Here is a 72,089-nt window from a genome sequence, read left to right as displayed (position 1 = left end):
GACATTCACCGTAAACGAAAACATTATTCACTTTTTTGAGTGTCTCATACATTGTGGAAGTACGGAAGATAGGAAGATTAGGGTTTAACTTCCTGTCGACATCGAAGTCACTGGAGATGGGACAAAAACATGTTTAAATGTGTGTGAAATCTTATGGGACTTAACTGCTAAGGTAATCAGTCCCTAAGCTTACACACTACTTAACCTAAATTATCCTAAGGACAAACACACACACACACACACACACACACACACACACACACACACACACACACACCCATGCCCCGAGGGAAGAATCGAAACTCCGCAGGGACTAGCCGCACAGTCCATGACTGCAGTGCCCAGACCGCTCGGCTAATCCCGCGCGGCCATGGGACACAAGCTCGGATTGCTTCGAGGATGGGGAAGGAAATCGGCAGTGCCCTTTGAAAGGAACCATTCCGGCATTTGAGTGGAGCGATTTAGGGACGCCAGGGAAAACCTGAAACTGGATTGCCGGATGCGACTTTGAATCGTCGTCTTCCTGAATACGAGTCCCGTGCGCTAACCACATTCTGAAAGTCTGAACAGCTTCATGTGTTGCCCGATCGCTACATCAGTACAACAAGGGCTGATGGACATAAAGTGTAGGGGGAAACACACGACCCGAACCTGAGTGACGTGTTTGTTTACATTAGATACAGTAGGGCGGTCATTTGTTGTCCTTCTTCTCCTGAAGGCAGAACGGTGGCTTGCGGCGCATTTATCTTGCCGCAGTTTGGTCAAGTTCCACACACCTTGTTCCCTTAAGAAGAAGAAGGAAGAAGAAGAAGAAGAAGAAGCAGAAGAGGAAGAAGAAGAAGGAAGAGAGAGAGAGAGAGAGAGAGAGAGAGACGTTAACATAATTATGAAGCTATAAAAGTTAATTATTACTTGCTTGCGTCAGAACAATCGACACATAGTCTGCTATAACTTGGCGACCACCGCATATCGATATTTGTACTCGGTACTAATATATTAGGAGTTGGTTCTCTTTGATGCCTCACCATGCACATTCAGAGGCTCAGTTGGTAGAGAAATTATTTAAAAAAAAACAAGTAAATTACTTTTTAGGCAGCTGGTGACGTTGGGAGGTTATGCTAACGATTTGAGCTTCCATGTCGCAAGGCACTTTTTTGGCGTACGATCAGTTCGATATTTTCGACATTAATTGCGAAAGAATCTTTTCTTTTTCTGACCTGTAACTCGTACCATCACAGCGGCGGCATGTTGATTTTTGGATTTGGCGATGTCACTGGTAGGGGCGCTGTTGCCAACCTTTCGACCATCGGGACGGAATTTGTGTACCCCAACTTTCTGCGTGTAGCGTTACGGCACGTGAAAGTATTCGAGCGTATTTCTAAATGAATGAGAATCGTTTAACCGAGGCTGGACCTGGGTACCATCCCAGTATTCACCTTGTGGGATGTGGGAGACCGCCTAAAAACCACTTTCAGTTTGGCCGGCATACCGGCCTGCATCGTCAATTCGCCGGGTGGATAAGATCTCTAGCTGGCGCGCTTCCCCAAATCCCGGAAGAAGCGTGCTAACTCGTGCGCTATCCGGACGGGTCTTTTTTGCAGAACAACAACTAAAAAATCAGTCACCGTCAGTGTAAATTTCTAGGATGTCTAAACAATCTAAGGGAACAGGTTTTCACGTAGGAAGGTTATAGCAGTTTCCTTTTTTATAAGTCTGAAATAAAGTCTATAACCGGATTTAAAAATTGTAGATTAAATTTCTATATAGTCTGACTCCGGTAAGCCGCCGCTGTTATGGGTCTAATATAAAAAATCCCATGAAAATGTTAATTAACCAACAGAAAAATCAAAACTACGGCCCTAGAGTATGCACCTATGTGAATAATGTTCCACCCGCTCCGAAGAATAGTAACTGTCAAATTCTGTAATAAATAATGTTATAATATTGCACAGCAATTGCTAATGAAACATGCACACAATTAAAAATGAGATAATCTCACCTTCGGTTCATTAAGTTTGTGAAGAAAACGATGATGTACTGAAAACAAATAAAATCAAATATTCCTTGAAGTAAAATTCAAGAACTGCACCGCGTAATGTTGACTCTTTCTTTTAAATCAATGTTGTAATGATAGACGTAGCCATAGTCTGTCGTAACTAAAAATACGTCACTCCAAAACGGGTATAGACCCAAATTTTAGTCATCATTCTTCAGAAAAGAGCGACTGGTTATAGTCGCGGTGTGTCTTGTTCCATGGCCATTGTTCCGTGTCTTTCGCAGGTCGTGATCTAGTGGTTAGCGCTGCCACTGGATCAAGGAGTCCCGGGTTCGATTCCCGGCTGGGTCGGCGATTTTCTCCGCCTGGGGACTGGGTATCCGTATTGTCTTCATCATTCAGAAAAGTGGTGATACTGGACTGTGAAAAGATTGGGAATTTGTATGGGCGCTGATAACCGCGTCGTTGAGCGTCTCACAAACCAAATATCGTCATCGTCATCGTCGTCGTCGTCGTCGTCGTCGTCATCGTCATCATGTTCCGTGTCTCCACCACGTTACTCCATATCCCGGAATTCAAAGCTTGGGTGCCTACTAGGAAGTTCTCAGTTGCGAATATGAAACAGATTTTGTTCACAAATATTAATAAAAGGATTTTTCTCCAATTGCTTTTCATCTCGCATCGTTCATCAAAAACTTGGAATTAATGTTTTACCTCATTTACGTTTGAAATTAATACTTCACCAGGTACTAAATAAAAATGTGTGTAACTATATTGTTATAAGTTAATAGACATCGCTCTCTTCAGGATTCGTGAGGATAAAACAGAACCACAAAACCAATTTTTCCCACCCTCCGCTCACGAATGTGTGTTGTAGTAGAAAGCATCTTACGTCACGCATTTGACAGTACTGAGTCTAGAAAGAACTGGTGGCTACCTTTAGTCGTGAACAGGGCTCTTATATTTCACTGAATTCCCGTCTTGCGAATCCAAATGTTGTTTTCAGCTCCTCTCCACAAATATTAAGATGTGGCAATGCTTTCACTCCAGTGGATATCAACTTTGTCGCAAATGAAGATCTAAAATGAAGTGACAGTCTGAAAATTTTTCAAGCTCAGTTACTAATTTTCCATTTCTCACGACGGGAAAAAGTTGTAGGTTGATGTAGCTTTTACGTTGTTAAAATGCCTTCACTTTTGACTTTAACACTCGTATCTTGGTTTCTGGTCAGAAATAAGAAATTATTGAAATACCGGAATTAAGAAATATGATGCTATTCCCTAAAGCATTTCACATTTACAGCTCCTCTCGACTACGGTGTGCGGAGACAGGGTGAATGGTGTACCGATGACTTTCTCTTCCCTTTCTATTACATTCGCGACTGGTAAGAGTAAGAAATACTGTCAGTATCCTTCCTCATGATCCCGAATAACTCTAATTGTAGCGTTGCGGTCGTTGCTTGAGACACATGTTTGAGGAAATAATATATTTCTTTACTCATTTTGGAATATGAGCTCTTGGAATTTTCTGTGTAACGTTCTTCCGATGCAGAACATCTTCGTCGTTAAATCTCCCATTGCAGTTCGTTGAGAGTTTCTGTGACACTTTCAAGCTGACTCAACAAATCAATGACGAAACGTACAGCTCCTCGTAGAATCTCACCTGTCTCTTCTGTTAATTTGGCAGGTATCCGACGCTGGCGAAGAACACTACAAAACTGATAGAACAAGAATTTTGTGTGAGACTTCTTTCCTGATTAAATTACACTTCCTGAAAATTCTTGTAATACATCCGAGTCTGATATCTACCATGCCTATTGGCAGTCTTGCGTGATCTTTCCTTCTTATATCTCTCACTCAGATAAAAGTCCAAAATTGAAAGTTGTTCCAGTGACTGATCGCTGTTCACATAAGACAACGACATCGGAATGTTTCGCCTGTTCACTCTCTTTTGAAAGCTTTATTTATGCTTAATGTTAGATGCTTACCTTCATTCACTGATTTTCTTTAAGCGGATCTGCATTTTGTAACCGGTATCTAAAACTCCTGTACACAACAGCGTCTTCTGCAAAGTGGTTCACAGAACTGCACAGATTATGCTCCAAATTATGTACATTCATGTATTTGACAAGATGTGTAATATATGCTTTGTTTTTTGAGTGTTCAGTTATTATTGTATGTGTATGTAACTTTAAGAATTTTGAACAGTCTTTTTGCCAGGTGTGAATTTTGAACTGTTCCTACTATTTTTATTCTGTTGTTGTTGTGGTCTTCAGTCCAGAGACTGGTTTGATGCAGCCCTCATGCTACTCTATCCTGTGCATGATTCTTCATCTCCCAGAACCTACTGCAACCTTCATCCTTCTGAATCTGTTTAGTGTATTCATCTCTTGGTCTCCCTCTACTACGTTTACCCCCCACGCTGCCCTCCGATAATAAATTGGTGATCCCTTAATGCCACATAACGTGTCCTACCAATCGATCTCTTCGTCTAGTCAAGTTGTGCCACGAACTCCTCACCAATTCTATTCAATACCTCCTCATTAGTTACGTGATCTACCCATCTAATCTTCAGCATTCTTCTGTAGCACCACATTTCTAAAGCTTCTATTTTCTTCTTGTCCAAACTATTTATCGTCCATGTTTCACTTCCATGCATGGCTACACTCCATACAAGTACTTTCAGAAACGATTTCCTGACACCTAAATCTATAATAGATGTTAACAAATTTCTCTTCTTCATAAATTATTTCCTTGCCACTGACAGTCTATATTTTATAACCTCTCTACTTCGACCATCATCAGTTATTCTTCTCCCCAAATAGCAAAACCCCTTTACTACTTTAAGTGTCTCATTTCCTAATCTAATTCCCTCAGCATCATCCGACTTTATTTGACTACATTCCATTATCTTCGTTTTGCTTTTGTTGATGTTCATCTTATATCCGCCTTTCAAGACACTGTCCATTCCGTTCAACTGCTCTTCCAGGTCCTTTGCTGTCTTTGATTCTAGATTTAAAAAAGTCTGTTGTTTATGTATTGTATGAATGCTGAGCACATAACAAGTAACTGAATTCAAGCGAGTTTAGCAAAAAAAAAGTCGAATGCGTACACGAAGTCCCGAAATCTTATGATATTAAAACAGATGTGAGGCAAGGTAATGGAGTAATTTCTGTCCTTTTCAGTCTTTTACTGGATGAGAGCATCAAAATGTGACAAAAAAAATACCTGGGGTAAACATGGGAACAATACGTAAAATAAACGTTACAGAACGTTTTGCCTATACTATTACTGTAGCCAGACACGCCCTAATGAAGGTTAATGAGACGTCTGCCAAATGTGGCCTCCAAATCTCTTACAAGAAGACACAGTGCACCGACTCCTAACACCCAGACCTAGGACCTCTCATTAAGGAAAATGGCAACATCACTCACCTTCAAAACTTGAAGTGCTTATGCAAATGGCAATGACAAAGTGGACACTAAAACTCTCGGGAAAAGATGGGTAAACCCGAGACAATTGCCTAGGGTATAAGTAACAAGAAACCCAGTTCCAGCAAAGACCAACCACGCCACTACCAAATACTCGTTCTCGCGTAAGCACTCTACGGAGATGAGACTTCATTAACCATGAATGACAATGTCATCCAGAAAATGGACCGACAGATATTGCTGAAAATATTCAGGTGCTCCATGAAATCGGTATCTGGATGCCCAAAAGTTCAGGTGAACAGTATTCCGTGACTGAACAGTTTAGTTTCATTGCACAGAATAGACCTGTAAAATTTCATGGGCATAAAACACGAATGGACGAGTTGTGATTAACGAAGTAAATTTTCACCATCATAAAATGGACCCGAAAATGAAAAGCACGATTGGTAGCCGACACCCGGAGGGACCTCAAGGAAGTAGTCGTTGACTCACTTGCAGCTACACTGTCAACATAAAGAGAGGAAATCGATTTTCAGAAGTTAACGCCCAAACGACTAACACAAGCTTGAAACTAAAAAAGTCCCTTGACAGTGGAAGGAAGGTAGGATGAAAAAGTTTTGGGAAGATACGAAGAAAAAGAAGCCTTAAGCGGACTAGTGGTTTTAGGTGGCCTGTAATGGGTCAAACAAACTGAAAAGAATGATGCATCTGACTGGTAAAATATCACCATATGCCAAAAGCCTAGTCACAAGAGAAAAAGAAAGGATGTGTTTAACCACCTACAGCTCAGCCACATCCAAAATGTATTCTCTCTCTCTGTCTCTCTCTTGAAACTTTCACACGTGCACGCACTCATGCGCACACACACACACACACACACACACACACACACACACACACACACACACACACACACCCTTACCGAACAAATTTAATTTGATCTGATTTAATCAACGAGGAAAATATTGCGTGGTTTATCTCTCTGACATTCTGTTGAAGACAGCCAATTCCCTTGAGGAGTAATAGAAGACCCTTTACAAAGTGTTTGTTTTGCACAGTGATCCAAATATTTTGTGTCTTTTGGCCTCCAGTGCTTCGCATTTGAAGATTAAATGTGGTACGGTTTCATCCCCCACATCACACAGTCTGAACTTACGGGCTTCTTTATCTATAGCCATCGTGTACAGGTTTTTCCTGAAGTTCTCATGGACAATTTAATCTGCCTCGTGCTCAAGCCCAAGACTGCAGAACTTCTCTTAAAACATGGTTTCGGCATCATTAGCTTGCCATGTTTTGGATGTTACCCCACTTAGAATATACCACTTAGATACCACTTAGAATATAAGTGGTATCGTCTGATCAAGATACGTAGTTTAGTTTTTATCATCATCTTAGTGATGCTTAATGTTATCCCGTTGCTTTCCCCTCACCAGGCATTCATGACATTCTGCGACGATATTGCAGGGACTGACAGAGATTTCAGAGCTGCTTTGCTGTCTGAATGACTGTAGATGTCAGGATCCTTGGAGTACCTGCGTAGATTTTCCCCCGTGCACGTTCTGTTAGAGAGTATCTCAGCATGGTATATCGAAGCCAGATTTCCTAGAGAGATTTCGTTCTCTACTCTAGGTTGCACCACGTCTACCCCGGCCTCTGCATCTTCGTCTGTTTCCGATTCGTCAGTAAACCAGACTATGTCTTCTGAACGGTATCGTGGTGTATCCATCCACAGCTTCCTACTTTCAATTGTTGTTACGTTGAAAGGTATTTGAAGCAGCTGGAAGCTACTGCACCATCAGCGGGCAGTTCTCCAACCATTCCTATATTGACCGCATTCATTACATTGGAGTGGGATTCTGGATATGCTAAACGTTTCCATTTTTTACAGCTTTTAACGTGCATGCCGCTGCCACTGTGTCCATTGTTGTTGTTGTTGTTGTTGTGGTCCTCAGTCCTGAGACTGTTTTGATGCAGCTCTCCATGCTACTCTATCCTGTGCAAGCTTCTTCATCTCCCAGTAACTACTGCAACCCACATCCTCCTGAATCTGCTGAGTGTATTCATCTCTTGGTCTCCCTCTACGAATTTTTCCCTCCACGCTGCCCTCCAGTACTAAATTGGTGATCCCTTGATGCCTCAGAACATGTCCTACCAACAAACCCCTTCTTCTAGTCAAGTTGTGCCACAAACTCCTCTTCTCCCCAGTTCTATTCAATACCTCCTCATTAGTTATGCAATCTACCCATCTAATCTTCAGCATTCTTCTCTAGCACCACATTTCGAAAGCTTCTATTCTCTTCTTGTCCAAACTATTTATCGTACATGTTTCACTTCCACACATGGCTACAATCCACACAAATACTTTCAGGAACGACTTCCTTACCTTAAATCTATTCTCGATGTTAACAAATTTCTCTTCTTCAGAAACGCTTTCCTTGCCATTGCCAGTCTGTGCCCACTATAAACAAAAAAATGTAGTGAGGACAAGTTGACGATGGTTTCCAAACTAACAGCGTGTGTGCTGATAATCCCATCTGTTATGGCTGGGTAGGCCAATTTCTGCACTTTCCCAAACTCCTTAGCAGCCACATTTGGTCCACTATACTGTCGCCCCCCAACAAATGTGATAGGTCTTCTTACAGAAGTGTGTGTTGAGTACATGGTCTTGGGACTTAAACTCCATAAATAAACTCAATATTATAATAATCTGAGTGTTGCAAAAATATCCCTCTGATGGAAACTAGATCAGGCCGTTGTGGCCGATCAGTTCTAGGCGCTTCAGTCCGGGACCGCGCTGCTGCTACGGTTGCAGGTTCGAATCCTGCCTCGGGCATGGACGTGTGTGATGTCCTTAGGTTAGTTAGGTTTAAGTAATTCTAAGTCTAGGGTACTGATGACCTCAGATGTTAAGTCCCATAGTGGTCAGAGCCATGTGAATTATTTTTGATGGAAACTAGTATTTTTAAATGATGTTTCCTTTTGTTTGCTCCTAATACTCTATCTTCGCTCAGTTCATTGTGTAGCTACTGCGCGTGACGTAATCACGATCGGAGTAGGAGACCCTGGCCGCTGAAAGATATTTACATTTGCATTATTGTTCACGTATGCAATCAAAAACGCCAACAACTTTCAGCCTTGTGCTAAAGTGATGTGTTAGTTTTTATCCTGTGGTGCCAGATAGTGTCACAGGTTACCCAAAAGTTGTACGTACCATAAACACATGCCTTGTTAATTAACACAAATCCTCCTGACGCTGGAGTATAATCGTCCGAAATTCGCAGTGGAAATAATAATAAATTTTGTATGGCTAGAATAATTTGTACTTTCAACGGTCAAGGTCAAGCATAACATAAAACATTTGCATCTCACGAGGTTATTTACATTGGACTGCAGCACCCCTATATATTGCGGTAATTATGAGTCGCGAACTAACGATGGGTATTTCGCCGAAACTAATGTGCTCTCAACGAAGGCGATTTGTCAAGAGGCTTTGCGCGCACCTGTGTAACTGAGCCGAAGTCTGTGCGGTAGACTTGGAAGAACTGAAGGCAGAAGAATTAGTACTATGAGGTAACACTGACATCTTCATTTTAGCCGACTACGGACATAAAAAGAATGTCGTATATCACAATTACGCTGAGTGCTTAAGTGCTGTAGTAGCCCGACAGGCTTGTCTATCATAAAGTGCTTTCATTACCGCACGTCAGGGCTGGGTGGTGTCGAATGATGCTCTCGCAACACGACTGCTTGTGGGGAACAAGAAACAAAATGAAACTGATGTCGATGTGAGGACGTTGATAGTTCGCAGGACGATACAGAAAAAGTATTTAATATTCCCCAAGTAATAAGACGCCTTCATTAACTAGCAAAACTGTGCCTCAGTTGTTGACTGCAAGGCTATGCATGGATCTTAAAATCCAGCAAGTTTTAATGTACTGCAATTCGATCGGCCAGAAACACTGTAATTATTGTTACACAAGCTTAATATTCCTTCTCATCTGCGATACGTATTCTTTCTGAAGTTTCATTTCGTACTTATTTTTTTGTCTTCCAAAGCTTTTCAGTAATGTTACGAGCGCTGCCGAGTCAGTAAAAAGATAAAGATATTTCAACGGAAGTGTAATTTGACCAAGTTATTGCCAACAATTTAGAATATCTATTATCTCAACAGTAGCCACTTCTTTAATGGAAGAAAGTAACGCTTTTATACGTGGTAATTCATCGATAGTGTGACTTTACCAGGCACGCAGCACGTCAGTGTAAGAAAACTGCTGCAAAGTTTAGAAACTCATGTATAGAGTGTAAATTTTCCGTTTCTCAAGGGCCGGCCGCTGTGGCCGAGCGGTTCTACTTGCTTCAGTCTGGAACCGCTCGACCGCTACGGTCGCAGGTTCGAATCCTGCCTCGGGCATGGATGTGTATGATGTCCTTAGGTTCGTTAGGCTTAATTACACTACTGTCCATTAAAATTACTACACCAAGAAGAAATGCAGATGATAAACGGGTATTCGTTGGACAAATATATTATACTAGAACTGACATGTGATTACATTTTCACGCAATTTGGGTGCATAGATCCTGAGAAATCAGTATCCAAAGCAACCAGCTCTGGCTTCAATAACGGCCTTGGTACGCTTGGGCATTGAGTCAAACAGAGCGTGGATGGCGTGTACAGGTACAGCTGCCCATGCAGCTTCAACACGATACTGCAGTTCATCAAGAGTAGTGACTGGAGTATTGCGACGAGCCGACGTTTTCAATTGGTGAGAGAACTGGAGAATGTGCTGGCTAGGGCGGCAGTCGAACATTTTCTGTATCTAGAAAGGCCCGTACAGGACTTGCAACATGCGGTCGTGCATTATTCTGCTGAAATGTAGGGTTTCGCAGGGACCTAAAGGGTAGAGCCACGGGTCGTAACACATCCGAAATGTAACGTCCACTGTTGAAATTGCCGTCAATGCAAACAAGAGGAGACCGAGACGTGTAACCAATGGCACCCCATACCATCGCGCCTGCTGATACGTCAGTATGGCGATAACGAATACACGCGTCCCATGTGCGTTCATCGCGATGTCGCCAAACGCGGATGCGACCATCATGATGCTGTAAAGAGAACCTGGATCCATCCGAAAAAATGACGTTTTGCCATTCGTGCACCCAGGTTCGTCGTTGAGTACACCATCGCAGGCGCTCCTGTCTGTGATGCAGCGTCAAGGATAACCGCAGCCATAGTCTCCGAGCTGATAGTCCATGCTCCTGCGAACGTCGAACAGTTCGTGCAGATGGTTGTTGTCTTGCAAATGTTCCCATCTGTTGACTCAGAGATCGAGACGTGGCTGCACGATCCGTTACAGCCGTGCGGATAAGATGCCTGTCATTTGACTGCCAGTGATACGAGGCCGTAGGGGATCCAGCACGGAGTTCCGTATTACCCTGCTGAACCCTACATATTCTGCTAACAGTCATTGGATGTAGACCAACGCGAACAGCAATGTCGCGATACGATAAACTGCAATCGCGATAGACCTTTATCAAAGTCGGAAACGTGATGGTACGCATTTCTCCTTCTTACACGAGGCATCGCAACAACGTTTCACCAGGCAACGCCGGTCAACTGCTGTTTGTGTATGAGAAATGGGTTGGAAAGTCAGCAGGTTGTAGGTGTCGCCACCGGCGCCAACCTTCTGTGAACGCTCTGAAAAGCTAATCATTTGCATATCACAGCATCTTCTTCCTGTCAGTTAAATTTCGCGTCTGTAGCACGTTATCTTTGTGGTGTAGCAATTTCAATGGCGAGTAGTGTAGTTCTAAGTTCTAGCGGACTGATGACCTCAGATGTTAAGTCCCATAGTGCTCAGAGCCATTTGAACCATTTGGAACCGTTTCTCAATCCTGTGCAATTGACGTTAAAACTGGTAGTAGTTAATCTACATTCGAATTTATCTGCCTCACTTTCCTCAGTGAAAGCCTTATTTTAAGCTTAAAGCTGTGAAACAGCGTTCCTTCGGTCCGTCCCGTTTTGAGTTCACTATTTCTAAACTACAATTTTTGAATAAAGTCTTACAGAGAATTTCAATCATTTATGCTGTATTAGTTTTCAAGGGCACATCTTACGAGTTCTTTCAAGTACGCTTAGTATGCAGTACAATAAGCAGAGCAATGGCCAAGACCATTTCTAACTTATCCACGATTCTGTCAAAATAAAACTAATAATTAGTGTGACTTGCTTGAAAACATTAATTTTTCTTTCATGAAGTGTGCCTATTACCTAGGACATTGTTTCGTCATACAAGTGACACTTCGCTTTATTGTGGCGACCATGGGGAATGTACACTGAAAAGCCAAAGAAACTGGTACACTTGCTAATATCATGTAGGCCTCCACGACCACGCAACACGACTTGGCATGGACCCGACTAATATCTGAAGTAGATCTGGTGGGAACTGACTCTATGAATCCTGCAGGGCTATCCATAAATCCGTAAGAGTACGAGGCTCATAGGTAGCACACCACGTGTAGTCCACGTCCACCGCGGCGCTCGGGGGCCACATCACCAAGTTACGACACCTGAAGATGGGCTTATAAGAGTCCGAAACCGGTCGTGCGATAATAAAAGAACTTTACAACTGAAGCAGCATTTTTAACCCCTGGCTTTACAGAGAGACTGAACGTCTTTGATTCCTCCTTTGTTTTAACGCTGTTGTACGGATGTTTTCTTGAGAGACGTTGCCTTTCCATATAAGCCACACACGGCAGATAATATTTTGTGTGGTATAACCGTCGGTACCGGTATTAATACCGCGCTTTACAACTGCTTCTGACTCAGGAATAAAATTTGTGAGACCAGTATAGTGTGCTTTACATTTCTCTTATGCTCTCAAGCTTGTGGCCTCAATGTGCTTTAAGCATGTCACAGTGGCTGTCGTGAGGAACATCGCCTGCTGACGTCGCTCAGTTGTTTTTACCAGTTTACATGTGCAGAAGTATTTGAGATTTGCTCAATTTCCTATACCACTGTGAAGCGCATGGCAGAGGGTAGTCCCATTGCACGTTACTAGCGCTTCCTCCCGCTCCATTCACTTATGGAGCGTGGGATGATTGATTAGTTGAACTGTTCTGCGCTTGCTGTAAGTATCCTAAATTTATCCTCACGATCCCTATGTGAACGATACCTAGGGACTGTAATATATTCCCACTGCAAACATTTAAAGCCAATTTTTAAAACGAAGTTCTCTGGATAGTTTACACTTATCTTCGAGAGTCTGCCAGTTCAGTTTCTTCAGCATTTCTCTGAGACTTTCCCACGCATCTAACAAACTGACCATTCGCGTTGCCCTTCTCTGTATGGTTCAATAGCCCCTGTTCGTCTTATTTCGTACACATCCCAAACACTTGTGCAATATTGTAGAGCCGGTCGCACGAGTGATTTGTAAGCAGTCTCCTTTGTAGAGTGAGTGCACTTCCAAAGTATTCTACCAATAAACCGATCTCTACTACTTGCTTTACCCACGACTACACGACTACATGAACCTATGTGATCATTCCATTTCACATTCCTACAAAATGTTGTACCCAGATATTTGTATGAGTTGGCCGATTCCAGCTGTGACTCGTCGATATTATCGTCATAGGATAATATGATTTTTCGTTTTGTGAAGTGCATAATTTTACCTTTATGAACGCTTACAGCAAGTTGCCAGTCTTTACACCACTTTGGAATCTTATCAAAATCTAAGTATTTATGTATCTTCTTTCAGACAGTACTTCATTGTACATAACTGCATCACCAGTAAAAAGTCTGAGGTTACTATTAATATTTGCCTGCAAGGTCGTTAATGCACAACATGAACAGCAAAGGTCCAAACACACTTCCGTGGGATACACTCGAAGTTACTCCTACACCTATGACTTTCCATCCAAAATAACATGCTGTGTCCTAGCTACCAAGAAGTCCTCAGTCCAGTCAGAAATTTCGTACCTCATATGGTCGTACGTTTGATAATAAGCATAGGTGTGGTACTGAAACACTTTTCGGAAATCAAGAAGTCCTGTATCTACCTGATTGCTTCGATTCAAAGATTTTAGTATCACATGTGAGAAGTGTGAATTGAGTGTCACATGATCGATGTTTTCGGAATCCATGCATGTGGTCATGGAGGAGGTCATACTGTTCGAGATGCCTCTCACTATGTTTGAGTTCAGAATATATTCTAAGATTCTGCAACAAATCAATATCAGGAATACTGGACAGAACTTTTGTGGATCACTTCTACTATTATATGTCTTAATTTTTCAGACACGCATTTTCTGGCCTACCTCAGACTATGCCTACAGTAATGGGAACATGAATGTTAACGAGGTATAGAGAACGTAACATTTATCAGTTCCTTCTATGTATCTTAAAACGTAAGAAAGGAATCGATACTGATAAGAAAAGCAATAGACTGATTGATTTAAGCCCTACAACTACGTCACTTAACATTTTTCGATCGGAGCTACAGTTTCTTACTTTCGTGTTTCGCAACCTCGCGGATTATTTTGGCCATGTTCGCCATCTTGGATCCAATTTCATTAAAAAAGAAATTCTGTTTATAATTTAATTTCCTAACCCTTCAATTTTTTATTCTCGGGTAATAATTTTTGCAATCACTTGTCCTTAATGCTTGGAGATTGTCCGTAGACTATAACTTGGCAAAGGAAAGATCTTCTGCTACAGTGGCGCGTCGGTGCGGAGAAATCAGAAAGTGACTCCTATAATTGCTGTTTGTTTTGGGGCTTGAGTACCTGGTACCAAAGATGTCCAACCTAGCTTGTATGTTTTGCAAAGACACACATAAAGTGAAAGCATTTTTGCACGAGAATTTCAAAAGTATAGAGAAATAGCTGATTGTCGGAGTAAAAAACATTCCGCGTGCAAAGCGATTTACTCCGACATCCAGTTACCTCGTAGCTGTTACATACGTAGAATACAACGAGACATGGTACAAAAATTTTGTCTGATTAGTGATGTGCTGCACTAAATTTGTCTGATATCAATTTTTTTACACCTGCCCAATTTATGTGCTCATGCCTCACAGTTTTCAAACGTAATGCTTTGTTATCGATCAGTAATTTTTTGGGCGTTTCCATATGGTCTCAGAATCGAAGGTGCTCAGACTTTCTTCCGAAAAATAATTTTTTTTCGCTTTCACCAACCCAAAAATACACTGTTGAAATAGATTTTCTATGACTTTCTTTGGTTTCACTTGTTATTCTATCAGACGGTTCCCTGGGTTTGCACTATGCTCCAGGGCTTTGAAAATTTTTTTTTCGATAAGTGAGATATATCACTCAACAAAATTTAAAAAGAAATAGATGTACTGCTGTGATACAGTTCGGTAAAATTTGGCGAATTTTTGAAAAAACTGCCAGATCAGAAGCGACGCGAAAAATTTCTGAAATTAGTATCTTTGTTTTTGTGGCCATCATCCGCAGCAAGCACAGAAATATTCGCTTTATAAATAAAAACCGCCTTTTATTGCTGCTATTTTATTTCTTCCAAACGGGTTTTTCTTTTTACTTTAAAGCATAGGAAGTGGAATCTGGAATGATGTAGTTTTGTTTTAATATGCGATTTTTTTCTAGTTTATAAAACAGCTCACGTCTATTTTTTTACCTAAATAAGTCAGTACTTACAGTTCTTCGCGTTTGTGGTTGACACCTGCGTTTCCTCTCATCTGCTCACACGTTGGTAGTCGCACTATAACTCCACTTACGAAATATAAGTACGTTTTCATATTATGAACTTTTTCTCTTCATAATTTTGATGTTGTTTGCCCAAATTGGTGTGGAGACTATTAGTCTCCTGTCACTGTTTGTAGATATTTTACTGAAAACTGTGCTTTACAGTCGTAATACTGTGTTCATTTTGCCGCCTCATCCTGATTGTTTTGTTTACGTGCAAGTTGCCAATCTAACGAAGTATATCCTGAAAACTAACGCCTGTTCATTTCTGATCTGTTCATACCTGTGTAATGTGTGTTGTTAGGGGTGAGGTGGGGGAGAGGGGGAGGGTGGAAGGAGAGAAAGAGTCTGTATCCATATGGATTAGTATTTTGTGTGTGTGTGTGTGTGTGTGTGTGTGAGTGTTTGTGTATGTGTGTGTGTGTTTGTGTGTGTCGGTTGTTATTCAGGGCGAGTTGAGTTAAGTTGAATGTGAATGTAATAGTTGTCAGAGAGTGGTTGAAAGTTTTAGTGTTCAATTGATTTGAATTTTGGTTTAAGTTTTGTAAAGGAGTTCATGGACAAGTGGGTAGAAAGACTTTGGGTGGTATTGTTATTATTATGATAATAATACTCTGTTGGAGTGTAAATGTATTATTTTAACTAATAGTGTAAACAATGAGTTGTTTGTGACGTATTCTTCATCATTCAACAGGGTTTTCTTTTCTGCTTTGATTTTCTACATGCAGCAATTTTCTTTCAGAATTGGGAGGTGTTTTTTATTGTTGATTCTAATTATTTTGATGTCTTCTGCTCTAGAGAGGTTGGTTTGTGATTGTGTTCTCTTAGGTGTTCTGCAAATTTGGGGAGGTATACCTCATGCTTCCAGGCTCTTATGTGTTCCTTGCATCTGACCTCAAATATTCTTCCTCTTTGTCCTGTGTAGCTGTCCAAGTGTTACACTTTAATTGATATATACCTGCTTTTTGGAGTATGACTACTGAGTAGTGATGGGGAGCTCGTGACTGAGTCGTTCAAATGAACGCTTCACTCCAGTGAAGTGTGAACTAACCACTCAGTTTCAATGAACTGGTACTTCCAACTCCTCACAGATAGCACACTCCACACTTTTTTCTAGTCCACTCACTCTCTTCCCCTCTCCCTCTCCCACTACATCGGCGTTACGTCACTCATCCTCCCTTCACTTCAGTCCTCCCTCTACTGCCTGTCGACGAATCGCGCGGTGTTTGTGGGGAACGATAGGGTTAGGAGGAGTAGAGGCGTTGAGGGGCGAGGGGAAGGCAGCGTCAGCTGCTTCCTGCAGTGCTCACATCATTACCCGTGACTAGTGATGGACTAAACTGCGATTTTCCGATATCAGTGATTTCTGTGAATGCTACTTTTCAGTATCTGTTATTCTTAACTGTGATTTGTCGCAGTTAAGAGTCGCAGTTAAGGAACAAAGGTCGTGTATCCCTCCCCTACTGCGACTTCTGCTACTTCCGCGATTTCTGCGACTTCTGCTACTTCTGCGATTTCTGTGACTTCTGCTACTTCTGCGATTTCTGTGACTCCTGCGATTTCTGCGACTTACCACCGTATGAAAAAGTTACATCTGTCAACACAGAAAATTGCATCGCAACAAACCTGTCATTGGCAAGTATGTTTTACGTTTTTTCTTCCGTTGGCTTTAATTTTGTATTAAAGAAACAACTGTGAAAATATTAATAGTGTAATTAATATGTAAGTAGCCGTACAGTACCGTAATAGTTCGTGTTTAGAAAATGAATTCTAACATATTGTTATGCTCACAGGTACCTGAACTACATTTCAGTCACTCAGTAAAGTGATAACTCAAAATATCATTGTCAACAGATCAGAAGAAATTGCCACTGCGTCTTTAGACCGTTTTCGTCAGACGAGAGGTTAGTTTCCAAGCGTTTCGATGGGCTTAATTACTTCAATGAGATCGTTCTTGCAAATGTGACATTCATTATAGCGAATATTAGCAATCTACTCTGTCAATTATATTTCTAGTAATTAGTGACAGCAAAAATTGTTTATTAATCCTTGTGTTTTTGCAGACGCAGTTCTGACTCTGATTACTGGTTGCTGTACGTATCTATCCACATCAAGGCTGTTGAGAGAGACTCGTGAAGATTCAAGACAGCTCTTAGAGGATTTGCAGTTTAAAAGTGAAATAATTGTGAAATAAGTGTGTGAATGATTAAACTGTGTTTTATTGAAGTTGTTGTGCGATTTTAAAGGCATAATAAATGTTAAATACGGTGAGTGAATAATAAAAATCTCATTTTCCACATGATAAGCCGTCCAATACCCGTAATTTTCCGCCACTTACTTATTGGTAAACACTTGTTGGAGAGTGACATGCCGGCCCCCCCCCCCCCCCCCCCCCCCCTTCCTCCGCAATCTTGGTGTGTGACACTGACCTGTAACATATCCCGAAGTCTACAATATGCATTTTGAGGCTGTTGATGTGAAAGTGGGAAGTACAGATCTTCCGGTTAAATCGGGAATCGCTTAAGTGCATTACTTGAAAGTAACACAGGAAAAGCTTACTTATGTAGGTGGTAGTAGTGTCGGCAAAAAGTTCTTGTGTGTGAAGTTGCCATGTAGAACACCAGGTGTAAAACTTTTATCCCGAGTCTTGAACTGTGTCGGAACAAAAGTGAGGCTTTCATATGACCCAATAATACTGTTTTCATTTCACTACACTTATACAGATGTCTGAGTTCCTCTGTGTTAACATTGCAAAGTCCTGTAGGCATGTGGAGTATTAAGCAAAACTGTCATATTGGAAGCAGAATCAAACACATTTGTTACGTTACTTTATATTTTCAGGAGAAAAAGGCAATGTTGCTTCTTATTAATATAATACTTTCAGAGTCACAGCTGTGTTTGACCAACCATAACTGTTGCTGAATGTGCATGTCGTCATATAATGTGAAGAGCTTATTTCAATAGTGGTACTAGTCCATTACCTCCACTTTTCTGTCTATAATGCTTCTGAAATTAATGATCCAAACAAATATAAATAAAGGTTCATCTCTAGCAAGAAGCCATATGCTTGAATATTTCTGGTATCTCAACTGCAGATTTTTCAGCGCTCATTTAACTTTACCACTCTGTATCTCAAAATGAACAAAAATGGACTTGTACCAAAAAAGTCCTTCATATGCACACACAGCACACCGATATCGTGAGCCACAAGGCTCTCATAACGAAGTACGTACGTCGGTCAACAGATGGCATTAGGAAAAGTATGTTAACTGCGCTTTTTAGATGCTACTTGCGACTCTTAGTTGCGATTTGTCACAGAAATCGCAGTTTGACTCGGTAGCGAATAGCGTAGTATGAACTTTGCTCAACAGATGGCAGTGCTAACTGCGCTTTTTAGTTGCTACTTGCGACTCTTAGTTGCGACTTGTCACGGAAATCGCAGTTTCACTCGATAGCGTGTCGCAGAGATGAGCGTAGTACGAGCTTTGGCCTACAGATGGCAGTGCTAACTGCGCTTTTTAGTTGCTACTTGCGACTCTTAGTTGCGACTTGTCACGGAAATCGCAGTTTCACTCGATAGCGTGTCGCAGAGATGAGCGTAGTACGAACTTTGGCCTACAGATGGCAGTGCTAACTGCGCTTTTTAGTTGCTACTTGCGACTTGTCACAGAAATCGCAGTTGGACTCGATAGCGTGTCGCAGAGACGAGCGTGGTACGAACTTTGGCCTACAGATGGCAGTGCTAACTGCGCTTTTTAGTTGCTACTTGCGACTTGTCACAGAAATCGCAGTTGGACTCGATAGCGTGTCGCAGAGACGAGCGTGGTACGAACTTTGGCCTACAGATGGCAATGTTAACTGCGCTTTTTAGTTGCTACTTGCGACTTCTAGCCGCGACTTGTCACTGAAATCGCAGAAAGGAGTATGGAATTCAGCCAACAGATGGCTCACGGCGTTGAATGTGAAATGCTACTTGCGACTGCTAACTGTGACTGAAATCGCAGTTAGATATTGTAAAGTTATTGTGATATCTGTGACTTCTCAATCACTGTGATTTCTAACAGATACGCGATTTACTGCCCACCACTACCCGTGACTATTTGTGCAGTTAAACTTCGCGTCTACGGGTAGCCTACCGTTGGCAGCGCTTGCAGACAAATGAATATTAAAGATACAAACGAAGAGGTTGGCTGTGTGAACACGCACAGCCAACATGAAAATAAAAGGTTTGTAAATACCACTGAAAGTGGGATTTCACCTGAAATTGTACCAATGACTACAGGTGCCAGTTTACGTTTTGAATCTGGAGGGTTATTATTCTCAACAAGAATAAAATCTACAGGAAAACTTCTGAATAATCACTTAACGTAGGTATACAGACTTTATGACAGTGGTAAACATACTCATTCTATTTTGGATTAAATTTTAAGAGGAACATAAAATTGACTGCATTTCGTTGGTAGCCCTAGTTTTCAGTCCATGAATAAATGGTTCAAATAGCTCTGAGCACTATGCGACTTAACTTCTGAGGTCATCAGTCGCCTAGAACTTAGAACTAATTAAACCTAACTAACCTAAGGACATCACACACATCCATGCCCGAGGCAGGATTCGAACCTGCTCGGCTCCAGACTGTAGCGCCTAGAACCGCACGGCCACTTCGGCCGGCGCTCCATGAATACAACAAATAATGTTTCATTTGGCAGATAATGACTTTTTTGGGTGCTTCATGAGGAAATGTCGAGCAAGATTAAATGTAATACCTTCTTTATATGTGACAGGCTTATCTGTTTATCTTTCCTTTGTCCCCTACGACCATTCTCTATTTAAGTTAACTCAGACGCTTTAAGAGCGCAAAACGTTGCGTGCACGTTACTGCATAGTTCGGCCATCTGTTGGTAAAATTATGAAGTATTACAAAGCTTTACTGTACGAGCGAGGCAAAGCGAGCGAAGCCGCGGCTGAGCGGCGAACTGGGGAACTTCGCCAGGCTTCCGTACTTCATGAATGAGCTACTTCATTTGAACGCTTCACGGCAAAGAGTGAAATGAATGAAGTAGTTCACGGCAATGAACGAGTTCGACCCATCTCTACTACTGAGGCGTAGCGCCGTATACCGATCCTGCCTTGGAGGCGGTTAAGTGGGAGATGTGTCTCTGAGCTGGATAGTGACAGATGGTGACGCGAGACTGGACGCGCACGTAGTTTATGTATCAGCCGATAGATGACGGTATTGAATAGGGGACTGTGATTTAGTTTCGATTGTGCCCACTAGAGTGCACTAAAGTAATAGAACGTTTTTCATAAACTGTTCTAGTATTTTCATAAAGTGTCATTATGTCTTTTGTGTATGTAAAATGTTATAAATGTGTTTTAGCAGTATGAATGATGCGTGAGTGTAGTTTAAGGTTAATATGAAGATAAATGTTTAACGAGTTGTGTAGTGGGATTTAGTGTGGGAACATTTCGAAGAAGTATGGATGTGAACAAAGGGGATTTTTGTAGAACAGATTTGTAAAGTAAGTTCATGGTAAAGGGAAAGTTAATTTAGGTATAAATAACAATAGTAAATAACTTTATTCACAAACAAAACTTCAGCATATTAGATAATCACGTCGGTAAAAAGTGCAGTCGTTAGGTTAACTATTTTGGGATTGGTTATTGATGAAAAGCGCGGACTGATGCGGGAGAATGTTGTTTTGCTATTGACTATTGACTGTTGAGTAAACTGACCAATGATATAGCAATATTCTTCGCGCGCCTCTCTCTGCTGGTAGAGAAGACTAAGAGTATTCTAGAGAGGAGTTGGAGCCTAGCCATGAAACAGCTCGGACGTGTGTAGTACTAGTTCCGACAGAAATGATAAGTTGCAGGATCTAGCAGTGTTTCATACATCAAAAGTGTTGTAAAGTGACGGCATAATTATTTCGATGGGTGTGTAGAAATTTCAAAAATAAGTGAATTTTGTGACGAGAAAAGACATAAATTCCGCGTGGCGTATTGAGCAGGTCGGTGGCTAAAAACTATGACTGCATTAGGTACCGACAGACTTAATGTTTGTCGAACATTCTCAATCAAAAACAATCCGTATTTTTGTAGCTGTTACGTTTTCGGGAAATGCAACACCATAAACTTGCTAACGTGAGTGAAAGGTATTGTGAGTGACTGTGTTAAGACTAGCACGAGCTTGGCAGTGATATTTAATCACCTAAGTTTCAGAATATATTAAGGACAAAATTTCCAACTATTCATTTCGTGTGAGAACTTTCTCCCGAAACTTAGATTAGTGACTTTAATTGAAGCCTGGTTCACATCGAAGTACAGTAGGTTTCGCTCGGCTTCCCTACTGATGATCTGCTGAGACAATGATCACAGGTAGGTGCAGGTTCGTTACAAAGAGACGGAAGGAACTGCGTCGTCGCACTATGTCTTTTGTCAGTTTTGAGGCGTATCTTTGGATAGAACTGTCTGTTGTGTATGGTATGTTTATGCCCTCTCATTTTAAAATATTGGTGATTTTATGCATGAGTAGTGTTTGTATGTCATTGTGTACCATCTTTTATTTTCTCTTATATTTTGCTGATTATTCTGTGTAGTTGTCATGGTATTGTGTGTTTGTGTTTGTATTTGGTTCTGTTGTGTTGTTGTCCATAGCTTTGTCTTTTCTGCTTTAATTTTACTTTTAATTTTATTGTTTAACTTTGTGGTTATGTTACTGATGTAACTGTTGTTGTGAACTATCTGCTTTGTTATGTTAAGTTCTTTTTCTTTGTTGAGTGGCACTGTGTTGAGTCTATGGAATATGTGTCGTAGTTCAAATGGCTCTGAGCACTACGGGACTTAATTTCCGAGATCATCAGCCCCCTAGAACTTAGAACTAATTAAACCTAACTGACCTAAGGACATCACACACATTCATGCCCGAGGCGACCGTAGCGCCTAGAACCGCTCGACCACCACTGCCGGCTTTGTGTCGTAGTGCTGCTTGCTTTTGTGAATGTAGGTGGTCAGAGGATTGTGGAATGATAATGTCAGTTGCAGAGAGTTTACAGTAAATAACAAAGATTACTGTATTTTTTGTTTGTTTGTTGTATCCATAAAGTTAATATGACATTTATGTTCTCTTTCAATTGTGAATTTTATATTTTTATGTACCTCGCTGATGTCATTATATAGTTTTTCAGTTTTTGTTAGTGGTTTGTCTATTAAGCGGAGGTTGTCGTCCATGTGTCAACCACATTTTCTGAGCAGCATTCATTGCTTTTTGAGCATTGGGTGAAATGTTTTTATCTTTCCATTGATATGTTTAGGTACAAGATAATAACATGTTAGTGTGTGGGACTATCACCTACAGCAAGCACAAAAAGTTTTCGTTTTCTGAATAAAAACAATAAACAATAAAAACAAATAAAAACAATAAATAAAAATAGTAAAAACCACCTCCTAACTCCGGAAGAAAACTACTACAAATAGAAAACCAAAGCAGAAAAAAACCCTTTTGAATGGTCTAGTAACGTGACAAACAACTCATTGTTTACACTAATAGATAAAATAATAGAGTAAAACTCCAACAGACGATTATTACCACAATAATAATACTACCCAAACCCCTTTCCACTACTTCTCCATGAATCCCCTCCACAAAACATTTAAACCAAAACTCAAATCAGCTGAACACCACAACTTTCAATCACTCTGACAGCTATTACATATACACACTTTAGCTCTCTTAACACACACAGGCACACAAATACTAATCCAAATGGATACACATTCATTCTCTCTCTCTCTCTCTCTCTCTCTCTCTCACACACACACACACACACACACACACACACACACACACACAAACAAGTTTATATATATATATATATATATATATATATATATATATATATATATATATGTGTGTGTGTGTGTTAGTTTACAGGCTATACTTCGTTATGTTGGAAAGATTTACGTAAACAAACCAAACAGAATGAGACACAGTAGTTTTGACTGTAAAGCGAAGTTTTCGGTAAAGTATGTACAAGTAGTGACGGAGAACTAATAGCGCGAACAACATCAAAAATTTGAAGAAAAAAGTCCGTAACGTGAAAATTTTCTTATGTTTCGTAACTGAAGTTATAGTGCGACCTGCGACATGTGACCAGATGAGAGGAAACGCAGATACCAAACAAAAACAGGAAGAACTGTAAATCACTTATTTAGGTAAAAATCCAGACGTGTACTGTTTCATAATCTACAAATATCTCATATTAAAACAAAACTGTATCATTCTAAATTACACTTACGATGCCATAAGTAAAAGAGAAGCGCTTCTGGGAGAAATGAAATACACCGTAGCAAGTGAAAATGGTTTTTACTTACAAAACGAATAGTATTTTTTTGGTTTAGGATAATCGAATATGTCCATTTTATATGGCTTTCGCCTTGTTGCTGTAAGACACAAATTTTGGTCGTGGCCTCTCGTACTATTATGTGCCATATAAGAAGCAAAATCTTTTACCAGCAGGTGTGGGAATTAGATGGTAACAGTATCATGGTTTATACAGACTGCCGTGTATCATTCCGCTATACTGCTGCTCGCGTTGGTCGGAATCCCTCGACCGTCATGAGAATCTGAAATCGATGGGTGCAAGAGGGATATTCTCATAGCCTTCTCAAGGGAGTCGTGTGATTAGCGCACGGGATGGCAGGCATGGTCGTACAGACAAATCACGTACCTTGAGTCAGGACATGGTGTTGTTTTCAGCAGAGCAAGTATATCCGCAGACCGTGCGACAGTGTCTGGAGGTCCGTGAACTGTCAGCACGTGCTGCCACTGTCGCGGCGTTCCTTGACACTGATTCAAGGCCGACACGTCTTTAGACGAATATCAGTTTTGTGTACGGCACCATGATGGACCTATCCGCGTGTAGACGCTCCTCGGAAAACGAACGTTGCCATGGAACGCCCGTTAGTGAACTACTAATTACGTATGAGGTCGGCATTAGTAGCAACATTTCCTCAGAAGTTGAAAAACCTCAACTGTTGTTGACTCAGAAACTTTTCAACTCTTCTCATGTTATTGCCGCTGCGAGAAAAGCTCTTTACCTTTCGCTTACTGCTGTACTGTTCAGGAGAACTGTCCTTCACAGTTTTAAGGTATGCGATCAATACGACAGGTAATCGCTATCATTTATTAAATATTTTGGTACGAAATACACCGGGATGACAAAAATCATGGGATACCTCCTAATATCGTGTCGGACCTCCTTTTTCCCGCCGTAGTGTAGCACTTCGATGTTTCATAGACTCCAGAAGTCCCCTGCAGAATTATGGAGCCATGCTGCCTCTATAGCAGTCCACAATTGCCAAAGTGTTGCCGGTGCAGGATTTTGTGCACGAACTGACCTCTCGATTAGGTCCCAAGTCGGGCGACCTTGGTGACCAAACATTTCGCTCGAATTGCCCACAATGTTGTTCAAACCATTCGCAAACAGTTGTGGCCCGGTGACATAGCGCATTGTCATCCATAAAAGTTCAGTCGTTGTTTGGGAACATGAAGTGCATGAATGGCTCCAAGTAGCAGAACATAATCATTTCCAGTCAATGATCGGTTCAGTTGAACCAGAGGACCGAGTTCATTCAATGTAAATGCAGCCCAAAACGTTATGGTGCCAGTACCAGCTAGCAAAGTGCATTGCTGACAGCTTGGATCCATGGTTTCTTGGAGTCTGCGCCACGCTCGAAGCCTACCGTCAACTATTAACTGAAATCTAGATCATCTGACCAGACCACGGTTCTCCAGTTGTCACGAGCCGTAGAGAAGCGTTGTAGGCAATGTCGTGCTTTCAGCAAAAGCACTCGCTTCGGTCGTCTGCTGCCATAGCACATTAACGGCAAATTTCGCCGCACTATCCTAAGGAATGCTTTCGGCGTGCGTCCCACATTGATTTCTGCGACTATTTCCGCAGTGTTGCTTGTCTGTTAGCACTGACAACTTTAGGCAAACGCACTGCCCCCGGCCGTCGGGTCCGCAGCTCGTGGTCGTGCGGCAGCGTTCTCGCTTCCCGCGCCCGGGTTCGATTCCCGGCGGGGTCAGGGACTTTGTCTGCCTCGTAATGACTGGGTGTTGTGTGATGTCCTTAGATAGGTTTAAGTAGTTCTAAGTTCTAGTTGAGTGATGATCATAGATGTTAAGTCCCATAGTGCTCAGAGCTATTTGAACCATTTTGAAGGCCGTTGGCCACTGGGTTGTCCGTGGTGAGAGGTAATGCCTGAAGTTCGGTATTTTCGGCACTGTTGACACTGTGGATCTTGGAATATTGAATTCCCTAACTATTTCCGAAATGGAATGTCCCATGCGTCTAGCTCCAATCACCATTTCGCGTCCAGAATCTGTTAATTCTCGTCGTGCGGCCATAAACACGTCGGAAACCTTTTCACACGAAGCATCTGAGTACAAATGACAGCTCTGTCAATGCTCTGCACTTTAATAACTTGTGTGCGCGATACTGCCGCCATCTGTACATGAGTATATCGTTATCCCATGACTTTTGTCATCTCAGTGTAAGTGTCCTTTGCTGAACATTCTTAAAGCCTGGAAACTTCCTAAATACCTGTTGCTTCATGATACTTAATAACTGAGTGGAATGAATAGACTGAGGTGGGTGTGGTACTCCTCTTCAAAACACGTTGCACTTTTATTTTAAATAACTCAAATTAAAAGAAAACTATATTCAAAACTCTCATTCAATGAATTTAAGGCAAAATAATTTTAAACAGTAATACGGATATACATTCACAACTTTTTCAGCAGTTACAAAAATGCAACTACATTAGTTTATGAGAAGGCACCATAAAGAAACAAATTTAATAAAGTAAATTTATAAATTCCCCAGCCGGCCGCTGTGGTCGAGCGGTTCTAGGCGCTTCAGTCCGGAACTACGCTGCTGCTACGGATGCAGGTTCGAATCCTGCTTTGGGCATGGATGTGTGTGATGTCCTTAGGTTAGTTAGGTTTAAGTAGTTCTAAGTCTAGGGGACTGGTGACCTCCTATGTTATGTCCCATAGTGTTTAGAGCCATTTGAACCATTTTTTAAAATTCCCCATCATCCATGCCAGGAAAGTGCTGCAGTGATATGAATAGCATAAATTTTTAATAAAGTAACTTTTTTTTAGACGGACGAAAACAATCGACATTTATAAAAAAATTTAATAACAATTATGTGGATGAGAAGCCCCATCACTGAGCTCTGATAAAGTGCAGCAAACGAAGACTGGGGCCACCGTGATCATAAACTTAAGGCAGCTGACATATTTTATGCCAGCCACACACAGTTTTCTCAATCGCGACCAGAGCATTTATGGATAAGAAATAAGGCCACCCAGCACTTCTGCACGTGCATCGAGGTAAACCAGGATTCACAACCTCCAACAGGTAACCATAAGCACACTGGATCACATAGATAATGTTGTGTGGAGGGCAAACCAAAGACTACGGTTCATTGGCAGAACACTTAGATTATGCAAAAGGTCTGATAAAGAGATTGCCTACACTATGCTTGTTCGTACTCTGCTGGAACACTGGTCTGCGGTAGTGGAATCTTTGCCAGATAGGACTGACGGAGGACACCGAAAAAGTCCAAAGAAGGCCGCTTGTCTGATATTATCGCGACATAGGGGAGAGAGTGTCACGCAAATGATAATCGAATTGGGATGGCAGTCTTTACGACAGCGTCTTTTGACGAAATTTCAATCAACAACGTTTTCCCCTGAATATATGTAAATATTCTAATCTCGCTAACCTACATATACGGCAATAATCATCGTAATAAAGTAAGAGAAATCTGATCTCTTGCAGAAGGATTTAGTTGTTCACTTTTCCCACGCTCTGTTAGACAGTGGAACGGTAGAGAAATAGTCAGAAGGTGGCTCGAAGAACCCTCTGCCGGGCACTTAAGTGTGAATTTTAGAGTGGTGATGGACACATGCAGATGGAAGGAACTATACAGACAGAAAAACAGATATATTCAGGGCTCCAGCTAGATGACACCGTCGAGGGTGGCTACAGGCTCGAAATAGTGGCCGAAGAGAAATACTATTGCACCCAGAAAGAAATTTCCACTCTGAAGTGGAGTGTGCGCTGATTCGAAACTTTCTGGTAGATTAAAACTGTGTGGCGGACCCAGCCTCGAGCTCGTGACCTTTGCCTTTCGCGGGCAAGTGCCCTACCAACTGAGATACCCAAGCATGACTCATAATCCATCCTCACAGCTGTACTTCAGCCAGTACGCCGTCTCCAACATTCCAAACTACTGTCACTCGGCAACAGGCGGCAGGCAGATTCATTCACGAGGCGCCACAGTCGCTCTGCCCACAGCGGCGCCCCCCCTCCCTCATCCCCCCCCCCCCCCCCCCCCGCAACGGAATCCAACACCGCGCGTCAGAGTTCGAATGCCTGCAATACACCACAATAGTGGTGACTTTCGAGTCCGCACAGTTCACCAGACATCTCAGCCATCTTTTGCTATACAAAATGTCTTTCGCTGTCACAAAATTCTCAGATAAGTTGTTTTTCAGTCTGGAACCAATGACCGCAGTTTTACCCGTATACAACTACGAATAAATATTCGATACTGTGCTTACCCTTGGCAATCAGAGCTTATGTTTTGGTACCACAACTGCGATACTGGTTCGGTATGAAAAAAAGAAGAGAAAAGACCCCTCAAGATATAGCCGTACTTAAACACTGAAAGCTTTCGATCAAAAAAATGTCCCATTAAAATTACAGTGGATGTCGATGCAACGCTCTTATACGAAGGCGTTAACAATGAAAACTGTGTTCTGCGTGTTACAAAGTTTAGATTAATTTTACAGAGAACTAATAGAGCTGGTTCACTTCCTTTTGTGTTGCTGATTACCTCCAGTATTTAGCTTTTCCTCTCTTCCGCACGAAGGCCGACAATCGTGGCCTACCCTGCATCTTGAATGACGAAGCACTGTTTGAATCTTTTCCACGGGCGGACTCTGTGGAAATGGCCCGTCATGTGAGAGAGGATGAACCTTGTGCGCACTATCAGGGTTGCCGCATCATGGATTTTCAATCACAGCACCAGATGGCTGAGAAAGATACGTCTGTTGTCTCGAGCTAAAATGATTTGTTCTTTCGAATGATTAATTGCTGCTAATGGAGACGTGCCTCTTACGGGAAGAACAAATAACCCCTGAGTGGTTTGACCTCTGACGTAATCTACTGTTGATCTCTGGAAGCATAAATCAAGAGGCTGTCGACGGATACGGGCAATGACAGGATTTCCTGCCGTTGTCGAAGTCGTAATAATGGCCGTTATCATTCATCTGCGTCTCTTCCGGTACTTTGTGCTTTACCGTCGTTTCGTGATTTCGGGATCAAGAATACGCAGGCTGATTTAATACAGTAATTTTGAGGTGAAGTTTATATTATAATCAGTCGATTTAAATTCTTTTCGTGGTGTAGATTTCGTTCGCGAATAGGTAAGCATAAACGGAAATGAAGTTCTACCAATTACCGTGCCTGTAAGGTCAAATAGTCGTCAGTCGTAGGAAACTTCAACTCCACAGTTTTTAGTGATTGTAATTCTGGTAAAACACTTTAAACTGTAAGAGCAAAGCGTTCAGTTTAACCTGAAAACATATTAAAAATTATCCAAAAATTTTCCGCTGTCTCGTGATCCAGCGACAATTAAAGCCGGTGGCAACTAATTTATACCCTATCTCCATTTCAACAGAACATATTCGACGAAAACCAATTTCAGTGTTTCTAGGTACTGTGAAATAATGTGGGTTGTGGCACCACTAAAAGGGAGTCAGATATGGAAAGTAAGATATGGAGTGTCTGCAAGACTAACGAACTTTGCCTGGGGATGGAAAAGAGAAAGTACCTTATGTGTGCGTCTGTTGCAACAGTTTTACATTTTATTCAACAAGTTTTAGCTCCATCTCCTACCACAGATTTGGCCTTACCTACTAGTGACCATTCGTTTGCTTTTCAGGATGACATTTTATAGCAGCCACTTTTCTGGAACTAAACGCTTTGAAACTTCGTATTATGAATCTAAGTGTGACGTCACTTACTCAAATGAAACTCTTATGTTGAAACTTGTAATGTGAAACTGCAAAAATTTTGAAAATTTGTGGTAAGGTCTTACGGGACCAAACTGCTGAGGTCATCGGTCCCTACACTACACACTATTTAATCTAACTTAAAATTACTTACGCTATTGACAACACAAACACCCATGCCCGAGGGAGGACTCGAACCTCCGACGGGGGGGAGCCGCACGAACCGTGACAAGGCGCCTCACACAACGGGGCGGAAACTACCATGTGTGGGACTGGGACTTATTAACCTATAATTTACCTTACAACAGATAAGAGTTGGCGATGTGAAATTTTTTCGTCCTAAACACCTCATCGTTAACAATTTGTGGTTCTAGATTAGAATTATGCTGATGTAGATACGTGCTCTATGGCCTTAAAACGCACAAAAGATCTGCTCTCCACAGTACTGACATACAAATGTTATCCACACAACAGAAACTGCTGAACTATGATTGTCAGCATCTGTACCAAAAGAAATTTCATTCTGTCGTGTGTGGACCTGCAATAAATCACCCTGCTGTGAAATGCGAGAGCGTCTGCTAATGCGAGGTGGCTTTGAGGATAGTCGAAGGGAAATATGGAGATGCGCAATAAAGTGTCAAAAACCGGTTTCTCTGCTCCACGTACTGTAACTAAGAAAACATATGTGTCAGAAAGCCTTCATTTGCATACACACAACAACAAAAGTTTTGCATCACCTCGGTTCTCAGAGTTTCAAAACCTATAGAGAAAATTGGACTAGGGATCAACATAAACATCACTTCTGCCTTTTTGTTGCTAATGAAAACCACACATGCATGTTGTACCGCCATACAGTGAGACCTTCAGAGGTGGTGGTCCAAATTGCTGTACACTCCGGTACCTCTAATACCCAGTAGCACGTCCTCTTGCATTGATGCATGATTGTATTCGTCTTGGCATACTATCTACTGGTTCTTCGAGGCCTGTTGGTCCAGATTGTCCCGCTCCTCAACGCCGATTCGGTGTAGATACCTGAGAGTGATTGGTGGGTCACATCGTCCATAAACAGCCCTTTCCAATCCATCCCAGGCATATTCGATAGGGTTCATGTCTGGAGAACATGCTGGCCACTCTAGTTGAGCGATGTCGTTATGCTGAAGGAAGTCATTCACAAGATGTGCACGATGGGGGCGCGAATTGTCGTCCATGAATACGAATGCTTCGCCAATATGCTGCCGATATGGTTGCACTATCGATCCGAGGATGGCATTCACGTATCGTACAGCCGTTACGGAGCCTTCCATGACCACTAGCGGCGTACGTCGGCCCTACATAATGCCACTCCAAAACAGCAGGGAACCTCCGCCTTGCTGCATTCGCTGGACAGTGTGTATAAGGCGTTCAGCCTGACCGGGTAGCCACCAAACGCGTCTCCTATGATTGGTTGAAGGCATATGCGACACGAATCATTGAAGCGAACGTGATGCCAAACCTGAGCGGTCCCTTCGGCATGTTGTTGGGCCCATCTGTACCGCGCTGCATGGGGTCGTGGTTGCAAAGATGGACCTCGCCATGGAGGTTGGGCGGGAAGTTGCGCATCATGCAGCCTACTGCGCACGGTTTGAGTCGTAACAGGACGTCCTGTAGCTACACGAAACGCATTATTCAACACGGTGGCGTTGCTATCAGGGTTCCTCCGAGCCATAATCAGTAGGAAGCAGTCATCCACTCCAATAGTAACCCGTGGGCGGCCTGAGCGAGGCATGTCATCGGCGGTTCCTGTCTCTCTGTAACTCCTCCATGTCCGAACAACATCGCTTTGGTTCACTCCGAGACGGCCTGGACACTTCCCTTGGTGAGAGCCCTTCCTGGCACAAAGTAACAATGCGGACGCGATCGCACCGCGGTATTGACCGTCCAGGCATGGTTGAGCTACAGACGAGTCGTGTACCTCCTTCCTGGTGGAATGACTGGAAATGATCGGCTGTCGGACCCCCTCCGTCGAATAGACGCTGCTCATGCATGGTTGTTTACATCTTTGGGCGGGTTTAGTGTCATCTCTGAACAGGCGAAAGGACTGCGACAGTGATACAATATCCACAGTCAACGTCTATCTTCAGAAGTTCTAGGAACCCTGGGTGATGCAATACTTTTTTATGCGTGTATTAATCCAAGTGCATACCTATCTTCTATGACACTATCGGTTACAGCCACATGGGAACAAGCCTCACATAAAAACTGTACTGGTACATCAAAGAAATTTGTCGAAAATAATCTTTATATACGCTGCACCAGGTGTCTATGCGAAATGAGCGGATAGGAGTGGAGATGTTTGCTGAGCCAGGAGTCGAACCCAGAATCTTCTGATCACTAGGCAATTGTGTTTACATGTGTACCACCCGGAGGTAGGTTTTATCTGAAATGGCAAGACTATCTCGGCAAGTTCTCAGGCCGACCCACACTTCCTCCTAGCGCTAACTATCCGCAGTCCCCGTCAATGTCCTCCACGCTCGCCAATTTTAGATTTGCGCTGCAGGTCGAACGAAACGTGTATCCGCACTGAAGCTTGTGGATTCATTGTCCATCGAGGCATTTTCGCTCGTCGCACAGACTCAGCATAAAGTCTTGATGGAGTTGATATCGTCAGTTGCATCCCTTTCCTTTCCTTTCCTTTCCTTTCCTTTCCTTTCCTTTCCTTTCCTTTGTTCCTCATTAACCTCCAATTAACTTATTAGAGGAAAGGCGCCTAATATGAGACACACTTTTGTAAACCCATTTGATAGATCGAAAAGTAAGTGCAATTGTATTTTTTATGTTGGTAATAATATCGTGCACTATTTAATTTTATCATACAATTATCGTATTTGCAGTAATAAACAAACTTTCACAGTAGTTATTAAATCTTCACAAACAAGGCATTTCGTAGAAATGAGATCAAGGTTTCCTAATATGAGACAGTAATAAAACACTCCTGGAAATTGAAATAAGAACACCGTGAATTCATTGTCCCAGGAAGGGGAAACTTTATTGACACATTCCTGGGGTCAGATACATCACATGATCACACTGACAGAACCACAGGCACATAGACACAGGCAACAGAGCATGCACAATGTCGGCACTAGTACAGTGTATATCCACCTTTCGCAGCAATGCAGGCTGCTATTCTCCCATGGAGACGATCGTAGAGATGCTGGATGTAGTCCTGTGGAACGGCTTGCCATGCCATTTCCACCTGGCGCCTCAGTTGGACCAGCGTTCGTGCTGGACGTGCAGACCGCGTGAGACGACGCTTCATCCAGTCCCAAACATGCTCAATGGGGGACAGATCCGGAGATCTTGCTGGCCAGGGTAGTTGACTTACACCTTCTAGAGCACGTTGGGTGGCACGGGATACATGCGGACGTGCATTGTCCTGTTGGAACAGCAAGTTCCCTTGCCGGTCTAGGAATGGTAGAACGATGGGTTCGGTGACGGTTTGGATGTACCGTGCACTATTCAGTGTCCCCTTGACGATCACCAGTGGTGTACGGCCAGTGTAGGAGATCGCTCCCCACACCATGATGCCGGGTGTTGGCCCTGTGTGCCTCGGTCGTATGCAGTCCTGATTGTGGCGCTCACCTGCACGGCGCCAAACACGCATACGACCATCATTGGCACCAAGGCAGAAGCGACTCTCATCGCTGAAGACGACACGTCTCCATTCGTCCCTCCATTCACGCCTGTCGCGACACCACTGGAGGCGGGCTGCACGATGTTGGGGCGTGAGCGGAAGACGGCCTAACGGTGTGCGGGACCGTAGCCCAGCTTCATGGAGACGGTTGCGAATGGTCCTCGCCGACACCCCAGGAGCAACAGTGTTCCTAATTTGCTGGGAAGTGGCGGTGCGGTCCCCTACGGCACTGCGTAGGATCCTGCGGTCTTGGCGTGCATCCGTTCGTCGCTGCGGTCCGGTCCCAGATCGACGGGCACGTGCACCTTCCGCCGACCACTGGCGACAACATCGATGTACTGTGGAGACCTCACGCCCCACGTGTTGAGCAATTCGGCGGTACGTCCACCCGGCCTCCCGCATGCCCACTATACGCCCTCGGTCAAAGTCCGTCAACTGCACATACGGTTCACGTCCACGCTGTCGCGGCATACCAGTGTTAAAGACTGCGATGGAGCTCCGTATGCCACGGCAAACTGGCTGACACTGACGGCGGCGGTGCACAAATGCTGCGCAGCTAGCGCCATTCGACGGCCAACACCGCGGTTCCTGGTGTGTCCGCTGTGCCGTGCATGTGATCATTGCTTGTACAGCCCTCTCGCAGTGTCCGGAGCAAGTATGGTGGGTCTGACACACCGGTGTCAATGTGTTCTTTTTTCCATTTCCAGGAGTGTATATTTCCAAACTACGTTTTGGTACAGCAAAAACTTTTGAGGCTTTTAACTACCCCATCTCGCCATTTCTCACACATGTAATGACACGAACCATGGCGTCTTTATCCCACGTTTTCCTTTTAGATGCGAATGCCATCTGCAAAGAATAAATACAATAATCAGACATACTTCTTACAGGACTTCAACTTCTATGATTTTATTTGTTAGATTATTTTTTATATGTACTGTGAATGGAGTACTTTGAATTTGGAGGGATATTGATCAACATCTGAGCAAAATACTGCCTTGAAAGAAAGTTCCAGAAAACATTCCAATGTTTGATCGTAAGACTGGTCAAAGTAATCCCTGTTTATGACAATTTAATCGAATTAAAATAAACGCAGTTGCCAAAATTTTACTACAATAAAAGATAAAATATTGTTATCTCATGATAGTATTGCGTAAATTACGTATAACAAATCGTGAGAGAACGAGTTCCCCCAATATGCGGTAGGTATCGTAATATGCGACACTGTCTCGTATTTGGTTCCCCATACTATCGCATATTAAGAATTTCGACAACTCACACAAAGAATGACGCACTTGATAACAACGTTAGTTGGAAAATGAACGTAATTGTAAAAAATTATAGGTAATACCGTCACAAATAACAACAATAAAAGAGTGCAGTAATATCCACTCACCTTTAAGCTGAAATATTGCCTTAACACCGATGTTGCAAAAACTCCAAACACAATAAATTTTGTATCAACCTCTACGTACTGTGTCCGGCTCAAATATGGCGTCCTACTCGCTGTGTCATCATCTGGCACGCAATAGACGTGTTTAAGAAACTCTCCACCAGAGTGCAACCCCTAATATGAGCACAGTTGGGGGTGTGTCATATTAGGAAACTATCGCATAATAGGCACCTTTCCTCTATGTATCACAGCAGGGGATTCCATGTAGTGTTAGTTGTTTTGGACATGTCCGAAAGAACACACTACGCATGCCTATAACTGATTCGCCTCTATGGGCAATGAATTCGCAACCTACAGTGCAGACGCACATACACTATGTGATCAAAAGAATCCGGTCACCTGGCTGAAAAATGACTTACAAGTTTGTGGCGTCCGCCATTGGGAATGCCGGAATTCAATAGGATGTTACACCAACCTTAGCCCTGATGACGGCTTCCACTCTCACAGGCATACGTTCAATCAGTTGCTGGACGGTTTCTTGGGGAAAGTCAGCCCATTCTTCACGGAGTGCAGCACAGAGGAGAGGTATCGTTGTCGGTCGGTGAGGCCTGGCACGAAGTCGGCGTTCCAAAACATCCTAAAGGTGTACTATAGGATTCAGGTCAGGATTCTGTGCAGGCCAGTCCATTACAGGGATGTTATTGTCGTGTAACCACTCCGCCACAGACCGTGCATTATGAACAGGTGCTCGATCGTGTTGAAAGATGCAATCGTCATCCCCGAATTGATATTCATCAGTGGTGCTTACAACATCAGTGTAGTGCCACGCAAAGCAACAAGTATAACATCCATGATATATATATTTTTTTATTACGAGTGGAATATGAACGTGTGGATAATATTCATTCAATTATGTAATTATTTCTTAAAAATATGATAATTATGTAAAACAGAGACAATATTTGTCTCACATTCTTTGTTAATCTATGTCATTCTTTTCTTTTGTTTTGTACCGCAAGACGCCAATCGATTTGAGGTCTGTTAAATGAAACACGTTTGATGTAAAATTATTGTACTTTTATGTTCATTTGCTGGTAAAAACAAATAGAGCCATATGTGTTGAAACTATTTAAGATTAATTATTGAAAATTCACTCCCTGTTTTAATTAAAATTTTGTATTAATTGTTTTATCATAGCTGCAAGAAGCGCAGTCATTGTTAGTTGCGATAATATAGCAACTTCGTCTGTACTTCTAGTTGAAAATAGCATGGGTTTGTGTTAAACTAATTTTCAAAACAATTTAATAATTTGTTATTGGTGGCATCAATTTAAATGATTTATTGCGATAAGGAAAATCTTAATTAAAAAAGAAATCCTCTATCTTTTGTTGGCCGCCATCTTAACTTTTATCACAGCGGCAAATTTAAATTACTGGAAACTGCAAACTTCCAATATACTGATGTGTAAGAAATAAATGTGCACCGATGGTAATGAACTCTATTTATAAAAGAAAAAATTAATCGAATCAGACTGCATGTTCTAAGAACAGTGCTGATGGGGATTTATTGTTGAACAAGATTTCATTGCTGATGTATGTGGCCAAAATTAAACGAAGCACGAATCACGGAGAAAATATTTCTGGTAGCATATGTCAGTGTTGTGTGCAGGTGATATTTTGTGGTTCATTTTCATGATCAATTTGCTAAGACTAATTAAATCCATCGAAGAGAAAAAAAATTATAAAACCTGTGCTGTACGATCTGTAATTTTAGTGATATGAACACAGCTTATAGTCAACATTATTACACTACGTCAGGTGGAATTGTTGTGCAATTTGAACAAAATAATTATCCGGGAGAAGTTGTAGTTTGCATAATGTATTATACATGTATATAATATTGTCAGTATCATTTACAAAATCAAATCAATGCAACTGCTAAAAAAAAAAGAAGAAAAACCAGAGTGAATTCAAACCGCAAAATACCATAGAGTATCGTATCATCCATATTCATTGCACTTGTCGATGTTGATTATACACAAAACCCGCCACACAAGGGGTGCAAGCCCCCTCCATGAAAAACACGACCACACCATTACCCCACTGCCTCAGAATTTTACTGTTGGCACTACACACGCTGTCAGATGACGTTCACCGGGCATTTGCCATACCCACACCCTGACATCGGATAGCCACGTTGTTTACCGTGATTTGTCACTCCACAAAACTTTTTTCCACTGTTCAATGGTCCAATGTTTACGCTCCTTACACCAAGCGAGGCGTCGTTTGGCATTTACCTGCGTGATGTGTGACGTATGAGCAGTCGCTCGACTGTGAAATCCAAGTTTTCTCACCACCCGCCTGTCATAATACGGTACTTGCAGCGGTTGCTAGCGCAATTTGTAGTTCCAGTGTGATGGTCTGCCTATTACACATTGCGATCCTCTTCAACTGTTGACAGTCTCTGTCAGTCTACAGACGAGGTCGGCCTGTACGCTTTTGTGCTGTATGTGTCCCTTCACGTTTCCACTTCACTATCACATCGAAAACACTGGACGTAGGAATGTTTAGGAGTATGGAAATCTCACACAGATGTATGACAGAAGCGACACCCAATCACGTGACCACGTTCGAAGTCCGTGAGTTTCGCGGAGCGCCACATTCTGCTCTCTCACGATGTCTAATGACAACTGAGGTCGCCGATATGCAGCACTTGGCAGTAGGTGGCAGCACAATGAACCTAATACGAAAGACGTATGTTTTTGGGGCTGTCCGGATACTTTTGACCACATAGTGTATACGTTCGACCGCCATCGGGAATCTAAATTTAGCGAGCATGGAGAACATGGATGGAAACTGCGGGTAGGTGGCGCTAGGTGGGATTGTTGGTCGGCCAGGGTGCAAGCTGAGATAGTCCGCGAATTTGTGACAAATGTTGTGCCCTGATGGCGCAGTGTTTAACAAAAATTCCTAGTAAGCTGGAGATCCTAGTTTCGACCCAGAACAAATTTCCACTTCTCGCCGCTGATTCCGCATAATATCTCAGTGGACTGATATCACCATTTCCTTCCTTTTTCTTTGATCTGTCTCCACCCCTCCCCTCCGCCATCTTCTATTTACATAATAAACAAATATTAAACAATTGAATCAATCAAGTAATAGTAAGGAATAATCCTTAACATACAAGCTTATAAACCGGGCATGCCGGCCGCTTTCGCAAAGCGGTTCTAGGCGCTTCAGTCCGGAACTGCACTGCAGCTGCGGTCGCAGGTTCGAATCCTGCCTTGGGCACGGGCGTGTGTGATGTCCTTAGGTTAGTTAGGTTTAAGTAGTTCTAAGTTCTAGGGGACAGATGCCCTCAGATGTTAAGTCCCATAGTGCTCAGAGCCATTTGAACCATTTTTGAAAGTGGGCAAGGCAGAGCACTACAGTGTCAGCTACAGTGCTGACCCCTCATGTGTCTTAACAGACTATGGCATTAAAACGCGAATTAGGAGAGTACATTTCCTTCCCACGATAACAATTTCATAACATTTACATGGAACTACCCCACTACTCAATACTAGTGTGAACTTGTAATGATGATCCTACGCCATATCTGCAAGTTGAGACTAAAAAAGAAAATACGTGAGTGCATCTACGCCTTTGAGCATTCTCGTACTCGTCATCTGGAAATAATCATCACGCAGGTCATAACTGTCGTTAAAAGTGGAGAAGTCGCAATAACAGAGCAGTCGTCAATAAGCAAGCACAATCATGAAGACCATCAGATGGCCCACAAAGCCGTATCCACTTGTGAGTTTTAGGAAAACGAATTTTTTGTAACTATTAAAACAGACAGGGGCGATTCTAGAAGTCGGTGATGGGGGGGGGGGGGGGGGGAGGGAGCTAATGGAGGGGGGCGGGGGGGGGAGGGGGTTGGGGGAATTGAAAATCGCTCAACAAAAGGAGAGTTGGGGTACTCCACCTATAAATTGGTAAAATTTCGTGTTGCTTAAAGCAGTTTTTGGTAACTTTTGGAATTCAGGTTAAAAACGTGTCTACAGAATGTGTGTGCCCGGGAAAATAATACAATTTGACTCAGATGGTTCAAAATGGCTCTGAGCACTATGGGACTTAACATCTGTGGTCATCAGTCACTTAGAACTACTTAAACGTAACTAACCTAAGGACATCACACACATCCATGCCTGAGGCAGGATTCGAACCTGCGACCGTAGCGGTCACGCGGTTCCAGACTGTAGCGCCTAGAACCGCACGGCCACACCGGCCGGCTGACTCAGATTTCTGGCGATTTCGAAGTTTTTGTCTGGGGTCAGCGGTTTAAGTATTGGTAGGCATACCATGCATATTCAGCTTTCCCTATTATTGTAAGTGGTATTCGTACCTTAATACACATCAAATGTATATTCATAAATAATAAGACGCCTGTTTTAAGTAAAATAATATTTATTGGTTTAGATTTTTGTTAAAATGTTTTTAAACCCGTTGCAACCTACATTGCTACATAATTATAAAAAAATGATTGAATCTGTTGAAGTAATATATATGCTGATTTCTGAAGTCATTTTATCCAGTGTAATATGATACTCCATTGGGAGGCGGGGGGCCATAGCCCTCCCCTCCCCCCCCCCCCCCCCCCACTTGCCGCCACCCTGAAACAGGAGCAGAACGTAGGTACACAATAGTATTCACGGCTAGTAGAGCTTCTTCAGCACATTCTACAGAGAATTTTTCAGTATCATCTTCAAGACAATCATCAATATTAGACACACAAACACATAGGTATATCACATCACTCTCCTCGCAACCAAATCATTCGCTTGGCGTTATCCACATTGTGGACAACCTCGAAATAACACACAAATGCATTTACATTGTCAACATTACTGAGTTAGATATAATATCCCTCAGAAAAATAGAAATAAAATGGTGGAACGAAAAGTATCAGACGATAACCATGGAAAATAGGTTTATAATAATAAGAAAAGAAATATCCCCATTTTCTCCTCATACCAATCTGTAAAGCTACATACAATTTGGATAATCATAACCATATTCTACTAAAACTTTTGAAGTAATACGTAAAAATAAATTCCTTTGCTTAATGCAACACAAACACTGCTAATAATTCAACATGAGTAATTTAAGGTTAGTTACACAAGGAAAATCAGTCATGTGAAATATCAGCAAAAGAAAATTGTAAATAATGAAATAATTTGTAAATACAGACATCTGATTCCAGAATCTTCAGATTTTGCAAAATTTGTAAGCTTACAGAACATCTCATTCTCAGCTCTCTGTCCTATCGCTTTCGAAGGGACTCAAAACTATAATAGTTGAAATCTGAAACAGCGGTCGAACGTAACTGCAGTGGAAGAACTTCTTTAGAATGAACCTAAAGTCATCTGTAAAGCAAGAGTCTCATTAGAATTTGTACATTAGCGTCTCTCAACATACACTGCAGCAAATCAACATTCAGAAACAAAATCCAATCTTCTAAACACTTATTTCCACCTGTTCGTTACCCCACGTAATAACAACTTTGTCTAATAACGCATTTCATTAAGATGGTCTGGAAGAAAGATCTCGAACAGAACCTTTCACCAATAACTTCTCCACATATTACCTCAGTGGTGTCGCAGGACCCTCCTGGTCACTGGCCTATAAACACAAGAAACCTCAATAGCAACCCAACGAAATACCTATATTGTGTATAACAAAACGTCTCCCCTATTTAACCACCCTCCTGGCTCCTCATTACCTCTACATGGCCCATGACAAAGATTATCACCAAACTATTTAATACTTCGCAACAATGAAGAATAAGTGACGGAAATAAAATAAACCTTCAAGAGTGGGACTAAAATTCAAAGTGGAAGGATGTTTATGACAAGGTTCGCTGATGATATTGCTATCAGCGAAAGTGAAGAAGAATTACAGAATGTGTTGAATGGAATGAACATTATAATGATTACAGAATATGGAGAACAAAGTATATCGAAGAAAGACGAAAGTAATGGGGATCGCAAATTAGATGAAGTTAAAGAATTCCGCTACCTAGGCAGCAAAACAACCCATGATGGATTGAGCGAGAAGGACATGAAAAGCAGACTAGAATTAGAAAAATCGAAATTCCTGACTAAGAGAATATCAAACATAACCCTTAATTTTTCAGACTGTATGTTTCGATCACAACATTGTACAGTAGTGAAACATGTACTTTGAGAAAACCTGAACAGAAGAGAATCGAAATATTTGAGAGGTAGTGCCATAGAAGAAAGTTGTACAGATGGACTAATAAGTATGTAATGTGGAAGTTTACCGCAGAATCGGCGAGGAAGGGAAAAGTTTACCGCAGAATCGGCGAGGAAGGGAATATGTGGGAAACACTGACATGGTAGGACATTTGTTAAGACATGAAGATATAACCTCCATGGTACTAGAAGGAGCTGTTGAGGGTAAAAACTGATGAGGAAGTCAGAGGTTGAAACACACAGAACAAATTATTGAGGCCATAGGTTACAAGTGCAATTCTGAGATGAAAACGTTGGCACAGGAGAAGAATGCATGGCGTGCCACATCAAACCAATCAGAAGATTGATGACTCAAAAACAAAATGTGATTATGTTCCATATTAACCACTTTCTTGGATAGAAAAAAGGCAATCCAACTCATAACTTTAACTTATGTAAGATTTAAAGTAAAGAAACTGAAGAACAAAAATATGCAGACCCCTTAAAGAGACGTGGTAATATTCCACAGGCAATTTTCACATTTCATTTAATAAATTTTGTGTAAACACGAAATGAAGTCTAATCTGTTTTCTTATTTCCATTTATATCTAATATTAATTCTTGATATTGTACCTATTCCCTCACCACCTTTCCTGCTGCACCAACTTCACAGGAATACGTTTAGTCAAAATTCACTCTCGGACAATAAACGGTCCTTGATGTTTGCCTTTCTGACCGTAAGGTATGATATACAATAGTGTATTCCAGAAGAGAGAAACAAATTGCCACTCACTGCTGGGCAAGTGTACAACCCAGACTTAAATCACTACACATTATTGCGTTAGGGCTGAATCGCAAGGTGTCTGCTTTATGCCCTCCAGCTAAATATGCTGCAAAATATTTGAACCATACTTGGTGTCTTAACACAGGAAGTTTTGTGAAATAAGTAAACTGTAAGTTGGGTAATTATAAAACATTATGATAAATGATCATATCCAATCATAAGTAAGGATATTCTACACTAAAGATTTCGATTTTAATAAAACGATGATTTATTGACCTGATCAACTGCACAATAAATCGAAATGGTAGTCCTGGGAAGTACCCATGTACAGCATAAAATAAATTAACAAAAATATACGAATGCACCTAAGATTGCTGATAAGCATAAGAAAGTGCTAGCAGGTTCACAAAAATTCAGCTAAGCTTCTGTGGTACATGAAATATGAAGTTCAATATCACTTAACTGATTATAGATCAATGGCCAGTTAACAGATATTCACAGTTTATTAATGCAATTAACATGTCTAAATTCTTGCAGACAATAATAATGTATAACATCAGGCCTTAGGAATCCTCAAAAGCAGATGAATTGCACATCACCAAACACAAAAACAACACAAAAGTTAGATTCCAATCCGATCTTAGCAATGAAATATTCCGGGTCCCTGTGAATTTGTTGAAATATTTCCCAGCCCCTTGCTTCCCCTAACTGAAGTTAAAATCCACCCAGACTTCCGAACGTCTAACACAGCTCAAACCACAATGAATATGAAGGGCCTTTGCACCCTCTTAAATGCCTTTTTGACGCAAAAAAATTCAGGAAATGAACAAAAGGGACAACCATTTAAAGTACAAAAAATTAACAAATACTATAAACATGTTTAAAGGAACATCTCTCTCTACTATTTCTTCTCATAACACACTAAATATTCTACGCTTAATAGTTTCATCCTAAATAAATACGAATCTTGTACACATTCAGTATTAACAAAAAAACAGCACAAATAAACAATTAACAATAAAAGTGGCCTGCCCCAACTGAGTATCAGAATTTACAGATGATGTAACACTTCCGAATGACTTGTGTCATTATTAGAGGCCGAATGAACAGAGAATTAATTAATCAAGGAATAATTCTATGAACTATACATACACATATCAAAAAAAGTTTTGCATCACCCCCGGTTCTCAGAACTCCTGAAGACAGACGTTGACTGCGGATATTGCACCGCACACAGAATCCTTTTGACTGTTCAAAGACGTCTCTAAATACGCTCAAAGATCTAAACAACTATGCATAAACAGCGCCTTTCAGACAGAGAGGGTCCGACAGCCTATCAGTTCCGGTCATTCCACTAGGAAGGAAGTACACAGCTCGTGTTGTCTGTAGTTCAACCATGCCCAGACTGTCATCACCACGGATCGATCGCGTCCCCATTGTTACTTTGTGCCAGGTAGGGCTAGCACAAGCTCAGGATCTCAGCTATCATCCATGTTGATTGCTTGATTGTAAAGATTACTTATAATGTTTATTCATTTATAGAGATTTGTATAATATAATTCACATGCAGTGCCAATGTAACTTGTACGTCCTTTTTACAAAGAAATTGTTAGTGAAACTACAATACACACCCCTCACTGTTATGATCACCATGATATGCTTAGGTTTGTAATATTACATTGCTGTGATTTACTTTGTCATGAAGCCATTAACTGCTATACTGCATAACACACCATTTTAGACGTCTTCAACCCACCATCAAAAGGTAGGTCTCTGGTAGGCACTGCAACATCGTATGAACCGGGTTTGGTGTTTTTTAGTGTAGAAGACGGCCACGAGAGAACTGCCGTGCAGCCTTAACGTCTCGCTGCACGAAAGTAGCATACCGTGGATACAAGTTACTAATTTTCTATTGCCTTCTAATCAGTGACGAGAGTTCGACCATGAGTCACTTACCAGACTGGCACAGGCAACAGACGACCGATACGCTACCTTCTACCATTCACATATTAGAATTTCCTTTGAATCTGCCACCATCCTAGCACAGGCAAGAGCGAACCATACAGCCAGCCCATCAAATTGTCTAATGACATCTCAGATATGTGATTTCGGTAGCCACTAGAGAACCGAAAATGACAATATATAAACGAAGACGTTCACCAGTATACAGCAGTAAATCGCCCTGAAAAAAATCGCAGCGATTCGGACGAAACGTTGGCTATTTTAGTGTTTTAGTGGTTACAATGACGCGGTCCAGTGCTAAAAATTATTTTATCTAAAATACACCGACCCTAAGAACTTATATTGAACTGGTTGCTTAGAATGGCTTTGCACTATGTGAGTGTTATCATGATAAACTTTCGTATCAAATGTAACGACTGGCGCAATCGTCCTTATCCAACTTTATGCAAAAGTCCACATGGGCAGTTTGAAAGCATCGGCCAATCCAGTGGTTTTCTAATTAAGAATATCGCCTCAAAATACTCACAATATTGTTATACTGCATTTAACATAATACAAAATATTACAGGTCGGAGCATTTGTGTAAAAGCATTTACGCGTATTACAGATTATGGAACACAGACGCTGGGAGCAGTGGCAGCAATGGATGGTCTCGTACACCCAGCATCCAGAAAACAAGCGGCCACATGAATCCACCTAAGGCTCTACCGGTTGCTAGCCTGGCCCAGAAGACCCTTAACATCAACTGATATCAACTCAAGGTCTGGTTGCCACAGAGGTCTACCATGTAAGTATGTTTAGGGGCAAGGCTTTTTGGTCTAGCTAGCAGACGAAACGGTGGTTAACGCAGTAGCGACAAAGCTGTAACCATAAAGGAAACTAGAGCCATCATTCAAAGGTGATAACTTATTGTAAAGTGTTTTCTTCTCATTTTCTGACACAATCACTTTTTCTGTGACACAATCATAATCCGTTTAGGCCACAGTGGTCATCTTCAGATGCTAAAAGAGGTTTCTAGTGAATACGTGTTCATGATTTGTCAACGTTTGACAAAGCCAGAACGCTGTTCACCATATGCCACTTTTAGCAACTGAAGATGACCATTGTGCCCGAAACCGGTCATGACTGTGTCAAAAACGTGCGTCATGTATCGGAACGTTATGCTGCTTTCATCCTACGACAAGGGTCCCACGGAAACCCCTGTGTTTCTACAGGCGACGTCCTGTGCGGTTGACAATCTGTCGTTTCCAAAACCAGAGGACTTGAAAAGGAGTAAACTGATGCTGCAGGCCTAAGTGTTATGAGTGTGAGAACAGGTGTGTCGTAAGGGACTGTATCCAAAGGTATGACCGGACGTAAAAAATGTAGAACGACAATGTAACGGGCATTAACGCTCAAAGAACTTCACCGGAAAAAACACACGGAAGCTCAGTGAGAAAATTGTGACCAAGAATGACGGCTCAAGTGTTACAGAATGGACTAAATTTATGTCTTTCTAGCCTTATGTCAGGAACATCTGTGAGGAGACGGTGACACCAGACGACTGTCACTGTGGATACGTAGGGACGTATGTGAGTGCGCAATAAATATTTACATCCATTACGTAGAATAAGGGAAGTAAGGAAATATAGGTACAGTCTTCTGCAATACACACGCTCCAGAGAAATTCTAGATTCAGTCACAAATACAGCCAAGTACTGCGATCTAATATAAACATAAAGCCCTCCTTAAGCCGAAAACTGATTTGAGCAACAATGTGCTTTTGTAGATACGGTTCTATTCCAGGTAGTATGCCACTCTCTTTCTCCAACCCTTCAAGTTAAATATGTGCCTACTTATTAATATGGATTCTGAATAAAGAATCGACTGATGACAAAATACCGAAACTTTCGATTTGCATTTGACACTTACCCGCTTAACCATCGAGCTAAGTCATATAATAACAATAGAACATCTAAATCTTCTGTACTCTATCAAACACAAAGCCCACTTTATAAAAGCGATGTACTTCTAGATGGAATTTCTCGCGATGGCAACTTTCTTGTTACAAAGTAAAACCTCACATTATTTAGGAGGAAAAGTAGATAGAATTCCTTGTAGTTCTTCAAGGTTTCTGGTAAATGCAGAGGATTTCTGGTCTGACCTTAATTTTCGGGTAACCGGTACACGCAAAAAGAGATTCATGTCCGTTAACAGTCCGCCCACCTGGATGCTTTGACCTGTAATTCGCTAACGAAACGGTACACGGGCTCGGCAATCTAAAACGCAAGGACACCACTCTCCAACTTTTTAGTTCGACTAATGTAGCAGTTGGGAATATTATTGTCTACATGTAGTAACTGGGCTTATTATTGCGGGCATTTTCTTGTGACCTTTATAGCTCCCGCCACTCTGTGGCTCCAGACATCGCTATAATCTTACGAAATGGCATTTAGTTACAATCCTCAGATTTCTCTTATGTTTTAGAATTCGTTTTAATCATCTGTTCCTCATGAAATTTTGGCTTACGGTAGACTTCAGCAATTGATTATTACGACCTAATATTCTTTATGAACCTATTGCTTCACTTTAGCACAAACGGCATCGTATAATTTGTTTACTTAGAGTCTGTGGTCCAATTACTTTATATGGTCATCGACCTCGTACGGAGATCTTGATCATTAGGCACATCTCGGAGTTTCCCCGAGAATTTTCCCCTTCCCTGAGTACTTCTATGTCGAGGATCATTATGAACTTAGAATGCCTTAATTAGACTAAAAAAGTACTGATGAAAGTTGTTTATCATGCGAAGGTAAATTTTTAATCATCGAGATTTGGTTTCACAGAATACGAGTATTCCAAGGAAGCATTAGTTTATCGTACAATTCTTCAGTCTTCTTGAGCGTGTCACGTTGAGCGAATGAACCAACCTTTCAGCTACTCTTGAAAAAGGTCTTTTTCAGCACCTCTTTTTTAAAAAAAGAAAAAGAGCTGAGCTGGCAGCGGTTAGATTGTTGCTCTTTACATTTCGGTTTACGAGAGTAAGATTGCACAAAAAATTATAATGTGATAAAAACGATGCTTTGATGAAATAAAGGTGGTGATGATATTAATTGGTCTGTTGTGTGGGGAAGGTGATCGTGGGGCTTCTGGTAACTCAGGGAGACGAATATGGCTGAGGGAGATGTTGGAGTCGTTATTATAACAAAATAGTGTGTATGAAGTTTAAATTTTCTTTTATTATTATTTGTGAAGGGGATAAATGGATAAATGCTGTGGAATGAACCAACTTATTAAAGTAATTAAGTAATTTCTTAAATAAACAATATTTTTAAATGCATTACTTTTGTTACGCGCGTTTGACAATGGCTTTCTGTTTATCGTCTGTTCTGATTCTTTTCCTCTACCGCGGATATTTCTTCAAACGAAAACTTCTTGTATCGGACATCAAAAACATTTACTCACCGAACAAATGGTTCGTACTGGACTATTTAGGTGCATGTAATGAACACGGAACATTTCGCCATATCAAGACTTAGTACAGCTGGGATGACTTAACATAAAATGAAACTAATATTAATTAATGTCAATATATTATATTATCACACATAAACAGTAGATTAGCAGTGAGACGTACATTAAATCAGTTAATGTATGCAAAAAAATCGCGATTGCGCCTAGTGTGATTGCACCTGATACAAACGATAACGGCGGTGTGCCGTGAAAATCTGCCGTAATCACAGAAAAGCCTCCGGTCTGGCTCGTTTCTAAAACAAAAAAAGTGTCCTCCCATTCATATAAATAATTGAGAAATGTAATTGTACATTTGTTTCTGTGGTTGTAACCTACATTCGATACAACCGTACATGGCACTTAATTTTTAGTTAATACTTTATTTATTTGTTTATTACGTTTAAAATATTTTGTATGTAAATTCAACTCTTCTCCCATATGTGGCTGAGAGAGATGATGGAGAGGTTATTATAGCAAAATAGTGTGTATGAAGGAAGGAATTGACAGTTGCGATGTTGGTACTGGAGATGATTAGGATTTCATTCGGGTAGGAAGAATGTGAGGCGTTTATTTTCAGTGGGACATATGCAGTGCAAGATACCAGCGTAAGACATTTATATCAACAGAGAATGAATGAAATGTTAAAAGAGTTCAAAATAAACCTAAACATAAGCGAAGAATGGAGAGAAATTAGTCATATAATAATAAAATCAGCTGAAGAGGCTACAGGAAATAAGAAGAACTATGGGATCAAAAGAAAGCTCCCTCTCTGCAGTTAAACCCTAGCAAAGATGATCAGAATAAAGAAACACACTTGTTTAAAATATCTCAACACAAGAAGGGTACAAGAGCACACTGAATATAAAAGAGAAATATCATTAGTTAAAAGAGAAATGGGAGGAGCGAAAAGGTAGAATACAATATCCGTGGAATACAAATAAGAGATTATAAATAATAAAAGCTGCCAACAAAAAGGAGAAAAAAATAATATCTCCGAGGAAACTTGCTACATTACTTTCAAAAGCTATGAATAGAGGAAGTAGGAAATATGTAAACAGCTCAGCCAGATGTAAATGTAAATCGTATCTCCTTGGAAGAACTGGAAGTTGCAGTAGGTCCCTGAGAAATAGAAAGTGTCCTAGGAAAGTCAAAATAAATTCGGTGTTGATTAAATATGTCAGTGAAAAAAGTTAAGATTGTAAATCTATATTGGAAGAATGGCCATGTTCTGGAAGATTAACAGAGTTCTGTAGCCTTACTTGTGTTAAAAACGAGATCTGAAACCTTGCAACAACTCTAGAGATATTAGCCTACTAAACCACGAGTGTTAGATACATGCCAAGATATTTTCCAAAAGATCAAATGGTTTTCTTCAGAGACTTCTGTGATACAAGGAAAAATGGTTTTAGATGGGGAAGGTCGTGTATGGATTGTATTTTATCTACAAACCAGATAACAGAAAAGTATGGAGAATTTAATCACCAAACGTGTTGGATGTAGAGTTTGTGGATTATGAAAAGGCATTCGACTTGGTGGTGACATCTAAGTTACTAGAAATTTTAGGAGTGTAGGCATTCCTTAGCATTTAATAACGTCGATTCAAAGTTTTTATGCTTATAACAACACCAAGACACGCATCATCTCAACCTTTAGTATAGGAATGAGAAGAATCACACAAGCATTTAAAAAAATGGTGTTTTGTAGCGCCTATGTAATTTCACGTATAGGTAAATGACATTGTTAATAAATGGCTGAAGAAAATAGAACAGTCCTACCCGCCGACATCTGCAGCGTTTAATTCTTTTCTTATTGCAGATGATCGGACGATATTGGTAGATAAAGAGGGCACAACCCACAAATGGCTGTATAGACCTTATACGTAACGTCAAAACAATATTATTTAATCAACTTCTCAAAAGAAACTTAAGTAATGATCTTTTGTGAAAAAGAACATCGTAGAGTTCAAATTGTAGTCTAGATGACATGCTGGAATAAGACTTTACATTAAACTATCTGGACTGTGATATCTTTTATGATAATAATCCTGAAAGGAAACTACAAAGGGACTTACACATGTCACACACGATTAAATGAACAATTCTGAAGAAGCCAGGGAAGAGACGGTACCTAAATTCTATAATACTACGACTGTACCTTTAGTACCATGTGGATCCGAAGTATTGAATTTTATGACGAAACAATCTCAGAGGACCGAAGTAGCAGATATGAGACTTCTAAGACCTTTGGCAGGATATATAACATATGTTGCATATAACAGTAGGAGAAGAGATCCAACAGTATCGAAACGAATGGCATGACCATCTCCTATTTATGGATCAAAGTCTGATATCAAGGAAAAGCTATGACTACCAATTCAATGGTAGAAGAAGGATAGGACGACCACGAAGAAGAGCAGCTTACAATTGCTTGGTTGTGGAACAGGCAAAGACGTCCAAACCGTAAACGTACATGATGATGATGATATCGAATGGGTTAACTTCGATGGAGTAAGTACTTCAAAGGGACTCTCTCAATGTCTTGCCTGTGATTGGGACTGCCCTGGGGAATAAAATGAAAAAAGGAAAGCTGTGATGATCTAAGTGTGGCACCAGGTCATGTTTCTCAAATGGGTACATGGGGGTGTTGGAAGTCTCAAGTTTGCAAAGGTGAGGATATTTCATATCCTTAAGGAACTATGGGAACCTTACAAGTTAGTTCAAGTCAAGGGTCGAAGAAGGCAGTTAGACACTTTAAGACCATGAAGTGTAGACAGTGCAGCAGTATATACAGAGTAGGGAATAACAGTATTACAGGTTTACAACAATAATCGATATTGAGCCCGCGCTTCTTTTCGTTGTTTGTAAATGATATGCCATGTTGTAACGAGGAAGCCGATATCAGTGATAGTAGAGAATGTCCCACACTTGAGAAAGCAAATAAAATTTTCTTGAAAATTGTTAACTGGTTTTTAAGCAAATGGACTACAGCTGAATTTAGATAATACACATTACACCCAATTCTGCATTGCGGAAGGCTGACCACTCCATTCAAAGTAACGCAAAAAGGAGAGTCAATAAATAAATCAGAATGTTATGCATTATTAGATGTATATATTGATAAGAACGCGAATTGAAAGTCGCAAGGTACAGATGTATCTAGCTCCACAACTTTTGCATTGTAGATAACAACAAATACTGGAGATTAAAATGTCAGACAGTTGATTCACTTTCCTATTTTAACTTACTAACGTCATAACATTTTAAGGCAAATTTTCATTGGGAAAGAAGGTGATCGTTTTGCAGAAAAGCTTGTAAGACTGATAAGTGACGTCTGCTCTTGAAATATTTGTGAACAGTTCTTAAACAATTGGGTATTCTAGCAACAGCGTCACTGTACTTTTGCGCTCTTGTGAAGTTCGTTAACAATCAGTTGCAATTTGCAAATAACAGTAACATTCCTAAGCGTAATTCTAAAAGACAAAATGAGCTACCCTATCCACCGTGGCACAAAAATGAGATATCAAGTGACAGAAGTTTTTTTTACAAGGTACACAGTTATATGAAGAATGTAATAAACAATAAAGCTAACTTCAAACACGAACCGAAATTATGTCTGTTGACACATGCCTCTACTCCCCAGGAGAATTACTAAATATCTCATATGATAACGCATGTTGCTGTCGTTGCTGTTGCTGTTGTGGTCTTTGGTCAGAAGAGAGGTTTAACCATTTCAGATCTGAATTTTTCTGGAGAAAAGAAAATTTTTATTTATGTGGAAATGCTCTTAGGTGATTTTTTAATGATTATAAATGCAGGATTTATACAAAAACATGTACTCGTCTTTGATACATACCTTGTACACTTGGCTTCATTCTATGGACTGAAATAACTATTTACGAAATATTCTCTATTGTAATAAATAACAAAATTATAATTAAATAATTACCATGCAAATTAACAATAACATTATCCAGAATGAGATTTTCACTCTGCAGCGGAGTGTGCGCTGATATGAAACTTCCTGGCAGATTAAAACTGTGTGCCCGACCGAGACTCGAACTCGGGACCTTTGCCTTTCGCGGGCAAGTGCTCTACCATCTGAGCTACCGAAGTACGACTCACGCCCGGTACTCTGCCAGTATATCGTCTCGCTTCTGTAAAGTTTGGAAGGCAGGAGACGAGATACTGGCAGAAGTAAAGCTGTGAGTACCGGGCGTGAGTCGTGCTTCGGTAGCTCAGATGGTAGAGCACTTGCCCGCGAAAGGCAATGGTCCCGAGTTCGAGTCTGGTCGGGCACACAGTTTTAATCTGCCAGGAAGTTTAATAACAATATCCAATTACACTGTGGAATATACGAGCGAACCAACCATATCCACGTACTATGGTGGCCACGAGATGCTGCGCACTGCTAGGTTGACTTGCTGATATTATCATAGTGATACCCAACATTTGACAGCACTTGCGCACGATGGAAGTGTTGAACATTCACAAATGTGTGCCTCAGGTTTCTATTACGAAAAAATACTTTTGCTGCAGCTAAAACACAGTAAAAGTTAATGCACACAATTGTAGCCAGAGGATCTGAAAGGGTTAATTCCGCTCTCCACACTGTTCTACCCTTCGTCTCTGCATAACTACTGCACCTTATATCAGTTTCCACCCGCTGACTATCGTCAAACCTTGATCTTCCTCTACAATCCACACCCTTTCACCCCCCCCCCCCCCCCCCTCTCCCACACACACACACACACACACACACACACACACACACACACACACACACACACACACTTGCGTTATCAAATCGACGATTCTTTAGTACCTCAGAATGCGTCCTATCAGGATGGATGTACCCATTTAACCCACAGTATTGTTCTGTGGTACAACATCTAAAAATTTTCTATTTCCTTTTTGTGTAAACTGTTTATCGCCATCATCAAAGTTTCCATTCGTACAAGGCTACACTCCTGACAAATGTCTTTAGAAAGGAGTTAAATTTATACTCGATGTTAACAAATTTCTCTTTTCCATTGAGGCTTTACTTGCTATTGTCAGTCTGCATTTTATATCTTCTCTACTTCAGCCAAATAGGAAGACTCAGGAAATACTTTTAGTGTCTGACTTCCTAATTTAGCTCCTTTAGCATCACCTTATATGAAACATTACTCATGTTTTACTTCTTTTGACGTTCATCCTGAAATCTCTTTTCAAGACACCAACCACTTCGGTCAACAGGCCTTCCAAGTCCTTTGCCGTCTCTGAAAGCACTATAGAAGAGTCGAGAAACCTCAAAGATTCAATTTCTTCTCCATGAACTTTAATACCCTTAGAAGAATTTCTCCTAGGTTTCTCTCACAGTTTGCCCCACATACCGATTGAAGAACTTCTGGGATAGGCAACAACCTTGTCTCACTCGTTTATCAAATATTGTCTCCGTTCCCTGTCCTTCGAGTTGCAAATAACCATTCGTTCCCCGTATTTTGTCCCTACTACTTTCAGAATTTCAAAGAGTGTGTTCATGTCAGTATTGTCAAAAGCTTCCTTTTAATCTATAAGTGTTATAAACACCGATGTGCCTTTCTTTAAATTACCTTCTAAGATAAGTCGTAACGTCAAAATTACCTCGTGTCTTCCTACGAGGGGCGTAATGCAACACATTTTTTTTTCTGAAGGCAGGTTGGTTTTATTTGGAATTCCAGTTCACCATATTGTTCCCCATTCTTCTGGATACAAAACCCTATGATTCAGTATAATCTGCGTACAACGTGACGGCCTAACGTCACCTTGCTGGGAGGGTCTGCATGGCCGCGTGGTACCACTTTACTGACGACGTAGGAGCCAATGTCTTGCATCATCAATAACCTCCTGAGCATCCACATACTGCTCCCCACGGAGTGCGTCTGTCATTGGCCCAAATAGATGAAAGTCGGTACGCGCGAGATCAGTACTGTAGGCTGGATAAGGTGGAACAGTCCAATGAAGTTTGTGAGCTCCTTCCGCGTGTGCAGACTCGTGTAAGGCCTTAGGTTGTCGTGGAGAAGGAGAAGATCGTTTGCATTTTTGTGGCGGCAAACACGTTCAAATCGTTTCTTCAATTATCTGAGGGTAGCATAACAAGCTTGAGAGTTGATTGTTGCACCATGAGGGAGGACATCAAACAGAATAATCCTTGAAGAGCCCCAGAGAACTGTCGCCATGACTTTACCGGCTAAGGGTGCAGCTTTGAACCTTTCTTTCGGAGGAGAGGTGGTGTGGTGTCACTCCGTGGACTGCCGTGTTATTTCGTTTTGGAAGTGATGAACCCATCTTTCATGGGATGTGATGATGTTCAACAAAAAATTTTATGGTCTTCTGGTAGGTGGCAAGGATCCCAGTGGGCACCCACCACTGAGTACAACAACCGGTGGAAAAGTTTATCCGTACTGACAACAGAGATGTCCATTTGTGCAGCAAAGTGATTGTGATCTGTCGATCACTTCGAATGTTAGTGTCTGCACGTTACAAAACTGCAGGAATCACAGCTGTGTGCGGCCTACCAGAGTGCGGGAGATCGGACATTTCCTGCCTGACCTTGTTGGGTGCCTCGCCCAACGACTCACCGTGCATTTGTTCACTGCCAGGTTTCTGTACGTAGTACGCAAGCGCCTGTGAGTATCTGATATGTCTGAAACTCAATGCCAGCCCTCTGCTTGGAATGCACCTTCGTTACAGACGCCATTTTGAAGGCTACAAGTAGCTTCTGCACCTACCGGAACTTAATGTAGGGACTGAAGCGAGAATAGACAGCAATGTCCCACAACAAATTACCCATTTTTCCATCCGAAAATTGCCGAGAGAAAAATGTGTTGGATTATTTATTGAACGCCGCTCATATATTTCTTCGGAACCCAAAATGATCTTATCCAAGTTCGTCTTGTGTTCTTTCACTCGTCTGTAAATAATTCGTGACGGTATTTTGCAACCACGACTTACATAGCTAGTAGATCGATAATATTCACACTTGTCAGCACTGGTCTCCTAACACAGAATGGGCAAAATAAAATGACCCGACAAGTATCTGAAATTGAATGGTGTATGCTCTCGAAGTTCACATATTCTGAAACAGCCTTCATCTGAAGAAATGAGAAACTGATGATCCAAAAGTCCCGATTCCGCTTCAACTCAGAAACAACTTTCAGAACTGAATATGTGAGAGTTCATCTGGACTCCTTAATGCATGCGCAACAGTAATGAAACCTACAATTATGGATAAAGGGATGTAAGGCGAAAGGAAAGGGCCCTTGTGCCATCTTGTGTCATTTCCTGTTGCTACCTTATTGACATAAGTACCTCTGAAAGAGGTAGGCCCTTGGCAATCACAATTTCAGTTAATTACAACACGGATTGAGTAACATATCAGGTCTCAATATAGGGCAACAAAAACAGATGGGCCTTGATTAAAAAGTGTTTCAGGTAATCTAAATTACGAAACAGCTCTTAATTTAATTTAAGGGGACAGGCAGGCCTTCAATAATAACAGCTTTGGGTAAGTAAAACTACCAAATTGAAAACAGACATGCCTTCAATATTACAGCTTCAGTTAAGTAAAATTACTAAATATCAACAGAGGGGCCTTGGATTATAACAGGTTCAGTTAAGTAAAACTACCAAATGCAAAACAGGCAGGTCTTCAATAATAACAACTATAGAAAACAGGCTGGCCTTTGTTAAATACAGCTTCAGCTACATAAAATTGCAAATAGGAAACAGGCAGGGCTTCGGTGATAACAAGAAGAGGACTGGCCTTCCAAGGCCCTTTTTCGTTGGATACAGACCAGCAAACTAAACACAGCCAGTTAAACATAGCAAGGTTAATTACGTGAAAGCAACAACTAACCAAACGCTATCAGCGACACTGTAAGATACCGCCCACAATGATACGGCCCACAAATATGCCCAGCAACCAATCGGCGGACACCTTGCCCAAGAAGCTTGAGCCTGAGTCGCCGGGCGAATCTCTGACTCTCACCGTTACCACTCCCCAACTCGCCATGCCACAACACGCCCAGTTCCCAACAACAACCTCGAGCAAAGATCTTAGTGGCCTCAAAGCAGAGAGACATACACGACAGACCGAGCTAGTGGCGCCAGGAATAGATAAACAGCGTTGAGATTTCATCGGATTTTGCTCCAGGTTTTCCTTCACTCGAGCAATGTTTTCTGGTGTTCCAGATCTTTTCGAAGAGTTTCCGATTTTCTTCGCTGCAGAGCCCGTTTCACACCGTTCTGCTACAAATTCATGCATTGCAGAATTTGCTGGAGGTTTTGCCAAAACACCTCAATTCTTAAAGTCTTCCGCAAAGTTCCGTACATGTTTTCGACGAACTGTGCTTAGCTTAACGTTCGACAATGAACACGGCTGTTTTATCGTGAGCACCACTTCATGTCGCATTCAACTGGTCACTGAATTGAGTCACTCTCTTATACGTAATGAAACAGCAAAATACTCGGGAATGCTAGAAATATAGAGGGTGAGACGCTAGGAGTGGAAACTGGCAGTAAAAACCCACTTACTCCCCCTCCCCTTCCCCAAAGAAAAATGAATTATTTTATTAGACTCGCGGTAAGTTCCACTCTTTACAGAAAACAATAAATTACACAAAAATTAATCACCGTCAGACTTAACACGAGTTCATAAGAATTCGAACCACGTGCTCCACAGGCACTGAAATAATTTATGAATCGTTTGTTAATAGATCCAATTTACAATAAGCAGTTAGCCTCTGTCTCTGACAGTCGTGACATGCACACTGCATGGTAAGATGATGCTGTTTTTCAATTTTTCCAAGGTATTAAGCTATCCATATATGGCAATTAAAATATTTAACAAACTGTCATAAAATTTGTAAGCAAATAAAACATTCACAATAAAAAATATAGAAACAACCACAGGCTAACATACAGAGCATGCTTACTAGACCTGGGCCGTAAGTAGAAAAAAAGCTTTACAGAATTCTGCATAAAAATTTATAATTCCATCAAATCTAGTACTAATAAATATAGACATCAAAGTTGAAAAACTTTAGTCTCTAAATGGACTAACTTTTGATTAAGTAATTACTTCACTCACTTTAATCATTTTACAATTGCTTCACAATGAAACCCATTTTAACAACTAGAAGCTAACCTGAATAGTGATTTATATACCCTTTATGAATATTGTACCAAAGGTATTTGAAAACAAATCCTACCAAATCTGTAAGTATCACTATGCATCTCAAGAATAAAGCAGCTAACAGAATGGACAGCCAATTAATCTAGAAAACACCTCTAAATACTTAGGAGTTAAACTTGACCACACACTTTCCTACAGACATCACGTAGAAGAAGTAAACAAAAATTGATGTCCAGAAACTCTGTACTGGCCAAATTACCATGCACCTCATGGGGAAGCGACGCAAACACACAGCGCACGTCAGTATTGGCACTGGTACTTACATATAGTATTGGAGATTGCTACACCCCACTGTGGGCAAAGAGCGCCCGCACAAAAGAAGTTGACGTGGCACTCAACGAATCGATGAGGATCATCAATGGCTCACTGAAACAGACCCCCAAAACCAGGCTACCTCTGCTAGCCAGTATCCAACCATCGAACATCAGCTGCAATAGGAAAGGAGCGGAAGAATATATCAAACCAATGTGATCTCACAATTTATCAACGTTAACACACAAAGGATCGACTGAAGTTGAGGAAGCTTCTCTGGAAAACATTTTAAAGATTAGAAGTTATTGATGAAGAAAGGGATTGATAGCAACACTGACGACGAAATACCGCTCAAGATGGACCCCTTGTTCCTGACGTGACCAAAGAAGATCCTGGTTTTCACCTTCCAAGAAGACTCTGGACAAGATTAAATCAAATGAGAACTAGATCGGGTCATTGTGAAAGCTTATCGACAATCCGGAATCTTTCAAATAATCCTTTCTGTGATTGGTGAACTTCAGACTATGGATCATATTTTCCAGCGACTGAGTAATTTTCAAAGTGTTATTTGACTGTAGTGTGTATAGTGTATACCTTACTTCATTAATACACCTTTTTTAAAATAATTCTTTTAGATTCACGATGTTTTGTGCTCCACTCTAGATGCGCTGTCCGTTTACAGTGTGTGTAGTTTACATACCTATCTACTTAATATTTTTTTCTCGTCTGTCATCTGGTTTATTATGATTGATTCGTGTCCCTCTCTCTATTTTTTCAGTGTTCTTACATTGTACAGGCGGTGCATTCTGTGCACTCTAGCACGATGCGACTGCACTTCATGCTACGTTACGGTGCAACACTTTTTTCATTGATAGAAGGTTGGTTGGTTTTATTCTGGTTTCAGGTACACCATATTATTCTCCACTCTTTCGGCTACAAAAACCCGTTTTTCAACATAATCTCCGTTCCTTCTGCGGTGGCCTTACGCTATCTTACCGCAACATCCACATACTGCTTCCCGCAGAGTGCATTCTTCACTGGACCAAACAGACGAAACCGGCAGGTGTGAGATTAGGGCTGTAGTGTGGATGTGATAGAACAGTCCAACGGAATTTTGTGAGCTCTTTGCGTAGACTTTCTGCAAGTGCCTATGGTTAGGTGCGATGCTTTGGTTTTCCGCCGAAAGGAACTCACCCCCTTTAGAGGCGCCATTTTGAAGGATACGTATAACACCGCCACAAATCGAAACTGCATGAAACTGTAGGGGCTGAAGCGGAAATATTCCACGATGTCCCCCAAATAATTCCGCATTTTTTCAACCGAAACTGGCACAGATAGAAATGTATAGTATTGTTAATTGAACGCCCCTCGTGCAACTGAGCGAAGACTTCCAGCGATAGCAGGTTCATGAACCGATAAAAAACTCAGGGACAGAACTTCCGGGCGACTCACATAGGCAGACGAGCGACAGCAACTGATTAGTGCATTTAAATCACGGTTTCTAGTGTTTTCTGTGATGAGCAGTTGTTCTGTTGATCAAAAAGGGTCAGTTGGTGCTCAGTGCCACGTGTATTACAAATATTTTCCTGGCATGTTTTACCTTCTCCGCCCTGTGCGTACAATGAGTGTGTGCTTGCGTGTGCGTATGTGTATGTGTGTGTGTGTGTGTGTGTGTGTGTGTGTGTGTGTGTGTGTGTGTGTGTGTGCGCCGAGAAAGATATCGAGAGAGAGAGAGAGACAGGATGGGCAACTTAAATAATATTAATGTAACTAACTAGTATATTTACCACTGAGAAAGTTCAAACTAGCGAAACGTTGAACATCATAGCGAGAAGTCCCAATTATTATCCATTGAACGTGAGAGAAACTAACCAACTACAGAAATTAAATCACTATAATAGTTACTCAAGGCCTAACGCAGTGGTGTTCCTCCCTCTCTGTCTCTCTTCTCCCTCTCTCTGTCTCTCGTCCCTTGACCTGTGTATAATAAAACACACCATGTATTTGGTCGCCAGGAGCGAGGAAGGTGGAAATTCATTTGGTTAGTTTGCCCTACTCCCTCCCCCACCCCCCTTTAAGATGAATTGATATTAATGACGTTGTCGAGGATTCTGAGAATAATATATCTCTGAAAGCAGATAAAACGTTAATATTTTTCGTTGTTCGTAAAATTACCCGTCGTCTAGGGGTAGCATCTTTGATTCATACTCAAAACGTTCGAATCCGCCGCTGTTCAAATTTTGATCAATAAATAGCATTGGCGGCCGAAGACGTCCGACATAAGAAGTCACCCCTCATACTAGAAATAAGAATAATCTTCACAAGGATTTAGTCACTTACTCTTGCACAAATAGGTGTGCATTATTCAGGAACAGGCATTTTCAATAACTTGCCAGCAGCCATAAAAAGCGTAACAAACAATTAAATTCAGTTCAAGAGAAGCCTAAAGCATTTATTGGTGGCCAACTCCTTCTACTCCATTGATGAATTTCTCAGTAAAACCAAAAGTACAATATAACTTCTGCACAATTTCAGTGCAGTAATGAGTTCATTGTAAATAAGTGTGTGTGTGTGTGGGGGGGGGGGGGGGGGGGGGGAGGGGGCGCTATTACCTTACAAATAAATAAAAACTTTTTTTATTTTAAATTAAATGGATTAGTGTCTGTAAAATGATCCTTTCATATAGTGTTCATTAAAAAAATGACGATCATTCCAATTGGGACCTGTGGAATGGTACATTAGCTTATTTCTTTGAGTTGTAAATATATGTCATGTATTATTGTTTTATGCTGGAGGACCTCCTCACTACGGATCAATTGGAATGAAAGTAAATCTAATTTAATCTATCTAATTCTTCCAACGGCCTTGTCAAAGAGGGCAGAGAGGAGCTGACAGAGGTTCAGGGCACTCTCTTGTCCTTGGGGTAGGAAACTGACCCTAAAGGCGGACGAATCAGCAATGATCAACGGAATGAGGATGCAGAAGGCAACGGAAACAACTGCATTAAACACACGTATGGTATATCCAGAGGACATGTGGCCTGTAATTGAAGAAGTGTCATGATGATCTCTCCATTGGCAAAAGATTCCGGAATAATCCCTCATTCGGATCTCCGGGAGGGGACTGCCAAGGTGGAGGTTACCATGAGAAAAAAAATTGAATAATCAACGGAAGGATAACGTTCTACTAGTCGAGGCGTGAAATGTCAGAACCTTGAACGTGGTAGGGAAACAGACAGAATGGGCATATTATAAGCGAGACGGAACAGTTCAAGTTCCTAGGCGTTCGGATAGATAGTAAGCTGTTGTGGAAAGCCCACGTCCAGGATCTTGTTCAGAAACTAAATGCTGCTTTATTTACCATTAGAACAGTATCTGAAATAAGTGACAATTCAACACGAAAAGTAGTCTACTTCGCATATTTTCATACACTTATGTCGTATAGTATATTTTTTGGGGGAATTCTTCTGATCCAAAAGGGTATTTTTGGCTCAAAAACGGGCTGTTCGAGCTATATGTGGTGTAAGTTAGAGAACCTCTTGTCGACCCCTATTCAATAGTCTGGGAATTCTGACATTGCCCTCACAGTATATATTTCCTTTAATGTCGTTTGCTGTTAGCAATATTAGCCTATTCCCAAGACTTAGCAGCTTTCACTCAGTTAATACTAGGCAGAAATCAAATCTGCATGTGGAATGCACTTCCTTGACTCTTGTGCAGAAAGGAGTACAGTATTCTGCTGCATCCATTTTCAATAAGCTACCACAAGAACTCAAAAATCTAAGCAGTGGCAAAAACTTCTTTAAGTCTAAACTGAAGAGTTTCCTCATGGCTCACTCCTTCTATTCTGTGGAGGAGCTCCTGGAAGAGCTAAAAAATTAAGCAAATTCCAGTGGTACATTGTTGATTTTCTTTATTGAGACTTAAGACTTATCGCCTGAATATGTTTTTTATATTTCATTTTATCTGTTTCTACTATCGTGTTATAATTCCATGTATTGACTCGTTCCATGACCATGGAGACTTCTCCTTAATTTGGTCCCACGGAACAATAAATAGATAAATAAATAAATAAATAAGAAACTAGAAAATCGGAAAAGGGAAATGCAAAGGCTAAATCTGGATATAGCAGGGGTCAGTGAAGTGAAGTCGAAAGAGTGGAAAGAAGACAAAGATGTATGGTCATATGAGTATAGGATAATGTCAACAGCAGCAGAAAATGGTATAACTGGAGTAGGATTCTTTATGAAAATGAAGGTAGGACAGAGAGTGTGTTACTGTGAACAGTTCAGCGATAGGGTTGTTCTTATCAGAATTGACAGCAAACTAACACCGACAACTATAGTTCAAGTATACATGCCGACCTCGCAGGCTGACGATGAAGAGGTAGAGAAAGTGTATGAGGATATTGAAAGGGTAATACAGTATGTAAAGGGATATGAAAATCCAATAGTCATGGGAGACTGGAATGCAGTTGTAGGGAAATGAGTAGATGGAAAGGTAACAGGTGAATATAGGCTTGGGAAAAGGAATGAGAGAGGCGTAAGACTAATTGAGTAGATTCAGTGAGTAATAGCGAATACTCTGTTCAAGAATCACAAGAAGAGGAGGTATACTTCGAAAAGGCCGGGTGACACGGGAAGATTTCAGTTAGATTACATCAAGGTCAGACAGAGATTCAGAAATTAGATACTTCATTGTACGGGATACCCAGGAGCAGACATACACTCAGATCACAATATAGTAGTGATGAAGAGTAGGCTGAAGTTTAAGGCATTAGTCAGGAAGAATCAATACACAAAGAAGTGGGATGCGGAAGTACTAAGGAATGACGAGATACTGTTGAAGTTCTCTAAGGCGATAGATACAGCAATAGGGAATAGCTCAGTAGGCAGTACAGTGAAGAGGAATAGACATCTCTAAAAAGGACCATCACAGAAGTTGGGAAAAGTAACATAGGTACAAAGAAGGTAACTGCAAAGAAACCTTGGGTAACAGAAGAAACATTTCAATCGATCGATGAAAGGAGGAAGTACAAAAATGTTCCGAGAAACTCAGGAATAGAGAAATACAAGTCACTGAGGAATGAAATAAATAAGAAGTGCAGGGAAGCTAAGACGAAATGGCAGCAGGAGAAATGTGAAGACATCGAAAAAGAAATGATTATCGGAAGGACAGACTCAGCATACAGGACAGTCGAAGCAACCTCTGGTGACATTAAAAGCAACGGTGATAACATTAAGAGTGCAACGGGAATTCCGCTGTTAAATGTAGAGGAGAGAGCGAATAGGTGGAAAGAATACATTGAAAGCCTCCATGACGGGGAAGATTTGTCTGATGTGCTAGAAGAAGAAACAGGAGTCGATTTAGAGGAGATAAGGGATCCAGTACTAGAATCAGAATTTAGCAGAGCTTTGGAGGACAAGATCAAATAAAGCGGTAGGGATAAATAACATACTATCAGAATTTCTAAAATCATTGGAGGAAGTGGCAACTAAACGATTATTCACGTTGGTGTGTAGAATGTATGACTCTGGCGACATACCATCTGACTTTCGGAAAAGCATCATCCATACAATTCCGAAGACGATAAGAGCCTACAAGTGCGAGAATTATCGCACGATCAGCTTAGAAGTTCATGCATCCAAGTTGCTGACAAGAATAATACACAAAATAATGGAAAAGAAAATTGAGGATGCGTTATTAGATGACGATGAGTTTGGCTTTAGGAAAATTAAAGGAACGGAGAGGCAATTCTGATGTTGCATTAAATAACACAGACCAACGAAAAAATTTTTTTTGAAAAACTTTTTTTACTTTGATAGCTTTTCTTTATAGATTTTTATGAGCTGAATCCAAATCTAGCTTTAGTTTCTTTGTATCACCAATAGTTTTCAAGCAATATAATTTTTATTATATAGTATAAAAATCCTCTGCTGTACAGTAAACGGGGAAATCAATTAAACGCTTTGTTACAACATAAGCATGGTTTGTATTTACAGTAAGCTACTTAATACAATGAAGTGTGTTAAAAGAGGTTTCACTTGTCAGCTGGAATTGGTTTGTATTATCTTTCTCTTTTTTCTTTAAAGCTTCTTGTGTGGCTTTTTCTACGATGAATCGTTTGCTGGACTTCTCGGTGAAGTGACCAGCAGTAGCCCCCATCATGTTGGTGTTCCAGCGGCCTTGGTGGCGTTTTTCCATCACTTTAATGTCGTGGTGAAAACGCTCTCCTTGCTCCTGGCTAACATCTCCCGTATTGTCCAGGAAGTAATCAAGGTGACTGTTCAAAAAGTGAACTTTCAGGCTCATTAAACATCCTAAAGTTTTAAACTTCTTTAACATAGTAGCTATAATAGAAACATATTGTGGGGCCTTTTCATGTCCTAAGAACTTTGTAATGACTTGCTTGAATGATACCCACGCTTCTTTCTCATTTAAGGTCATTGTGGATTCAAAGTTAACATCAAACATCAATTTTATGTCAGGTCCGACAAAGACGCCTCCTTTTAGTTTAGTTTCTGAAAGGTGTGGAAACTTTTGGCAGAGATACTTAAAACACGGGCCATCTTTAGGCAAAGCCTTTACAACCTGTTTCATTAGGCATAACTTTATATGTAGAGGTGGTAGGAGTACATTTTTTGGATCTACAAGGTTTTTGCGTAGAAAACCAGGTCTTAAAGATTCCCTCACAGCCCAGTTCTTTCTGCACCAGTGTTGATCCCTAGCCCTACTGTCCCATTCATACAAGAAACATGGAAATTTAGTAAAGCCAGCTTGCTGAACAAGGAGCATGCATGATACTTTTAGATCGCCTCATATCATCTAGCCGTGAGCAGAATAGCCTAGTCTATTTAGCACTATTTCTAGGTTTTCATAGCTTTCTTTCATATGTGTAGAATGTACAACAGATATGGATGCATACATGTTACTGTTGTATAATGAAACAGCCTTTATACTAGTTTTGCATGAATCAATGAACAGCCTCCAGTCTTCCTTTCTGCATTCAATACCAAACTCATTCATGAGACTGGGAATGTCTGTGCAGTACACTAAATCACCTTCTTGTCGAAAAAACTTGCAAAATTGCTGCTGTCTCTTTCTATACATGTATATGCTGGTTCCAACTGCCAATAAATTCTTTTTTTTTAAATCTAGAGCCAAGCAATTCAGCTTATTCTTTGGTGAAGCCCAGATCCCTAACCAAATCGTTAAGCTCGGTCTGAGTAAACAATTAGGGCTCTAGACTATCTGTATTACAATGGAATTCATCATAATCTGGTTCATCTAAATCATATTGTACATCAAAAAATACTTCTGTTGGAATTGAATTTAAAGCAGCTGGTGGTTCAGGAACCGTCAAATCTACACCATGCACTAATGGTCGGATGGTGTACGGAAGGTTAGGGTAGCTTATTACTTTCTTGTCTTTCGAATTATGATCAATAATATCAACACTGCAAAAGTAGCACTCATCGGAATGATTTCTTGGCTCCCTCCATATCATAGGAACAGCAGATCTAAAGGCTTTTTTCTCCTTTTTGGACCATTTTCTCAGATCTTCAACACACACGTAACATACCCAAGGTTTATCTTGATCACCAAGTTTAGATCCAGAGTATAATAGATAAACCTTTTTCACAAAGTCTGTAATGTTTCTTTGATGTTTTGTAATCACAAATTCACCACAAATACAACAAAAACTGTCAGCAGAGTTTTTACAACCTCGATTAGACATTGCATTGTACAGGAAACGTGGAAGTGAGGTCAGGTTACAGTAAACAAAATACCAACTTTAACATAAAATTAGAATCGACCTTTTCTTGCCAGCAAATGTTTTTCAGCAGTGCTGCCAACGTCACCTACATTCATTACACCTCCTTTTCAAATTATTTTAACTACATAAAAGCTGTCAAATTCTTTAAAAATCACTTAATGTAATGAATTTAACTGTAAAATGTGAAGAAATGGGGGTGATACAGTTTTTTAAGTATCATATTTGGATTTCCCACCCTAAAAAACATAAGAATAAGGTATTTTCACCAAAAAAAACTTTCCATCATTGGCTTGTGTAATGGAAGCAAGACTAAAGAAAAATCAAGATACATTAATAGAATTTGTCGGATATAAATGACACGATTCGTTGACGACATTGCTGTCCTGAGTGAAAGTGAAGAAGAATTACATGATCTGCTGAATGGAATGAACAGTCTAATGAGTACAGAGTATGGATTGAGAGTAAATCGAAGAAAGACGAAGGCAATGAGAAGTAGTGGAACTGAGAACAGCGAGAAATTTAACATCAGGATTGAGAGTCACGAAGGTAGATGAAGTTAAGGAATTTTCCTACCTAGGCAGTGAAATAACCAATGACAGACGGAGCAAGGACGATATCAAAAGCAGACCAGCAATGGCAAAACGGACATCCCTGACCAAGAGAAGTCTACTAACATCAAATATAAGCCTTAATTTGAGGATAAAATTTTTGAGAATGTACGTCTGGAGTACAGCATAGTATGGTTGTGAAACATGGACTGTGGAAAAACCAGAACAGAAGAGAATCGAAGCATTTGAGATGTGGTGCTGCATACAAATGTTGAAAATTGGGTGGACTGATAAGGTAAGGAATGAGGAGGTTCTACGCAGAATTGCAGAGGAAAGGAATATGTGGATAACACTGTTAAGTAGCAGGAACAGAATGATAGGATATCTGTTAAGACATGAGGGAATAACTTCCATGGTACTAGAGGGAGCTGTAGAGGGCAAAAACTGTAGAGGAAGACAGATATTGGAATACATCCAGCAAATAATTGAGGACGTAGGTTGCAAGTGCTACTCTGAGATGAAGAGGTTAGCACAGGAAAGGAATTCGTGGCGGGCAGCATCAAACCACAAACCAGACAGCCAATTCAATCATTAAATGATGTGGCCTCTTCGAGTCGTGGATTCAGGTAGGCTTTCAGCAGTCCTCTCCAAGTGGGACGGTCTTGGGCAGTTCTCTGCCAGGTGTTTTTTATTTTTTTATTTATTTATTTATTTATTGTTCCGTGGGACCACATTTAGGAGAAGTCTCCATGGTCATGGAACGAGTCAATACATGAAATTATAACACGATTGTAGAAACAGATAAAATGAAACAAGTCGTTAGTTTAAATAAAGAAAATCAAGAATGTAACACTGGAATTTGCTTAATTTTTTATCTCTTCCAGGAGCTCCTCGACAGAATAGAAGGAGTGAGCCATGAGGAAACTCTTCAGTTTAGACTTAAAAGTGTTTGGGCTACTGCTAAGATTTTTGAGTTCTTGTGGTAGCTTATTGAAAATGGATGCAGCAGTATACTGCACTCCTTTCTGCACAAGAGTCAAGGAAGTGCATTCCACATGCAGATTTGATTTCTGCCTAGTATTAACTGAGTGAAAGCTGCTAACTCTTGGGAATAAGCTAATATTGCTAACAACAAACGACATTAAAGAAAATACATACTGTGAGGGCAATGTCAAAATTCCCAGACTATTGAATAGGGGTCGACAAGAGGTTTTCGAACTTACACCATACATAGCTCGAACAGCCCGTTTTTGAGCCAAAAATACCCTTTTTGAATCAGAAGAATTACCCCAAAAAATAATACCATATGACATAAGCGTATGAAAATATGCGAAGTATACTACTTTTCGTGTTGAAATGTCACTTATTTCAGATACTGTTCTAATGGTAAATAAAGCGGCATTTAGTTTCTGAACAAGATCCTGAACATGGGCTTTCCACAACAGCTTACTATCTATCCGTACGCCTAGGAACTTGAACTGTTCCGTCTCGCTTATAACATGCCCATTCTGTCTGATTAAAATGTCAGTTCTTGTTGAATTGTGGGTTAGAAACTGTAAAAACTGAGTCTTACTGTGATTTAGCATCAAATTATTTTCCAAAAGCCACGAACTTACTTCATGAACTACATTATTTGATAATGTTTCAATATTACACACAAGATCCTTCACTACCAAGGTGGTGTCATCAGCAAACAGAAATATTTTTGAATCACCTGTAATACTAGAAGGCATATCATTTACATAAATAAGGAACAGCAGTGGCCCCAGCACCGACCCTTGGGGAACGCCCCATTTAACAGTGCCCCATTGGGACTGAACATCATTACCACTCTCAATATTGCGGAGGATTACCTTCTGCTTTCTGTTCTTAAAGTAGGAGGCGAACCAATTGTAAGCTACTCCCCTTACTCCATAATGTTCCAACTTCTGCAGTAATATTTTGTGGTCAACACAGTCAAAAGCCTTCGTTAAATCAAAGAAAACACCTAACGTTCTCAACCTTTTATTTAATCCGTCCAAAACCTCACAGAGAAAAGAGAATATAGCATTTTCAGTTGTTAAGCCATTTCTAAAACCAAACTGTACATTTGACAGCAAATTATGTGAATTTAAATGCTGCAGTAACCTTGTATATACAAGCCTCTCGATAACTTTAGCAAACACCGATGGCATAGAAATAGGTCTATAATTGTCAACATTATCCCTGTCTCCCTTTTTATAAAGTGGCTTCACTACCGAGTACTTTAATCGGTCAGGAAACCGACCACTGCTAAAGGAAAAGTTACAGATATGGCTAAGTACTGAGCTAATATACGTGGAACAATACTTCAGTATTCTGCTAGATACCCCGTCATATCCATGAGAGTTCTTGGTCTTTAGTGATTTAATTATTAACTCAATCTCCCTCTTGTCAGTATAATGGAGGAGCATTTCAGGTAACAGTCTCGGAACACTTTTTTCTAAGAGCGCTGTATGATTCCCTGTTGGGACTAGGTTTCTATTTAGTTCACCTGCTATATTCAGAAAGTGATTATTAAGTACTGTACATATATGCAACTTATCAGCAACACGGACATCCCCACTACGCACTGATTCTATATCCTCGACCTGTCTCTGCAGACCAGCCACTTCCTTTACGACTGACCATATGGTTTTAATTTTATCCTGAGACTTAGCTATTCTATCTGCATACCACATACTTTTTGCCTTCCTAATAACTTTTTTAAGCACCTTACAATACTGTTTGTAATGGGCTGCTGCATTTAGATTTTGACTGTTTCTAACGTTTTGATATAATTGCCACTTTGTTCTACAAGATATTCTTATCCCTTTAGTCAGCCACCCAGGCTGCCTGTTTGTGCTAGTACCCTGTTTTAAACGTTCTAACGGAAAGCAACTTTCAAAGAGCACGAGAAAAGTCTTGAGGAAAGCATTATATTTATCGTCTACTGTATCAGCACTATAAACATCTTGCCAATCTTGTTCCTTGATAAGGTTTACAAAAGTCTGTACAGCAACTGGATCAGCTTTCCTAAAAAGTTGGTAACTATATTTAACATGTGTTGAAGCACAAAAATCTTTTAGACTTAAAATTTGTGCATCATGATCTGAAAGGCCATTCACTTTTTTGCTAACAGAATGCCCTTCTAATAATGACGAATGAACAAAAATATTGTCTATGGTTGTTCTACTGTTCCCTTGCACTCTCGTTGGAAAGAATACGGTTTGCATAAGATTATATGAATTAAGGAGGTCTACCAGCATCCTTTTCCTTGCACAATCACTTATACAATTAATATTGAAGTCACCACATATAACTAACTTTTTGTATTTCCTATAAAGTGAACCAAGAACCTCCTCTAGCTTTAGCAAAAATGTTGTGAAATCGGAGTCTGGGGATCTATAAATAACAACAGTAAGAAGTTTAGCTCCACTAAATTTAACCACACCTGCACAACATTCAAACACCTTTTCAGTGCAGTACTTTGAAACATCAATTGACTCAAATGGGATACCGTTTTTCACATACATGGCTACTCCCCCACACCGCAAAGAGCTCCTAGAAAAGCTGCCAGCCAACCTGTATCCTGGTAAAGGAAGCCTCTGAATTATCTCCTTATTTAAGAAGTGTTCAGATATACCAATAATTTCAGAGTCAACATCTATAAGCAGTTCACTAACTTTATCTCGAATACCTTGTATATTTTGATGAAATATACTAATTCCCTCATTAATCGGATACCCAAGCTTTGTAGAAAGTGGTTTCTTTGTTAGAGAGACTTCCCTTAAGCAGGAATACCTATCAGCTGACTTCAATCTAAAAAAGGTACAGCTCTAACACCCACAACTACCGGAATTTTCCCATGAGTGATCCCACCACCCCCACCTATGCTGTCACCTATAAGTTTTGCCAACCTCCCCTTCCCATACCTGTTGAGGTGCAGGCCATGTCTAGTGAAACCCGTCCTACTGATAGACTCCACCGACACCACTGAAATGTGACTCATGCCTTCTGTCATCAGCGCACCCCCAAGTCTCATGTTATTACGCCTGACGGCTATATTAAGATGAGGCCGATCGTGACGCTGAAACAGTTCCACGAAATGCACATTCGTGTTGCCAGTCTGAGTGGCTATCTTTTCCAGGTCACCATCTATGTCATACTTCCCATCCCTATCAATACTATTACCAGCCCCACCCACAATCACTACCTGATCCTCTTTAGTAAAATCCCTACATAACCCCCCTATGTTAAAAGTCACCTGAGCCAATCCTGCATTAGGCTTCACAATGCTGGTGACCTGGTACTCACTCCCCAAAACTTCCTGCAACTGCTGGCCTACACCTCTACCATGAGAACTACCTAACAGCAGAACCTTCTTCTTTCTCTTAGACTTTGCAACTGTCCTAGCCACCGTAACTGCTGAGGTCTGCTGCGTACTTCCTACATCTACAGCTACTAGAGATTCCTCTCCACTAGACTCTGACAGTTGGTCATATCTATTACAAACACCAATAGTAAAACTATCTGAAAATCTCCTTCTCCTAGCAGATCTCTTGCCAACAGCCAGCTCCCATTCCCCAACCCCCTTCTCCCTCCTCATCCTATCTAGCTCCTCCTGTGCGTTTTTCAACTGCACCTGAAGGGCACAGATCTTACGCTCCTGCTCCTCTATCAACTTACTCTTGTTACATAACCTGCAGTTCCAGGAGAGGATCTCACCAGAATGCCCACTGGCTTCCCCACTGCATTCCCCCCAGTGAAAATACTTCGAACAAGTCTCACACCGCAATCCACTACTCACGAATCTACGGCAAAGCCCACACTTCTCACTCATGGTAAAATTTTACAATTATTGAAACAAGAAAACAACTTTATCTAAGTTCCGCTACTACAATAAGAAGATGTTAAAAACTGACTACAATTATCACAAACTTGCTCTACAAGGGAAGTAACTACTATTATTGACAGTATTAATCAACAACAAATGAGAATATAACAAAATACTAACACAGAAAGAAAATCAAACGTCTAATGACAGTAACGAAACTGAAAGCAGTTCGCAAAAATTTCTTCTGAAGTTATTTCACCGGAAAACACCAAGAACACCGGTTGAAGACTACTAAAGTTCCTAAATAAACTACTATACACAAACAATTAATTAGTACTTAGCTTTCGATGCGCCGCTACAGCTGCAACTGGTCAGCGCGGAATGTAAACACGGGTAAGAGGTTAAGTTGCTCGATACGAAACACTCACAAATATCAGGCCACAACACACGAAATGCAGAGGTGAATGAAGAAACCACTAATAAGTCACTTATATAGTAAATATTATCACAAAAACAGTTAAAATATATATCTGAAAACTAAAAATAGATGAAAACTTAGAGAGCGATCTCACACGCAGTCACGCGCTTATGACGTCACACCAAAGCATTCCTTTCTTGTATAGCTCAGCATTGATCTCTCCATGGCTCTCTGTGCTGTCCTACGTTTCCCTTTTGTAAATGAGTTCAGTGTCCATGTCTCGCAGCGATCTTCTTGATGTCTTTGTCCCATCTCTCTGGTGGTCTTCCCCTAGACCTCCGGTGCTCTCTCGGACTCCATACCAGTACTAGCTTCGTCCATCTGTTGTTTTTTCTTCTTGTGACGTGGCCAGCCCACTGCCATTTCAAGGAACCTACTGGCTCTAAGATGTCTATCCTTTCTTGTATAGCTCAGCATTGATCTCTCCATGGCTCTCTGTGCTGTCCTACGTTTCCCTTTTGTAAATGAGTTCAGTGTCCATGTCTCGCAGCCATACGTCATCACAGGAAGAATGCATTGATCAAATACTGCTTTCTTCAGATTTACTGGCATTTTTGATCTGAATACTGTTGAATTCCTCTCATATGCTTGCCAGCTAAGCTTGATGCATTGATAGATTTCTGGCCTTATGTCTCCCCTCATATAATATGGCCAAGGTAGACATATTCACTGACCTCTTCTAATAGACTGTCCTTGGTTTTCACATCTCCAGCTGGGACCCATTTGTTGGACCGTACTTTTGTTTTGGAAAGGTTCATGTTCAAGCCAACCAGCTGACATTTCGATGCAAGATCTGTAACTACGTTTTGGAGCTGTGCGATGTCTTTGGCCAGTAAGGCAATATCATAAGCAAATCTCAAGTTGGTAAGCCTTCTTCCATTAATTCTAATTCAGTTACCTTCCCAGCTCAGCTTTCACATAGCCATTTCCAATACAGCAGAGAACATTTTTGTGGAGATGGGATCGCCTTGCTTGACACCCCTCATGATGCGGAATTCTTGAGTTGATTCTCCGATGTTAACATAAGCTGAAGAATCTCGTAGATTTTCCTGAGCACTTCAATGTATGCTGCTCCCACTCCTTGCACACTAAAAGCTTGGAGGACAGCTACATGGCTAACGGAGTGAAATGCCTTTTCAAAGTCAGCAAAGGCAATGCAGAGGGGCAGGTAGTATTCATTCACTCTGCTTATCACTTCACTAACGGTCAGAATGTGGTCAATAGTGCTAAAATTGCTTCGGAATCCTGCTTTTTCTATTGGTTGGGCTGAGTCTAGGGTGGAACTAATTCGGTTTAACAAGATCTTTGTGAAAATTTTGTACAAAATTGAGAGCAAGCTGATAGGACGGTAGTTTTTAATACTGTGAATACTTCCTTTCTTGCCTATCAAAATAAACTTAGCCTTGTTCCACGATAGTGGGATTGAAGCATAGTGCAGGCCAGAAGTAAATACTTTTGCCAAGTGATTTATTGTTAGCTCTCCTGCCAGTTTGAGGATGTCAACACTGAGCTCATCATCACCCGGCACTGTTCCCTTCTTCATGTTATCTAGAGCACACTTGACTTCCGATGGGAGTGTATCTGGACCACTAGGTACATCATTATATATATATATATATATATATATATATATATATATATATATATGTATGATCAAGGTAAGGAATATATATATTAGTGTTATGTGTGTGTTTTTTGTGTTTTTTGTTTATATCCTAAATCAAAATTAATGTCTCAATAGATATAAGAAAACTATCGCTGGATTAGTAAGTCAGCTTATCTTCTGTACCGGCTGGGGACGCCAAGGTACTTCTCAAACCTCTGCGAGAGACGGGCTAACATCGCCACTGATCTTGATCATAACCACCATCAGCATTAGCCTGATATGTCTGGTGTCATGGGAGGACTGTTAGTAGTCCGAGAACAAGTCTTCTGTTTTGCAGAGGAATTTCCAGTGATGACAATTCTCTCAGTAGACATCGCGCTGTGTATACGTGCCAGCCATAAAGTCGCCGGACCGGTATATTACTGGAGCCGGCTGCTGGGCTGACGGCGGTGTGGCGAGAGAACCGTACCTGCCGCCGCCTCCCATAAACAAGTGGCTGGCTGACTGGCCGCCAGTCAGACGTTTTACGAGCCGCGCGTGCAGCGGTGGAGCGGTGCAGCAGCTTGGTCGGCCAGTCACCACGTACGCGGCACACGCCGGCGCGC

Source organism: Schistocerca americana, chromosome 5 (genome assembly GCF_021461395.2).
Source record: "Schistocerca americana isolate TAMUIC-IGC-003095 chromosome 5, iqSchAmer2.1, whole genome shotgun sequence".
Classification (NCBI taxonomy): domain Eukaryota; kingdom Metazoa; phylum Arthropoda; class Insecta; order Orthoptera; family Acrididae; genus Schistocerca; species Schistocerca americana.
The sequence above is the reverse complement of the archived record's forward strand: the minus strand, read 5'-3'. Positions refer to the sequence as shown.